The sequence below is a fragment of the Oncorhynchus masou genome, chromosome 20, assembly GCF_036934945.1.
Source record: "Oncorhynchus masou masou isolate Uvic2021 chromosome 20, UVic_Omas_1.1, whole genome shotgun sequence".
Classification (NCBI taxonomy): domain Eukaryota; kingdom Metazoa; phylum Chordata; class Actinopteri; order Salmoniformes; family Salmonidae; genus Oncorhynchus; species Oncorhynchus masou.
Window position 1 is genome coordinate 4,333,770 of NC_088231.1, and position 72,089 is coordinate 4,405,858.

At 41.2% G+C, this 72,089-nt stretch overlaps 3 protein-coding genes and 1 long non-coding RNA gene across 10 annotated transcripts in view; all 4 read right to left on the reverse strand.

Annotated features, from left to right (window-relative positions):
- The window catches only part of LOC135506722 (SLAM family member 5-like), a 36,541-nt gene extending 35,698 nt beyond the window's left edge, over positions 1–843 (reverse strand). The window contains exon 1 of one of the 3 annotated variants that reach the window (XR_010450551.1): positions 753–843. Coding sequence is in view for 2 of the 3 variants with exons in the window: in XM_064926064.1 (XP_064782136.1) it covers positions 494–563 (70 nt within the window). In the remaining variant the exon portion in view is untranslated. Of the gene's footprint in view, positions 1–493; positions 698–752 lie in introns of those variants that run through there. The other 2 variants (XM_064926064.1, XM_064926063.1) reach the window with 2 other exon arrangements.
- Positions 844–20,958: 20,115 nt separating this feature from the next.
- Positions 20,959–47,581, reverse strand: LOC135506718 (SLAM family member 5-like). Of its 5 annotated transcripts, none has more exons than XM_064926057.1 (6): positions 47,375–47,581; positions 24,226–24,543; positions 23,859–24,140; positions 23,617–23,730; positions 23,189–23,259; positions 20,959–22,224 (listed from the first exon to the last, which is right to left on the reverse strand). In XM_064926057.1, exons 1-6 carry the CDS (start codon positions 47,442–47,444, stop codon positions 22,075–22,077), a joined length of 1,005 nt encoding a protein of 334 aa, XP_064782129.1. In that variant the 5' UTR covers positions 47,445–47,581; the 3' UTR covers positions 20,959–22,074. The 5 variants fall into 5 exon arrangements, with proteins under 5 accessions (XP_064782129.1, XP_064782132.1, XP_064782133.1 ...); XM_064926060.1 differs by having other exon boundaries at positions 23,613–23,730; XM_064926061.1 differs by lacking the exon at positions 47,375–47,581 and adding an exon at positions 45,835–46,088.
- On the reverse strand, positions 35,867–37,834 carry LOC135506720 (uncharacterized). Its single transcript, XR_010450550.1, has 3 exons — positions 37,590–37,834; positions 36,927–36,997; positions 35,867–36,362 (listed from the first exon to the last, which is right to left on the reverse strand). It is a non-coding gene; the product is annotated as an uncharacterized LOC135506720 (long non-coding RNA).
- A 20,512-nt stretch (positions 47,582–68,093) lies between the features above and the next one.
- LOC135506721 (SLAM family member 5-like) overlaps positions 68,094–72,089 on the reverse strand; it is a 7,476-nt gene continuing 3,480 nt past the window's right edge. The window contains exons 2-6 of the mRNA XM_064926062.1: positions 70,413–70,724; positions 70,004–70,285; positions 69,756–69,872; positions 69,297–69,367; positions 68,094–68,702 (exon numbers count right to left, since the gene is read on the reverse strand). Coding sequence (XP_064782134.1) covers positions 68,583–68,702; positions 69,297–69,367; positions 69,756–69,872; positions 70,004–70,285; positions 70,413–70,724 — 902 coding nt within the window. The 3' untranslated portion in view covers positions 68,094–68,582. The remainder of the gene's footprint in view (positions 68,703–69,296; positions 69,368–69,755; positions 69,873–70,003; positions 70,286–70,412; positions 70,725–72,089) is intronic.

The window sequence follows — 72,089 nt, forward strand, 5'->3', positions numbered from 1 at the left end:
GTTGGTGTATAGACCACAAACTTTTATATCCTACAACTCTTTCTTCCCACGAAAGAGCTCTGTTTTTTTAGAAACTAGTCTCTGTCTGTATCTATCCCTTACTTTAAATATTTGCTCAGACAGGATACGGGAGGATAGAGAGAGGAATGTTATTTTGGAATGAGTCTTAGCGATAGGCTAAGTGCCACTGTTTAAATGTGGCACAGTTTAAATGATTTAGCATTTACAAATTTGACCATATTTAATAAGGGGGAGGGGGAGGGGGATTAGTGAAATTTCCATTCGGTCTGTGCTCAACGCACTATGGCTGCTAGCCTCTCTTATCAGGATACACAGCAAACACACAAAGATAGACCTAAATGTTTTTTCTTTCCAAAGTTACTAATTAATACATCGAACATTTAAAAAATATAATGTTTAGGCTACTTATCTATCATCTCCCACTTACACTTTTAGTTAGTGCAGCAAATCAGTAACAACAAAAGAAACATACCTTCAATGAGAAAATATAGCAGCATGAACGTCAGTCTGGCAAGCCTTCTCCATCTGAACAAATGGTTCATTGCTATTAATCTCGAGCTGTTCAGTGGTGCGCACAGTGAAGAACCTGAAAGATGTGATCTTGTCGTTGTACAGAGGAGAGGAGAGAATAGACTCAACCGGACCAGCAGTCCTCTAGGGTTTATTCATTTTGCCAATTCTGTTGCAAAACGTTTCTTAAACAGAAGCAAATGGAAAGGGGAGGGACCCACCTGAATTTATCCAATGGAAAATCTCATTTTAGTTGCAGCTGTTTGGACTAATGATTACACCCAGGATCTCATCTCCAGCAGTGGTGTAGCTGCCAACCCTGTCAGTAATCACATCATCACAGTCAACATCACAACACCCTGTGAAGATGGAGGACTTGGAGAAGACGTATGTGTGAGAAATCATATAATTCATTATTGCCATCAGCTCATTGGACTATAATACCCATTCCTCTTGAGACGGGGAGCGGTTAGTAAATTTGTTGTGTAGTGATGAACCAGTGTACTGTAGGTTGTTAAAGAGCACCTTCTAGTGGAGAAAATGTAGAATTTCACAGTGAACTGTTAGCACAATCTTGTATGGCATGGTACCTTATATGTTCTATGATGTGAAGTATATACACTGTGTGTACAAAACATTAGGAAAACCTGTTCTTTCCATGACATACAATGAACAGGTAAATCCAGGTGAAAGCTATAATCCCTTATTGATGTCATGGTCACCTGTTAAATCCACTTCAATCAGTGTAGATGAAGGGGAGGAGACAGTTTAAAGAAGGATTTTTAAGCCTTGAGACTATTGAGACATGGATTGTGTATGTGTTCCATTCAGAGAGTGAATGGGTAAGTCTAAAGATTTGAACTGCCTTTGAACAGGGTATAGCAGTAGGTGCCAGGTGCACTGCTTTGAGTGTGTCAAGAACTGCAATGTTGCTAGGTTTTTCACACTCATCACTCAAGAATGGTCCACCACGCAAAGGACATACTGCCAACCTGACACAATTGTGGGAAGCATTGGAGTCGACATGGGCCAGCATCCCTGTGGAACGCTTTCGACACCTTGTAGAGTCCATGCCCTGGCGAATTAAGGCTGTTTTGAGGGAGGGTGCAACTCAATATTAGGTTAGCTTTTCCTAATGTTTCATACACTCAGTACCTACATGAAACTATTCATATCCATTGACTTATTCTACATTTTGTTGTGTTACAGCCTAAATTACAAAATGATTAAATATATTTTTCTCTCACCCACCTATCTACACACAATACCCCATAATGACAAAGTGAAAATGTGTTTTTAGAAATGTTTACACATTTATTGAAAATTAAATACAGAAATATCTTATTGACATATTCACACCCCTGAGTCAATACTTTGTAGAATCATATTTGGCAGCAATTACAGCTGTCTTTCTGGGTAAGTCTCTAAGAGCTTTGCAGAACTGGATTGTACAATATTTGCACATTATTCTTATTCATCAAGCTCCTTCAAGTTAGTTGTTGATCATTGGTAGACAGACTTTTTCAAGTCCTGCCATATATTTCCAATCCAATTTAAGTCAAAACTGTAGCTAGGCCACTCAGAAACATTCAATGTTGTCTTGGTAAGCAACTCCAGTGTATATTTGGCCTTTTGTTTTAGGTTATTTTCCTGTTGAAAGGTGAATTTGTCTCCCATTCTGTTGGAAATCAGACTGAACAAGGTTGTCCTCTAGGATTTTGGTTTTGCTTAGCTCTATTCCGTTTATTTGATTCTAAAAAAACTTCTAAAACCTTGCCGATGACAAACATACCCATAACATGATGTAGCAACCACCATGCTTGAAAATATGAAGAGTGGTATTCAGTGATTTATTGTGTTGGATTTGCCCCAAACACAACACTTTGCATTCAGGTCATAAAGTTAATTTCTTTGCCACATTTTTTGCAATTTTACTTTAGTGCCTTATTGCAAACAGGATTCATGTTTTGGAATATTTTTATTCTGTACTGGCTTCCTTTGACATTTAGGTTAGTATTGTGGATTAACTACAATGTTGTTGATCCATTAAATTCTGTAACTGTTTAAAGTCATCATTCACCCTATGGTGAAATCCCTGAGGGGTTTCAGGACAGACGTCTGTATCTTTGTAGTGACTGGGTGCATTGATGCACCATCCAAAGTGTAATGAATAACTTCGTCATGCTCAAAGGGATACATTCAATGTTGTTTTTACCCATCTACCAATATGTGGCCTTCTTTGTGAGTTATTAGAAAACCTCCCTGGACTTCATGGTGTTTGAAATTCACTGCTCGACTGAGGGACCTTACAGATAACTGTATGTGTGGGGTACAGAGATGAGGTAGTGATTCAAAAATCATGTTAAACATCATTATTGCACATACTGTAGAGTCTGATGGATACTGGGTTCTAACTTCTAAACTTGGAATAGGGTTAATTATCAGGTATCCTATTGAAATATTGAGTACTATTGTCTAGAGGGTCTACACCAGAAGTTAATGCTTATCTGTAGGAGGAATGCATATGGTGGGTGCAATTGAGCTTGGAATGTGCTGATTGCAGTGAAAATGATCACGTGGCAGCACTGATAAGGGGAGAGAGCCGTGGATTAGTGATGAAGGGGGTCGAGGTCAGGTCACGTTAAGGGAGAAGGACCAGTTTATTGCCTGCGCCACTTAATTTCCTGCCTGGCAACAGAGATGTAGTGTTTGGAGAGAAGGAGGAGATTCCACCCCAAATTGGGGTACATATACCACCGCTATTGGAAATGTGTTTTGTCGGTTCATCTGTTCGTTCCTTTGGGATGAATAAACTTGGTTTAAGCTTTCATAGTCTCTGTCGAGTTCTTGCTCTAATATTTAGAACCTAACAGTTGGAGCTGAGAGCAGGGTTCACCAGGGTTGAACTAGAGATTTCGGATCATTGAAACAGGAGCCGTCACCAGAGACAAGGTAGGCACAGTTCTGACACCTGTTATCACTAATTCTGACATCTTGGGGAGATCTGAACCAATTATAGAGTCTGAACCAATTATAGGATACGGACCTATAAAGCCTGAACTTATTCAGCGGTGAGGTATATGGTCCCAGAAGGTAATCCCAAACAGGTTGGTACCTGTATAGGGTAAGTCCTAGGGGGTACATCCAGAGTGGGTTAGTTAATGTGACTTCTATAAAGTAGAGGGTAAGTCCAGGAAGGTAAGCCCGAGCAGGCTGGTACCTGCAGAGGGTAAGTCCTAGGGTGTAACTTTCGAATTGGTTGGTTCCTGTGAGTACTATAAGAATAGGGTGAGTCCCGGAAGATAAACCCGAGCAGTCTATACCTGCAAAGTCCTTCCGGGAGTTGGTTCCCTGCTAAACCTGTAATGAGAGGGTGAAAGTCTCAGCTGCAGTGGCTGTGAGGCAGCATAGTGCCAGTGGATGGATAAAGTGTCTGGAGGAGAGCCTCATCCATGGTTAGAAAAGGAAAAAGTTAACATGATTAGAGTATATGAGCAGTAGCAATAAGGAGATGGTTATGCCCTATTGGTGCGGTGAACCGTGACAGATTATGTGGAAATAGGAAGACAAGTGTGAATTATTTTGGTAATGTGTGTTATCAACAACAGTGATAGTGAACGTTGGACTATGGCGCCAACAGAGATGGTCGCCTCGCTTCGCGTTCTTAGGAAACTATGCAGTATTTTGTTTTTTTATGTATTATTTCTTACACCGTTACCCCAGGAAATCTGAAGTCTTATTACATACAGCTGGGAAGAACTATTGGATATACAGTGGGGCAAAAAAAGTATTTAGTCAGCCACCAATTGTGCAAGTTCTCCCACTTAAAAACATGAGAGGCCTGTAATTTTCATCATAAGTACACTTCAACTATGATAGACAAAATGAGGAAAAAAATTCAGAAAATCTTGCACAATTGGTTGCTGACTAAATACTTTTTTGCCCCACTGTAAGAGCAACGTCAACTTACCAACATTACCACCAGGAATACTACTAATACTAAATTCGAGCAAGGGTTGCCTTCCAGAGAGACATCAGAGATTGTAACATTCTCTGTTTCACGGAAACATGGCTCACTCGGGATACCTTATCAGAGTTGGTACAGCCACCTGGTTTCTTCACACATCACGCGGACAGAAACAAACATCTCTCTGGTAAGAAGAAGGGCGGGGGTGTATGCCTTATGATTAACGAGTCATGGTGTGATCATAACAACATACAGGAACTTAAGTCCTTTCGTTCACCTGACCTAGAATTCCTTACAATCAAATGCCAACCTCATTATCTACCAAAATAATTCTCTTCGATTATAATCACAGCCTTGTATACCCCTCCCCCAAGCAGACACCCCGACGGCTCTGAAAGAACTTCATTGGACTCTATGTAAACTGGAAAACACATATCCTGAGGCTGCATTTATTGTAGCTGGGGATTTTAACAAGGTTAATCTGAAAACAAGGCTCCATAAATTTTATCAGCATATTGAATGCACGACCCGGGCTGGCAAAAATCTGGATCATTGCTACTCTAACTTCCGCAACGCATACAAAGCCCTCCCTCGCCCTCCTTTCAGCAAATCTGACCACACCTACATTTTGTTGCTTCCATCCTATAGAAATAAACTAAACAGGAAACGCTAGTTTTCAGGTCTGTTCAACGCTGGTCCTACCAATCTGATTCCACGCTTCAAGATTGCTTCGATCACGTGGACTGGGATATGTTAAGTATAGCCTCAGACAACAACATTGATGTATACGCTCATTCGGTGAGTGAGTTTATTAGCAAGTGTATCAGTGATGTAACCACAGTGACTATTACAATCTTCCCCAACCAGAAACTGTGGATTGATGGCAGCATTCATGCAAAACTGAAAGCCTATAACCACTGCTTTTAATCATGGCAAGGCGACAGGAAACAGTGTAGCTATTCCCTCCGCAAGGCAAACAAACAAGCTAAGTGTCAGTATAGAGACAAAGTAGACTCACAATTCAACGGCTCAGACACGAGACGAATGTGGCAGGGTCTACAGTCAATCACGGATTACAAAAAGAAAACCATCACTGTCGCGGACACCGACGTCTTGCTCCCAGAAAAAATAAACAACTTCTTTGCTCGCTTTGAGGACAATACAGTGCCACTGACATGGCCCGCTACCAAAACCTACGGAATATCCTTCTCCAAGGCCAATGTGAGTAAAACATTTAAAAGTGTTAACCCTCGCGAGGCTGCCGGCCCAGACGGCATCCCCAGCCGCATCCTCAGAGCATGTGCAGACCAGCTAGCGGGTGTGTTTACGGACAGATTCAATCAATCCCTATCCCAGTCTACTGTTCCCACATGCTTTAAGAGGGCCACCATTGTTCCTGTTCCCAAGAAAGCTAAGGGATGTGAGCTAAATGACTATCGCTTTGTAGCACTCACATTCAAGGATCATATCACCTCCACCCGACCTGACACCCTAGACCCACTCCAATTTGCTTACTGCCTCAATAGGTTCACAGACGACGCAATCACACTGCACACTGCCCTAACCCATTTGGACAAGAGGAATACCTATGTAAGAATGCTGTTCATCAATTACAGCTCAGCATTTGGTGGTGAGGTTAGGAAACAACATCTCCACCCCGCTGATCCTCAACACTGGGGCCCCACAAGGGTGTGTTCTCAGCCCTCTCCCGTACTCCCTGTTCACACATGACTGTGTGGCCATGCACGCCTCCAACTCAATCATCTGGATCATCGAGATCCAGCTGCATAATGGGTGAGCTTGAAGACGCCATGACAGAGGATTTGGAGCTAAAGAGAGAGAGATAGACTAGATTCCACTGTAGACATGTAGATGGGTTGGGTCTGGGAGCCACTTTAAACACCATAGTTGGTTTGGGTTAGCTGCTTTATTGGTCAATGCATCATATAAAATGATAGATGTTGGGTTAATTGTACTCTAAACAAAATGTTAGATGCACTGATGTGAAAGCATATACAGTGCTGAGTTACCTCGAGGATGTAGCGCTGATTAGGGATATGCAAATGCCTATCAGGTGACGTGCCTATCAGGTGGCAATGGAGGAAGAAGAAGAAATTGCAAATGACATGGCTTGGGAACACCTCTTGCATACTGTGGTCTGATGGGGAAGACTGGGCGAAAGCATGAGGAGGCTTTTTAGGGCTTTCATTTTTGCCAAACTCAGCAGAAAAGTATCCTGAAAGCATAGTCAGGTGAAGAGAGAGTGGGAATTGTCATGTTATCAAACTTTGGGTTTTCATGCATATACAGTTGAAGTCGGAAGTTTACATACACCTGAGCCAAATAGATTTAAACTCAGTTTTTCACAATTGCTGACATTTAATCCTAGTAAAAAATCTCTGTCTTAGGTCAGTTAGGATCCTCACTTTATTTTAAGAATGTGAAATGTCAGAATAATAGTAGGGAGAATGATTTATTTCAGCTTTTATTTCTTTCATCACATTCCCAGTGGGTCAGAATTTTACATACACTCAATTACTATTTGGGAGCATTGCCTTTTAAATTGTTTAATTTGGGTCAAACATTTCAGGTAGCCTTCCACAAGCTTCCCACAATAAGTTGGGTGAATTTTGACCCATTCAGGTTTGTAGGCCTCATTCCTCGCACATGCCTTTTCAGTTCTGCCCACAAATGTTCTATAGGATTGAGGTCAGGGCTTTTGTGATGGCCACTCCAATACCTTGACTTTGTTGTCCTTAAGCCATCTTTCCACAACTTTGGAAGTATGCTTGTGGTCATTGTCGATTTGGAAGAGCCATTTGCGACCAAGCTTTAACTTCCTGACTGATGTCTTGAGATGTTGCTTCAATATATCCACATACTTTCCTCCCTTATGATGCCATCTATTTTGTGAAGTCCCCCGGTCTCTCCTGCAGCAAAGCACCCCCACAACATGATGCTGCCACCCCTGTGCTTCACGGTTGGGATGGTGTTCTTCGGCTTGCAAGCCTCCCCCTTTTTCCTCCAAACATAACGATGGTCATTATGGCCAAACAGTTCTATTTTTGTTTCATCAGACCAGAGGACATTTCTCCAAATAGTACAATCTTTGTCCCCATGTGCAGTTGCAAACCGTAGTCTGGATTTTTTATGGTGGTTTTGGAGCAATGGCTTCTTCCTTGCTGAGCGGCCTTTCAGGTTATGTCGATATAGGACTCGTTTTACTGTGGATATAGATTATTTTGTACCTGCTTCATCCAGCATCTTCACAAGGTCTTTTGCTGTTGTTCTGGGATTGATTTGCACTTTTCGCACCAACGTACGTTCATCTCTAGGAGACAGGTCACATTAAGGGAGAAGTAGCAGTTTATTTCAATGCGTCACTTAATTTCCTGCCTAGCAACAGAGATGTAGTGTTTGGATAGAAGGAGGAGATTCCACCCCAAATTGGGGTACATAGTCCACCACTATTGGAAATGTGTTTTGGTCGGTTCAGCTGTTCGATCCTTTGGGATGATTAAACTTGGTTTAAACTTTCATAGTGTCCATTGAGTTCTTACACAAATATTTAGAACCTAACAAGTCCATACAACGTATTGTGTGACTTGTTAAGGACATTATTTTGTCCTGAACTTGTTTAGGCTTGCCATAACAAAGGGGTTGATTAATTAAGACATTTCAGCTTTTCATTTGAAATTAATTGGTCTTAAACATAATTCCACTTCAACATTATGGGGTGTACATCAGTGACACAGAATCAAATTTTTATCAATTTTAAATTCAGGCTGTAACAACAAAATGTGGAAAAGTCAAGGGGTGTGAATACTTTCTGAAGGCATTGTACATCCAGTGTATTTGGGAAGTTTTCAGCCCCCTTCACTTTTTCCACATTTATTACATTTCAGCCTCATTATAAAATGTATTAAATTGTTTTTCCCCCCTCATCAATCTACACCTAATACCCCATAATGACAAAGTGTCATACCCAAGAAGACTCAAGCCTATAATCGCTACCAAAAACGCTTCAACAAAGTACTGAATAAAGGGTCTGAATACTTATGTAAATGTGATATTCACGTTTTTTCCATACATTTGCAGATATACCTACAAAACTGTTTTTGCTTTGTCTTTATGGGGTGTCGTGTCTTTACTATCATGAACTGAAGACTGATAGTTTTTATCAAAGATTCTCTGCAATTATTTACTATGCGATCAACTGATTAATCGCGTAACTAATTAAGTATGAAATCGGGGCACCAAAGAAAAATATTCAGATTACAAAGTTAAAATATCTGAAAAGTTATTTTAGGATATGATATCTGATCAATTAGTCTTCGAATTAATTAATTATTTACTTTACCTCATGTTAGTCTCATTCCAAACGTCGTAAATTGTTGGTTATCTGCACAAACCCAGTCTTCACTATGAGATCCATACATCAATTGTCTTAAATCATTTATTTATTAATAACTAAGTAATTCACAGGAATGCATAAACAAACAAAACAACTTGGTAAATGTGGTTACATGAAATGATAGGAGAATGTGCCCTGGTGGGCTGAACTGGCATGGCGGCTTGTTAGACAAAGGTGAAATGGGGGTTCGACCAAGAAGTCACTACAGAGTTAATTATAACAATTAAAATGCTAATCTTTTACACATGAACGCTCACTCATTCGGGAACAATTGCAATCAATATATATATTTACGCTCAGTGCGTCGTCTTGATCGCTGGTGAAAAGTCTTTCTTTTGTAGAATTGTCCGTCACTCTCTGTCTTGGTTAGAGGGGATAGTTCAAAGTGACATTCGTTATAGAATGGATGTTTCGGCGGTTGTCGTTCTTCGCATTTCATTGATAACAAATTCCTAGAAGCAGACTAGTAATTAATATCAAAGACTTGTTCTTATTCTGTTGGTATCGATAGTCTAAGAGTTTAACCACGTGGTATGGTTAAAAGATTCAGCAATGGTCTGCAACCTTTGTACTCCCGTGATTGAGAGAAACATGGTCTCCTGATAATTTCTCAAAGTTGGGTTTTATTCGGAATGGCAGAACAGTGCTGTCCCAGGATGTCTGACCCTAACTGGGCTCAGTGGCGGTCCTCTGATTGAATTCAAATCCAATTCCCTATTTGAGTTTCATTAAACAGTCCAAAATCACATTGTAAAATTGTATAAACAGTATCATACTCACTCATTCATCTTATACAACAATTAGATGCAAACCTCATATCTGAGGCTATTATATAAACAGCGTTATGGTAATGTGGCCACACCGTCTCTCCCAAGTTGTGACAAACGGACCAGTTCGTAGCTGGATTCCTCACAGATCTTTTACACTGTCTCTGGAACATGATATTTGTTCGTACCTCAAGTTCTGTGAGGTGGAAGGATTTCCTTTGTCTCCATGAAAAACTACTTTCTATAACTGTGTGTCCATGAGGTATTCTCAGGAATTTTCGAGGAGAGGGGGATGGGGTTGCTATACTCAGAGGCCAATGTAGTGACAGGGGTATTGTGTGTAGATTGATGAGGGGAAAAAACGATTTAATCAATTTTAGAATAAGGCTGTAACGTAACAAAATGTAGAAAAAGTCAAGGGGTCTGAATGCTTTCTGAATGCACAAGGGTTTCATTCAAGCTTGGGTTCTGAAGGCACTGTATGTCATGTATTGTATTTGTTTTCCTCTCACACAACACAAAACCACAGAACAAAGATGAGAGGCATGGAGAAATATACTATCCTGTTATCCCAGCAGCAGCCTTGGTGGTGTTCCCAGGAATCTTTGCAGTATTATTCACCATAGGGAGAATCCAACTAAGGTAATATACATTTACTGTAACACATTTCACTTATCCTGTACGTGTCCCTCTCAAAGAGCTGATTTTGTCTAACTCATTCTGTGTGCATTAATTCTCTCACTTCATAATATCCAAAGATTCTTTGAATGTTGATGGATGGTGGATGACCAATCCTTTGAAAAGCAGAGAGCAAAGTTACAGCGAGAAAGTAGTTTGGTTGAAATGGAAAACCAATGGACTGCTTGGAAGAGTCTTTGTAATCTGATTTGAGGATGGGCTGCAGGTGGCTGATCAAAGAAAGCATCTGCCTCAGGAATACGTTTGGGAGGAGCAGACAGATTGTGGTAAGGTTGGGGGCCTGTGTGGGGTAACCAGAGACCTGTGTGGGTGTGTTGTGTCGGCTACCTCAGCCAGGTGAAACCTAGAAGATTGTACTTGTTATGAGTGGGTGGGATAAACAAGCTGTGTAGGGGCTGAAATATGTCTTGGCAAAGAGCTCATCAACTGCTTTAACGTTTAAATTAATAATTTGCCCTGTCCACAATCAGACATACAGTGCTGAATGTATCATAAATATCATATATGCATATAACTTTACCGGTACCTGACTTTCCCATTCCCTTCATAAGTTAACCTGGTGTGTGTTGCAATACAATAAAACTAGCATTGCAGCATGACTTGACATACAGTATAATGAACTTTTGTAAAGAAAGGTCAATCCCAAAATGTGTAATAATATATAAAGGTTTCAGCATTCATAACGATTGATGTGTTTATATTGAATAGGATTTCAAGGTGTTTTGACACTTGAACAGGTTATTCTGGTGTAACTCTAGATCGGGGTTTCCCAAGCGCAGTCCTGCCCCCCCCCTGGGGGTAGGTTTGTTTTTTCCCCGAGCATGACACACAAAAAACTCAAAACTTGCACCCAGGGGGAGGGGGCCCAGGACCTGCAGTTTATCTATTGCATCATATTTTCAAACAGCCTATGAAATATAATGCATTAGATAGAAAGATAAACTGCCTGAAGACCAGGTGTTAGGCCAGGGTATCAGGCCTGGGTATCAGGCCAGAATATTATGTAGGTTACAATGAAGGTTACTGAAGGGGTATTATGTAGATTACAATGAAGGTTACTGAAGGGGTATTATGTAGATTACAGTGAAGGTTACTGAAGGGCTATTATGTAGATTACAATGAAAGTTACTGAAGGGGTATTATGTAGATTACAGTGAAGGTTACAAGGGGTATTATGAATTACAATGGGTTACTGAAGGGGTATTATGTAGATTACAATGAAGGTTACTGAAGGGGTATTATGTAGATTACAATGAAGGTTACTGAATGTAGATTACAATGAAGGTTATTATGTAGATTACAATGAAGGTTACTGAAGGGGTATTATGTAGATTACAATGAAGGTTACTGAAGGGGTATTATGTAGATTACAATGAAAGTTACTGAAGGGGTATTATGTAGATTACAGTGAAGGTTACTGAAGGGGTATTATGTAGATTACAATGAAAGTTACTGAAGGGGTATTATGTAGATTACAGTGAAGGTTACTGAAGGGGTATTATGTAGATTACAATGAAAGTTACTGAAGGGGTATTATGTAGATTACAGTGAAGGTTACTGAAGGGGTATTATGTAGATTACAATGAAGGTTACTGAAGGGGTATTATGTAGATTACAATGAAGGTTACTGAAGGGGTATTATGTAGATTACAATGAAGGTTACTGAAGGGGTATTATGTAGATTACAGTGAAGGTTACTGAAGGGCTATTATGTAGATTACAGTGAAGGTCACTGAGTGTTAATGTCCATCAGAGAGAACGGTAAATGGTAGTTCGTGTGTCAAGACAAATGCAGTTCAAAAGAAAATGCTCTAAAAAAGTGCAGCTGCTACATCTGTTCAATACTGTGGGGGAGTAAAGACTATTACGTGTGTTGCCTCGATCAGATCAGAGTAGCATGTCTCTTTCTGTAAGCAATGGTGTGGTCCTGATAGAAATGTGTTGTATAGAACTTACTGTACAGACACCTCTTCTGTACATCATTCTGTAAAGTTCTTTGAATAAAGCTCTGATGTTCTGATCTATCAAAAGAAGAGTAGAAATGGACACTCACAATGCAGGTATTTATGTTTTAGAGGTGTGAGATCACTCCCCAAAGGCAAAACATGATTAGATTTTACAACCAATGTAGTGTTTTGGAAAAGGTAGGAAATGTTTGCTTGAACACAGGATGCAGGTCAATTAAAGTGGCTTATCTTCCAGGCAGAGTCATTACCCAGTCTCTCTCACACACACACACACACACACACACACACACACACACACACACACACACACACACACACACACACACACACACACACACACACACACACACACACACACACACACACACACACACACACACACACACACACACACACACACTCTACTAGCTACACACACTAATAGCTTGGCTTATCTGATGCCAAGTACAGAGACACTAGTGACAAAAAGTCTGCAAGTACAGAGACAGGTACCCATAGTAACAAATGAGTCCTGAGTGTTTACAGAACCTGTCCAGGGGGGTGAGGGTTTGTATGTCTGTCAGTTAGTCGCACCTCACCTTAGGCCCATATTTACTTTCCTCTATGATTCTTCATAGATTCATTTGAAAGAGTGCAAGTTGACATTGATTATGCATCGATAACTCCTAAAAAAACAAACAGATAACCAGGTTAGTAAAAATGTTTGGCTGATTGACAATACAGCAGCTTTAGCAGCCCTCATGTCTACAACTGTAGGCTTTAGCTCTGTGTCAGTGGGTTAATGTGGTCTTGACTTGACAGACCACCTGAGTTTGATACCAGGCTTGACGTCATTGCAACCAGTTTTGCCCATATGATATGGTTGGGTTGCACAATGAGAAGCAACACAGCACATATAGTATATAATAATGCCTTTGATCACCTGTGTCTTTTACAGTATTTGCAAAGTCTGTGGACTTTTAAAGCTTGGCTTCGTGGTTCCTCCCAATACCTTTAGGAAAGGTTCCAGATGTCTTGTGTTGACTGTTGAGTTCCCTACTGCAGAACACTGAGAATAGACAGGAGAGCATCAGCCGTGGTTCTGTTCTCTTCCTCTGGCACAAATTGTCTAATAAAGAAGCATAAAATAGTTTTTATTTTTGTTGCTTTCCTACCCCTTTAATCTCCCTTCTCTCTGTCCCTTCTTGCTCTGTCCTTTCCTCCCCTACCTCCCTCGCACTCCGTGCCGAAGAGGAGCGAACAGATATACCAGAATTGGAGTCACGTAGAGACAACCCTAACCTGACATCAGTTAATGATTCACTCCAGTTACATTCCATGGCTGCCAGCAGGGATGTAGAAACAGAATGAATGAGCAAAACTGAAGGAGTAAACTGTCATTCCTTGAATCCATAGCTGCCTCTATGAGTTTGAGAGTGGAAACATTTCTCCAGAGACATTTCTCCAGAAACACAACTCCATGTTGTGGTTTTAATGTAGCCTACTTCTAGGGTCAAATAGGACAGACAAGTGTAATTGGTTGGTGGATTCTCTATTCAGTGAGTTTAAGTGTGTGTGACCTTTTGTCCTGTCACTTTGCATGCCAGGCAGCTATACATTTCAAATTTGAAAACAATTATGACTGTAAACAGTGAATTACTAACTTTTTATTTTAAAATCCTATTCAATTTCAAGCGTTGTTTAGAAAGAACGTTGGCCTTCTCTTCAAATCCTTTTCCTCCATCTAGTGGTTGAATGTTTTTATACTTCGGTATACTGTATACTGTACATAATGCACAGTGTTTCGCTCTGAGACAGTGTACTGTGAATTGTGTAAGTGTATCTTAAATCATGTGCAACCAAAATGTTCTCTAACCTTTCTATGCCTTAGACTGTGGTCACGCATTTTTGTGCCAATGTGCCATTATTATAACATTTGTCACGCTCTGACCGTAGAGCTTTTTATGGCTCTATTTTGGTTTGGTCAGGGTGTGATTTGGGTGGGATTTCTATGTTCTTTTTTCTATGTTTTTGTATTTCTTTGATTTGGCCGGGTAGGGTTCTCAATCAGGGACAGCTGTCTATCGTTGTCTCTGATTGGGAACCATACTTAGGTAGATTTTTCCCACATGGTTTTTGTGGGTAGTTAATTTCTGTTTAGTACCGTTTCGGTTATGCTCTTTGTTATAGTGTTCAGTTTTAAATAAAGCATGAACACTTACCACTCTGCGCTTCGGTCTGATTCCTCTTCTTCAGACGACGAATACAGTTACAACATTATTGTGAGTTAAAATTAAAACCTTTGTATAATTTGCCATGTTGATGCTATTTTTGTTTAAATCACATTTGGTTGCAAAAATGAGTCTCTTATCAGCTTGTGTATTTATGTTCATTTTAATATTGTTAAATTACTGTATTGTTTTTTTGTATTGTAGAGTGTAATATGTTATGTACTGTTTTTTTTGTATGTAAATGCGTAATTGTGACTGGACCCCAGGAAGAGTAGCAGTAGGTTGATATCAACAAACTATATGTTGAATCAGACATTTCAAACAACAATCATAGCTAATTAGAAAACAGTCATGTATTTAATTTAAGAGAATTAACAAGGCAAATTTGGTGCCAATTGACTGGGTACGACGACATTAGAGAGCTGTGGCTGCTGTGAAACGTTATTCTGTGAGGAACTATTAGCTGTTGATGTCCTCACCTCACATGGGTGACGTCATCACATTTTGTTAAATAAAAGCCCTGTCTTTTCTCATTTGGGCAAAGGTCTGCCCTCTCTCCTCCATAACCCGGAAGGTGTTTGGGTAGTGGTTACTAGGCAAACAGAAGGCGGTCCTCCCCACCTTGATAGCCTTTTGGCGATGAAGTACAAGTGTATCCAACCTGAGTTTTGAAATCTGCCACACCACATTTAAATCAGCTGTTTTCTCGAAGGAGAAATCATGCAAACATTTTAAAACGATATGCTACTCATCCTTTTATGTATAAAATGTCTTGCACAACTAGCTAAAATAGTTTCTCTCACTCTATACATTTATTTTGGGATTCCATTTTGCCTGATGGCGTGCGACGGAGTCTCATTTAATCCAAGCGCATTTTTGCCCACTGTTCCGAAGCCACGCAGGAGTTGAACAAATGCAAGTCCTAGAGTCACGTTTACAATGAAAAGGGTGCAAACAAGGTCATGGCGTTTATCTGATCCTCTGTATTTCAGGTTTGTACTATTAGCTGTGAATCAGGGTTGGGCTCAATTCAGATTTTTGGAATTGAATTCCATTCAACTCATGAGTTCACATTCACTACACCCTCTCTACAGGATGTAGAATTTTAGTTTAAGTGGAACAGTAGTGATTTTTAGCATGTACATCTTGGTGGGGCAAACTAACCCACATTTTTTTCAGATGCATGCCAGCAAAGCCACTATACAACACTAAGCAATACATTAATTGCACTATAATGGTTACAAACTGTGCCAACAAATGGTTAGGGCCTACATAAAGCTGTCTGGCAGCAAAAAGGATAATTCAGACTAATTTAATACCTTTTTTAAAAACATAGCTGGTATGGCTGACTTGCTTCAACAAATGTGGTTTCTACTGACAATTGAGTTGTGCAAACTATTGCATAAGGGAACGATGAGCAGATAAGAGGTAATCCATCATTTCGATTGAGACATTAATGAGAAAGCTAAAATGGACGTAGTCAATATAACTATTTGTTCAGTACTTTTGAAATGTACAGGGACAGAATTCAGATCATGGGCTGCTCTTACCGTATTCTCCTGGTACACCAAGCTAGAACCGTAGGAGAAATAAAGGGGGCATATAAGCAGACACTGAATGCTCTTACAATATTAGATGACAATTCTCTTAAACAGGCTATAAGCTACATGTGCACCATCAAGTCAGGACAGTAGGCTAAATTATGAGGCGAAAGGGACCATATTGTGGCACATGGGCTACTAACACCTTACTACACAACATACACTTAGTATTACTTTCTTAGTTACACTATACATATCTCCCAGGCATATTACATACTTGATGCAGCATACAATACATATTTGGACTCACCTTGTGCAGTACTTACTTCAACAGGACAGTGGCGCAGTGATCCTTTTCTATGGGCAAATTGTCACAACTTTGTCATCAAAGTCTGGGGTTCTCTGGATTTATGGTGCTTTCAAGACAACTGAGAACTCTGGGGGGGGGACAAGGTTGAATCATGATGTCAATGATCTTTAGGTCGGAGCTCTAGAAAGAGGCCCAAGTTCCCAACTTGGATGACCGTTCAAAACTTTTTTTTCCAGAGTTCCCAGTTGTGTGGATTCTGTGATTTCCCCGTTTCCAGTTGTTTTGAACACAGCAGAATACATGCTGGATTGACAGCATGGCCAATGTATTCAACATTTCAATGTTTATCCTTTTAAGCTTGGAAAAGAGACCCTTAAACCCAGACTTTGACCACACACCATCTCCACTGAATAGCAGGCTTGTGAATGTTTTGCAACGCTTGCAGTAAGCCACTGATTCCTTCCCAGCCACTCATTGCTGAATTTGCGATTTCCAACTTATGTAATGTTTATGGCCAAGGGACGATGAGCACTGATAAATTTTATCTATAATTTCTCTTCACATGACAAGGATTGATAAGGATTTGCCAGTAGATTGTTGACTTGATTCAGGATAATGACTGCTTGTCTAGCTTGGTAGCTAAGATTTTGAAAGTGTGTTGACATGATCAGTCCAATAGAAGCTATGATATATCTAACGTGGTTTGACATCATTTTATATGTGGCCAATGACCTTGAGCCTTCTTGGATTGACTTCTAATGTAAATCTATGGCAGCACCCAAAGGGCTTGAATTTGTTTTTGCCCTACCCATAGATTTTACAGGGATGTAGTGTCCCCATGAGTGGCAGAGCACTGAGCCAATCATGGCGCAACTAGAGAACATTACCAACCCCCACACTCCGTATTTTCTACTGTCTGCCCCACTATCACAGAAAGCACTCAGCAAGGTGGAAACATCTGCATTTTGGAGCTGCCTTACTCAAGAAAGCAAAAAAAGACCATGATTATATGTAGCTTTATTTTTTAAAATAACATATATAAATCAATAGAAATATATACATCAATATAAATATATATTTATACAGGTATATACCAGTCAAAAGTTTGGACACACCTACTCATTCAAGGTTTTTTCTTTATTTTTACTATTTTCTCCAGAGATGTTCGCTCGGGTTCAAGTCCGGCCTCTGGCTGGACCACTCCAGGACATTCAGAGACTTGTCCTGAAGCCACTCCTGCGTTATGTTGGCTGTGTGCTTAGGGTCGTTGTCCTGTTGGTAGGTGAACCTTCGCCCCAGTTTAATGTCCTGAGCGCTCTGGATCAGGTTTTTATCAAGGAACTCTCTGCACTTTGCTCTGATCATCGTTGCCTCAATTCAGTCTAGTCTTGCATGTACCTGCCGCTGAAAAACATCCCCACAGCATGATGCTGCCACCTCCATGCTTCACCATAGGGATGTGCCAGCTTTCCTCCAGACGTGATGCTTGGTTTCAGGCCATACAGTTCAATCTTGGTTTCAGCTTCATCATCTTGTGCCTTTTACAGAGAAACAACCCCCATTTTGTTTACTATATTTATGTATAGATAAAATTGTTCATTTTTTGGGGTTTGTTTCTCTGTAATAATACCAGCTACCTATCAATTTTAAGTTGGCTCCCTGCCATATTTTACATGATACATGGCTCAGTTGGTAGATTATGGCCCTTGTAATGCCAGGGTTACGAGAGAGAGAGGGGAGAGCAGCAGGAACAAATATGAAAATATATGCACGCACAACTGTAAGTCGCTCTGGATAAGACTTTCTGCTAAATGACTAAAATGTAAAATGCACCCTATGGGCATGACACCTCTGTTTGGAATCTGTTTTCAGTCATATGGAAGTGGGACCGAGTAGAGGAGGACAGAATTATTATTGACCACAGCATCACTTCGTCTTGCTATCAGAGTAGCCTTGGTTTGTGAGGTAGAAGAGAATAGATGGGATGAGGTCAGATGTATGTAACCGCTTGTTTCTCTACACCTGCAGGGCTGAAACTTGGGAATCAGAACTGTCAGCCTTACAGACTGGCCTCAGTTTCTCTGGAACTGCTGTGTCTTCTGATGCTGATCAGTCATAAGACTCTCTGTACACTGTGAGTATTCAAAAATCACAGGTGGTATGGTGTGTATGTTTGTGTGCGTTAGCGTCAGTGAGTGTGTAAAGAAACATAAAATGATACATTTGTTCTCTGTTCCATCACAGATGACGATAACTACAATCAACTGTCCAGGACTCTCTCTAACGGCCAACCATACTTCAGAGAAGGAAGAACTAGTTACGAAAACCTGACTAAGGAGAGAGACCAGCTGGAGACTTCTTTCAACCAGTAACAGGCCTTTTTTTAACACAATGACTAAGAAACAGAGCCCAGCTCCAAACCCGTTACAACACCTTGGCTGTAGAGAAACACCAGTTACAAAGGAAAATATCAGAGCTGTAAGCACAACGCTGGAGATGAAAAGCAGGCACAGGGAGTGAACATTTAATGGCAACGGACATGGAACAGGACAGCGTCTGGACAGGAACACGACAACCTTAATGCCGACACCGGGATCTAACCAAAGTCGGAGACAGAGGGGCAATCAACAAATTAAAGGAGTCCAGGTGAGTCCAATGATGCGCTGCTGCGCGTGATGGTGACCGGTGATGACGCACAGGTGCGAGTAACAGTGGTGACAGGTGTACGAGGCGAAGGCAGTCTGACGTCTTTGAGCACCAGAGAGGAAGAGCATTGCCAACAAAGAGTATATAACAAAGTATTGAGAAACTTTTGTTATTGACCAAATACTTATTTTCCATCATAATTTGCAAATAAATTCATTAAACATCCTACAATGTGATTTTCTGGATTTTTCCCCCCCCTCATTTTGTCTATCATAATTGAAGTGTAGCTATGATGAAAATTACAGGCCTCATCTTAAGTGGGAGAACTTGCACAATTGGTGGCTGACTAAATACTTTTTTGCCCCACTGTAAGTACTTTACACCACTGTCAAGAATACATACCTTTTTTCTCCTAAATTAAACTCAACTGCAAAAGATGTAAATGTTTTAGACCCAGCCGCAGGAAGTAGTTTGGGTGTGGTGTGATATTTTTTGCTGACGGGGAGGGATGTTTTTTTTTCTTTCCCGCACTGCAGATGGCTATATCGGTCCGCTAATACAGGACTATTAAAGCCCCAGTGCATTACTCTTTTCTTTCTGAATTTACAGGACCCCTACTGGTTTTAGGCCTTGTAAGGTAGAACAAATGTTTCAGTGTCACATCCTCTGAGGAGACATAGGCTTAATGTATGCGGCAGGTGGGCTCAATTAGGCATTAGGTTACCCAGGTTACTAGTTTATTGACTCATAGGCCCAACAGCATATTATTGGGCTTGTACAGGAGCAACCTTTCAGTATTAGCTTTACAGGTGAATAGAAGTGATGTCATGCACACCCTACCAACAATGTATTTGTCATCCAATAGCGAACTGTTTACATTTGTCTGATTATGTGACTGTCTCTGCTTGTGATCACTCGTTTCCTTTCCCATCAGTCTGTTACATTGTGTGGTCTGACTTTTTCTGTCACGTCAGAGGCTTGACCACACTGACAAGCAGCCCCACAGTCTTCAGGCCTATGTGGTGAAATACATTTCCACTGCAATGAATACTTTTCACTGCAGCGAACAGAATAGTTCTCAGTAATGCTAAAGGTCTACTCCTGACTCTTATTCTTACAGTTGACAGATCAATGTAGACCTGATAAGGGTCTTTGGATTTCTAAAAATGAAAGTGAAATTGCACAGGGAAAGGAAGGCTATTTTGCTTGGGTGGGTAGGTCTAGGAGTGTAACGCTACTTTCCACATTGTTTTCACATTCTCTAAGAAAATTAACTATGCAAATTGAGATGTGACGATGAACATTGTGGTGATAGCCTCCCGAGTGTTGTATGTTCTTCAGCACAAGGAAGCTAGCCCCCAGAGTACATACTTCAGGCACTTGATAAAAGGACGCATATGGTATAAGCCTAAATATCATTATGTATCTCACCCACACATACCAACGTCCTGTTAATTTAGAATAAACATACTTCTCAGCACAGCCATAGGGATTATAATAGAGAATAGATAACACAGACAGCGATTTATGAGGAGAAAAAAAGTTGCAATATTTGAGGGTGGTTTCTACAGCTGGCAACTAACAGTAAAACTGACATTTGACACAAAGCATTTGCTATGACATCAACTTGTAATTAATTACAATTGTAAAACTGCAGTTACAGTATTTTGTAATAATGGTTATTTTGAATGCAGCAATTGCAGTATAACTGCAAAATCACCAGAGTTGGGACATAACCACTACACCAGGGGTTAGGCAACCATGATCCTGGAGTGACGCAGGCTATTCACATTTTTGATTTAACACCTGTCCTTCCAGGTCGGTTATCACGGCTGAGGCTAAGACCCAGATGCAGATTAGCATGCATGACTTGTTGCACCACCAAATAACTTTGAAAATGGCCGCATTATCTCTTCTCCTGGCTGAAGCCATTACTTTTATAGTTTGTTTATATAAGGAAAGGCACATTTACAACTTTGACATATTGAATTGAAAACAGTCATAATGCATAACCACGAGAAGTAGGGGTGCTAAGACTGCTGCAGAAACCATAGACACATTGAAATAAATCCCAAAATGATATTACTCCTTGGTGAACTAGGGCCTTGTTACTCCTGCATGAGTGGTCAAAAATAGTCCTCAACATGCTATACAGCACATCCGTCTCACTTTCAAAGAAATAAGTAGTACTGCTAGGTTTCACTGTCAAATGTAACAAACTACATGTTTTAAATATACTTTTTTTTGCAAATGAATTTACAGGTACCTTAATTGCACAAGTATTCAGACCCTTTGCTATGAGACTTGAAATTGAGCTCAGGTGCATCCTGTTTTCATTGATCATCCTTTAGATGTTGCTACAACTTGATTGGAGTCCACCTGTGGTAAATTCATATGATTGGACATGATTTGGAAAGGCACACACCTGTCTTTATATGGTCCCATAGTTGACATTGCATGTCAAAGCAAAAACAAAAAAGCAATTGTCCATAGAGCTCCAAGACAGGATTGTCGGGGCACAGATTTGGGGAAGGGTGCAGCATTGAAGGTCCCCAAGAACACAGTGGCCTCCATCATTCTTAAATGGAAAAAGTTTGGAACCACCAAGACTCTTCCTAGAGCTGGCCACCCCTCAATACAACCTAAATGTTGAAAGGAAAACATGTATCTATGGACTGTTTTGTTTCTAAAGCAGCCTAACAGCCATTGCTTCTAAGGAGTAGGTGGCTTTATCTCAAACGCCTGCTCTTTTTAAATGTATGTACACAGCTGCTATCCACTGGCAAGCTAAACAATGACCAGCTATAAAAACGATACAGGGGAGGCACCTACATTTTAAACAACAGAACAGACAGTACTGAAAGGAAGCTTTGGCACAGCAGTAGCATAGCAAACACACTAGTGAATTGTATTAAAATACGTGTTCCATTTGTTTTAACTTATACATTGGGATTTGGGACAAAAGGCATTTAAAAAGATGGATTATCATTTCGACCTCCCATTGACTTCCTGTTTTTCTCCTTCATGCTGTGTCAACATCCCCGCTGGCAGACATGCGATGTAACAGGAGTGTATCATAAACTGATGTCAGGTTAGGGTTGTCTCTACGCGACTCCAATTCTGGTATATCTGTTCTGTGTGACTCCAATTCCGGTATATCTGTTCGCTCCTCCTAGGCAGGGAGAGGGAAGTAGGGGAGGGAAGGACAGAGAGGGACAGGGAAAGAAGGGGCAGAGAGAGGAGAGATAAAAGGGGTGGGAAATCAACAAAAATAAAAAGAGGATTTTTATGCTTTATTATAAACTTTGTGCCAGAGGAAGGAAACAGGACAAGCCTGACAATCTCTTGTCTCCTCTCATTGTTCTGCAGAAGGGAACTCAACAGTCAACACAACACATCTAGAACCTTTCCTAGTGGGAGGAACCACAAAGCCTAACTTTAAAAGTCCACAGACTTTGCAAATACTGTAAAAGACACAGGTGATCAAAGGAATTACAAATCAAATCAAATGTTAATTGTCACATGTACTGAATACGACAGGTGTTGTAGACCTTACAGTGAAATGCTTACTTACTGTACAAGCCCTTAACCAACAATGCAGTTAATACTTTTTTTTCTTAAAGTAAAAAATAGATTTAAAAAAAGAAAAAAAAGTTGCAAATAATTAAAGAGCAGCAGTAAAATAACAATAGTGGGGCTATATACAGGGGGTACCGGTACAGAGTCAATGTGCGTGGGCACCGGTAAGTCGAGGATTGAGGTAGTATGTGTATATATAGGTAGTTAAAGTCACTATGCATAGATAAACAGAGAGTAGTAGCAGCGTAAAAGGGGGGGGTGTTAATGCAAATAGTCTGGGTCACCATTTGATTAGCTGTTCAGAAGTCTCATGGCTTGGGGGTAGAAGCTGTTAAGAAGTCTTGGACCTAGAACTGGCACTCCAGTATGTGCTGTGTTGCTTCTCATTGTGAAACCAAACCATATCATAACGACATCAGGCCGGGTATCAAACTCAGGTGGTCTGTGCAACTCAAGACCACATTAACCCACTGACACAGAGCGAAAGCCTACAGTTGTAGACATGAGGGCTGATAAAGCTGCTGTATTGTCAATCAGCCTGTAGGTTTTTTACTAACCTGGTTATCTGTTCGTTTTCTAGGAATTATCGTTGCATACACAATGTCAACTTGCACTCTTTTGGATGAATCTATGAAGACAGATAAAGGAAAGTAAATATGGGCCTAAGGTGAGGTGCGACTAACTGGCAGAAGCATGCGACTAACTGACAGACATACAAACACCCACCCCCCTGGACAGGTTCTGTAAACACTCAGGACTTTTGTTACTATGAGTACTGATCTCTGTGGTTGCAGTCATTTTGGTGTCAGATAAGCCAAGCTATTAAAGTAATCATTGTCAGAGAGTGTGTGTGCCTTCTGCTTTTTCAACATTTAGAGAAGTTGTCTTGGATAATGACACTGTCTGACTAAGCAGAGGAAGTGTGGAAGATTACACTTTTACATGCATTTCACACCTTTTGCAAAAACACTAAACAAATACCTGCCTTGTGAGTGTTCATTTCCCCTCTTCCTTAGATAGATTGCAAGTCCAACCAGCCCAGAGGCAACCAAAACGCAGATTACAGCAAAAACCATACCCAGAGTCATCCAATCACTGTCTGAAATAAAACACAAGGAAATAATTTTCTTTATTTTCTTAAGTATGTTTTGAATGAGTTCAACTACACTTCAGTTTGACTTGGTAAATGCTATTTTCTGGATGGTTTTAATTCAAAATGTCTCTTACCAGCATCATTAGGATGACCATCTTCACTGCAACATTTTGGGACAAGAACTGTCTCATTGCTGACAGGGTTGGAAGCCACACAGCTGTGGGTGGAGTTGTAGTTCTTTCCCTCTACCTCCAAGTGGAGAGAGAGATCGGTGGTGAGGTCAGGACTGCTGGTCTGGTTAAGTATTTTCTCTCCCCTGTACAAGGTCAAGGTCACCTCTTTTTCATTGTCCACAGAACACACCACACTACAGGAGCTGCGGTCACACTCTGTCACCTGAGGTTTGGAAACAACATCTGGAAGAAAAAATACAAATAAATTGAAATTGGAACCTATACTAAATGTTTTTGTAATATACAACACACACGCACAAACACTTACTGTATACAGTGAGCTCAAATTTTGTTGTTTTTTTCTCTTCGTTTGTATTCTCTACAGTATAAACCCCAGCATCGTCTATCTGAAGGTCTGACAGAGTGAAGTATCTTGTAACATTGTTCAAGTGGAGGCGGTTTTCAAATCTCTTCTCAAGGGTGATTTTGCCTTCTTTACCAGGGTACATATTTGCAATACTGCCAAGTTCTCCATAAAGTAAATTGCTAGAATTGATCACCCTCTCTTGAAAAGAGAAAGACTGTCCCACGATGCCTTTCACCTGCTGAGTCTCAGACTGAACTGTTTGCTGGGAAGCACAGAGAACTGTGGAAAGAGAGACTCAAAATTAACACAATGAGTGCAATAAATCTCACAATACCTGGATGAGTGTTTAACATGTCAGTAACTGCATCCATATGATATTGTGATCTGATATTGTGATCTGCAATGTAGTCGACTGGAATTACACTAGTGACTTGAGTATCAAAGTCCTTCTTAGTTATTTACAGGCCTAATGTGATGGTTGGGGTCAGGAAATGATTGTTAGGATTCGTAGTTGAATATTTTGTCCGAAATTAAGTTCACGTGGAAATGCATTCTGAGTGAGGAAAGTTCTTCTTCCCCAATTGATTGTTTTTCCCCCCAAATAAAAGTCAAGGATATCACCGAAAAATCACATGACTTTACAGAGATATTTCATTACCACCGATATCCGTAAATAAATAGACGTGGAGGAGGCCGTAGGAGGGCAACAACCCAGCAGCAGGACCGCTACCTCCGCCTTTGTGCAAGGAGGAGCAGGAGGAGCACTGCCAGAGCCCTGCAAAATTACCTCCAGCAGGCCACAAATGTGCATGCGTCTGCTCAAATGGTCAAAAACAGACTCCATGAGGGTGGTATGAGGGCCCGACGTCCACAGGTGGGGGTTGTGCTTACATTTCAACACCGTGCAGGAGGTTTGGCATTTGCCAGAGAACACCAAGATTGGCAAATTCGCCACTGGCGCCCTGTGCTCTTCACAGATGAAAGCAGGTTCACACTGAGCACGTGACAGAGCCTGGAGACGCCGTGGAGAATGTTCGGCTGCCTGCAACATCCTCCAGCATGACCGGTTTGGCGGTGGGTCAGTCATGGTGTGGGGTGGCATTTCTTTGGGGGGCCGCACAGCCCTCCATGTGCTCGCCAGAGGTAGCCTGACTGCCATTAGGTACCGAGACGAGATCCTCAGACCCCTTGTGAGACCATATGCTGGTGCGGTTGGCCCTGGTTTCCTCCTAATGCAAGACAATTCTAGACCTCATGTGACTGGAGTGTGTCAGCAGTTCCTGCAAGAGGAAGGCATTGATGCTATGGACTGGCCCGCCCGTTCCCCAGACCTGAATCCAATTGAGCACATCTAGGACATCATGTCTCGCTCCATCCACCAACGCCACATTGCACCACAGACTGTCCAGGAGTTGGCGGATGCTTTAGTCCAGGTCTGGGAGGAGATCCCTCAGGAGACCATCCGCCACCTCATCAGGAGCATGCCCATGCATTGTAGGGAGGTCATACAGGCACGTGGAGGCCACACACACACTACTGAGCCTCATTTTGACTTGTTTTAAGGACATCCAAAGTTGTATCAGCCTGTAGTGTGGTTTTCCACTTTAATTTTGAGTGTCACTCCAAATCCAGACCTCCATGGGTTGATAAATTTGATTTCCATTGATCATTTTGGTGTGATTTTGTCAGCACATTCAATTATGTAAAGAAAAAAGTATTTAATAAGAATATATCATTCAGATCTAGGATGTGTTATTTTAGTGTTCCCTTTATTTTTTTGAGCAGTGTATTTCAGAACTTCAGATCATTTCAAAACATCAGTTCTGAGTTACTGAATTATTGTTCCAAGTTCCAAGAGCAGCTGGTAAAATGATGAGCTCCTAATATCTAGTATTAGATATCATATTTCAAATTATTTTGAGGAAGAGCACATTTGAGAAAAACAAGTGAGTGAAAGATAAAGAAGGACTAAGAATACAACATCAGAAGACAACTTTTATCCAGATAACTCAACTGGATAGCTAACAAGCTAACAGTTGTTTACATTTTGTTATGGAGTTGCTAAGAGTTTCTAGCTACTGGCTACCTGCTGTTAGCTAAAAAACATAGCTAGCTAACAAATAACAAAAAGGACAATCAAAAGGACAAAGGACAAGACAAAGGACAGGGAAACTAGTACCTAAACTTACACAAGCAAGAGAGAACTATTCAGACAGAAAACAATCGAGGTAGGCTTTGCTTACATTCAAAAACATCTAGCTACATCTAGCCAAGTGCAAACCAGCTGTAACATATACTGTAACCAGCTGTAATAAACTAGGACGGAAGAAATCAAGGTGGATCTTCTCAAATTCTTGACATGCAGCCCTGAGCAAGGCAATCAAACATCTTAAAATGTGTGGAAACACGACCATGAGACAATTGTATGTGGACACAACCCCAAAATGTAATATTAAAGAATATAATAACAGAACAGTAATGATCCCAGGTCTTATAGGCAGAAACTCAAACATGATGTACCAGTGATGAGAACCATTCTGGTCCGACCAAACGGAAGCCACGCTTCAAGATTGTTTTGATTGTGCGGACTGGAATATGTTCCGGTTAACCTCAGAGAACAACATCGACCTATAACCTGACTCGGTGAGTGCGTTTATAAAGAAGTGCATTGGAGATGTCGTACCCACTGTGACTATTAAAACCTACCCTAACCAGAAACCGTGGATGGATTCACTCAAAACTAAAAGCGCGATCCACCGCATATAACCAAGGAAAGAGGTCTGGGAATATGACTTAATATAAACAGTGTAGTTATTCCCTCCGCAAGGCAATCAAACAAGAGAAATGCTGGTACAGGGAGAAGGTGGAGTCGCAAATCAACGGCTCAGACACGAGACGTATGTGGCAGGGTCTACGGGAAATCACAGACTGCAAAAAGAAAAACCAGCCACGTCACGGACACCGACTTCACGCTTCCAGACAAACTAAACACCTTCTTTGCAAGCTTTGAGGATAATACAGTGCCAATATCATGGCCCGCTAAACAAGGACTGCTCCCCCATCTCCTTCTCCGTGCCTGACGTAAGTAAAACTTTTAAATGTGTAAACCCTCGCAAGGCTGCTGGCCCAGACGGCATCCCTAGCCACGTCCTCAGAGCATGCACAGACCAGCTGGCTGGTGTGTTTATGAACATATTCAATCGCTCCCTATCCCAGTCTGTTGATCCAAAATGCTTCAAGATGGCTATCATTGTTCCTGTACCCAAGAAGGCAAAGGTAACTGAACTAAATGACTACTGCCCCGTAGCACTCACTTCTGTCATCATGAAGTGCTAAGAGAGACTAGTCAAGGACCATATCACCTCCACCCTACCTGACACCCTAGACCCACTCCAATTTGCTTACCACCCAAATAGGTCCACAGACGATGCAATCTCAACCACACTGCACACTGCCCTAACCCATCTGGACAAGAGGAATACCTATGTGAGAATGCTGTTCATCGACTACAGCTCGGCATTTAACACCATTTAACACCATTTAACACCCTCCAAGCTCGTCATCAAGCTCGAGACCCTGGGTCTCGACCCCGCCCTGTGCAACTGGGTACTGGACTTACTGACGGGCCGACCCCAGGTGGTGAGGGTAGGCAACAACATCTCCACCCTGCTGATCCTCAACACTGGTGCCCCACAAGGGTGCGTTCTGTGCCCTCTCCTGTACTCCCTGTTCACCCACGACTGCGTGGCCACGCACGCCTCCAACTCAATCATCAAGTTTGCGGACGACACAACAGTGGTAGGCTTGATTACCAACAACGACGAGACGGCCTACAGGGAGGAGGTGAGGGCCCTCGGATTGTGGTGTCAGGAAAATAACCTCACACTCAACGTCAACAAAACTAAGGAGATGATTGTGGACTTCAGGAAACAGCAGAGGGAACACCCCCCTATCCACATCGATGGAACAGTAGTGGAGAGGGTAGCAAGTTTTATGTTCCTCGGCATACACATCACAGACAAACTGAATTGGTCCACCCACACAGACAGCATCGTGAAGAAGGCGCAGCAGCGCCTCTTCAACCTCAGGAGGCTGAAGAAATTCGGCTTGTCACCAAAAGCACTCACAAACTACTACAGATGCACAATCGAGAGCATCCTGGCGGGCTGTATCACCGCCTGGTACGGCAACTGCTCCGCCCACAACCGTAAGGCTCTCCAGAGGGTAGTGAGGTCTGCACAATGCATCACCGGGGGCAAACTACCTGCCCTCCAGGACACCTACACCACCCAATGTTACAGGAAGGCCATAACGATCATCAAGGACAACAACCACCCGAGCCACTGCCTGTTCACCCCGCTATCATCCAGAAGGCGAGGTCAGTACAGGTGCATCAAAGCTGGAACCGAGAGACTGAAAAACAGCTTCTATCTCAAGGTCATCAGACTGTTTAACAGCCACCACTAACATTGAGTGGCTGCTGCCGACACACTGACTCAACTCCAGCCACTTTAATAATGGGAATTGATGGGAAATGATGTAAAATATAGCACGAGCCACTTTAAACAATGCTACCTAATATAATGTTTACATACCCTACATTATTCATCTCATATGTATACGTATATACTGTACTCTATCTACTGCATCTTTATGTAATACATGTATCACTAGCCACTTTATCTATGCCACTTTGTTTACATACTCATCTCATATGTATATACTGTACTCGATACCATCTACTGTATCTTGCCTATGCTGCTCTGTACCATCACTCATTCATATATCTGTATGTACATATTCTTTATCCCCTTACACTTGTGTGCATAAGACAGTAGTTTTGGAATTGTTAGTTAGATTACTTGTTGGTTATTACTGCATTGTCAGAACTAGAAGCACAAGCATTTCGCTACACTCGCATTAACATCTGCTAACCATGTGTATGTGACAAATACAATTTGATTGGATTGGATTTGATTTGACTCGGACAGGTTGAAAATGTCAGTGAAGACACTTGCCAGTTGGTCAGCGCATGCTCGCAGTACATGTCCTGGTAATCTGTCTGGCCCTGAGGCCTTGTGAATGTTAACCTGTTTAAAGGTCTTATTCACATCGGCTGCGGAGAGCATGATCACACAGTCTTCTGGAACAGCTGGTTCTCTCATGCATGTTTCAGTGCTATTTGCATCGAAGCGAGCATAGAAGTAGTTTAGCTCGTCTGGTAGGCTCGTGTCACTGGACAGCTCTCGGCTGTGCTTCCCTTTGTCGTCTGTAATAGTTTGCAAGCCCTGCCACATCCGATGAGCGTCAGAGCCGGTGTAGTACAATTCGATCTTAGTCATGTTTTGATGATTTGCCTGTTTGATGGTTTGTCGAAGGGCATAGCTGGATTTCTTATAAGCTTCCGGGTTAGAGTCCCGCTCCAGGTCCACAGACGACGCAATCGCCATCACACTGCACACTTCCCTATCCCATCTGGACAAAAGGAATACCTATGTAGGAATTCTGTTCATTGACTACAGCTCAGCTCAGAATTCGACACCATAGTACCCTCCAAGCTCATTATCAAGCTGGATGCCCTGGATCTCAGCCCCGCCCTGTGCAATTGGGTCCTTGGCTTTCTGACGGGCCACCACCAGGTGGTGAAGGTAGGAAACAACATCGCCACTTCGCTGACCCTCAACACTGGGGCCCTGCAAGGGCCCCACACTGCCCCCCCCCTCCCTCCCTCCCCCTGTACTCCCTGTTCACCCACGACTGCGTGGCCATGCACGTCTCCAACTCAATCATGAGGTTTGCAGATGGCATAACAGTAGTGGGCTTGATTACCATCAACTACGAGCCAGCCCTCAGGGAGGATGTGAAGGCACTCGGAGTGTTGTGCCAGGAAAACAACCTCTCACTCAACATCAACAAAACAAAGGAGATGATCGTGGACTTTAGGAAACAGCAGAGGGAACATCCCCCTATCCGCATTGAAGGGACAGCAGTGGAGAAGGTGTAAAGTTATAAGTACCTCAGCATACACATCACAGACAAACTGAAATGTTCTACTCACACAGACAGTGTGGTGAAGAAATCTGGCTTGTCACCAAAACCCTGACAAACTTTTAAAGATGCACAATCGAGAGCATCCTGTCAGTCTGTATCACAGCCTGGTACTGCACTGCCCTCAACTGCAAGGCTCTCCAGAGAGTGGTGCTGTCTGCACAACGCATCACCGGGGACAAACTACCTGCCCTCCATGACACCTACAGCACTCGATGTCACAGGAAGACCAAAAAGATCATCAAGAACATCAACCAACTGAGCCACGGCCTGTTCACCCCGTTACCATCCAGAAGGTGAGGTCAGTACAGGTGCATCAAAGATGGGACCGAGAGACTAAAAAACAGCTTCTATCTCAAGGCCATTAGACTAGACTGCTAAACAGCAATCACAAACTCAGAAAATCTTCTGCATACATTGAGACCCAGTTACTGGCCACTTTAATAAATGGATCACTAATCACTTTATACAATGCCACTCTAAATAATACCACTTTAATAATGCTTACATATCTTACATGACTCAAATCAAATGTTTATACTGCATTTTATACCATCTATTGCACCTTGCCTACGCAGCTCTGCCATTGCTCATCCATATACTTACAGTATATGTACATATTCTCATTCACCGCTTTAGATTTGTGTGTATTAGTTAGTGGTTGGGGAATTGTAAGATTACTTGTTAGATATTGCTGCACTATCGGAACTAGAAGCACAAGCACTTCGCTACACTCGCAATTAACATCTGCTAACTATGTGTATGTGTGGCAAATACAATTTGATTTGAATACTAGGTTAAGGATTAAGGGTTAAGGTTAGAGTTAACTAAAAGGGTTGATGTTAGGGTTAGGGGAAGGTTTAGCTAGCATGCTAGTGTTTGAAAACTAGCTAAAAAGTAGCAAGTAGTTGAAATGTTGCTAATTAGATAAGATGCTAAATTTGTCCGTGATGAGATTGAACTTTTGAACATTGAATTTGAGAATTATAAGAGTGCTGGGGGCCCATGCGCCTGTCATCGATGTGTATTTAATTTTTATATAAATAATTTTGACAGTAACCTTCCAAAAAGTAATTCATAAACCGTTTTAATTTCCATAGTACTGCTTCTGATGTGGCGGACTCACTAAACACAAATTCTCAGTTTGTAAAGATGTTGGAGCCTCTGGCAATCCATCAATAAAAAAAACAAAATGGTGCCGTCTTGTAAGCTTAAAATCAGGATAATTTAAAAAAATTGTACCTTTATTTCACGAGGCAAGTCAGTTTAAGACTAACCCACCTTAGCTCCCAGTTGTGCCATGGACACAATCTATCTTCAGAGTTCATTCTGTTAGGTGACCTAAACTGCGATGTGCTTAACACCCCGGCAGTCCTACAGTCTAAGCCAGATGCCCTCAATCTCACACAAATCATCAAGGAACCCACCAGGTACAACCGCAAATCCGTAAACACGGGCACGACACCCTCATAGATATTATCCTGACCAACTAGCCCTCCAAATACACCTCTGCTGCTTTCAACCAGGATCTCAGCGATCACTGCCTCATTGCCTGCATCCGCGATGGGTCCACGGTCAAACGACCACCCCTCATCACTGTCAAACGCTCCCTTAAACACTTCTGCGAGCAGGCCTTTCTAATCGACCTGGCCCGGGTATCCTGGAAGGATATTGACCTCATCCCGTCAGTCGAGGATATCTGGTCGTTCTTTAAAAGTAATTTCCTCACCATCTTAAATAAGAATGCGCCTTTCAAAAAATGTAGAACTAAGAACAGATATAGCCCTTGGTTCACTCCAGACCTGACTGCCCTTGAACAGCACAAAAACATCCTGTGGCGGACTGCAATAGCATCGAATAGTCCCCGCGATATGCAACTGTTCAGTGAAGTCAGGAACCAATACACGCACGCAGTCAGTCAGGAAAGCAAAGGCTAGCTTTTTCAAACAGAAATTTGAATCCTGTAGCTCTAACTCCAAAACGTTTTGGGACACTGTAAAGTCCATGGAGAACAAGAGCACCTCCTCCCAGCTGCCCACTGCACTGATAATCGAAAATTTCAATAATCATTTCTCTACGGCTGGCCATGCTTTCCTCCTGGCTACCCCGACCCTGGCCAACAGCCCGCCCCTCCCTGCAGCTACTTGCCTGAGCCTCCCCAGCACCTTCACCCAAATCCAGATAGCAGATTTTCTGAAAGAGCTGCAAAACCTGGACCCGTACAAATCAGCTGGGCTAGACAACCTGGACACTCTCTTTCTAAAATTATCCACCGCCGCTGTTGCAACCCCTATTACCAGTCTGTTCAACAGTACTGTGCAGCCGTCTTCATCGACCTGGCCAAGGCTTTCGACTCTGTCAATCACCGTGTTCTTATCGGCAGACAATAGCTTTGGTTTCTCAAATGACTGCTCGCCTGGTTCACCAACTACTTCGCAGAGTTCAGTGTGTCAAATCGGAGGGCCTGTTGTCCGGATCTCTGAAAGTCTCTATGGGGGTACCACAGGTTTCAATTCCCAGGCTGACTCTTTTCTCTGTATATATCAATGATGTCACGACATCATTCTGTATACATCTGACTCTTCTTTGGACACTGTGTTAACTAACCTCCATGCGAGCTTCAACGCCATACAATACTCCTTGCGTGGCCTCCAACTGCTCTTAAACGCTAGTAAAACCAAATGCCTGCTTTTCAACCGTTCTCTGCCCGCACACACCCGCCCGACTAGCATCACTACCCTGGACGGTTCTGACCTAGAATATGTGGACAACTACCTAGGTGTCTGGCTAGACTGTAAACTCTCCTTCCAGACTCATATTAAACATCTCCAATCCAAAACCAAATCTAGAGTCGGCTTTCTATTTCGCAACAGTCTCCTTCACTCACGCCGCCAAACTTACCCTAGGATAATCCAAGTTTTACTATCGATCCTCGACTTCGACGATGTCATCTACAAAATAGCTTCCAACACTTTATTCAGCAAACTGGATTCAGTCTATCACAGTGCCATCCGTTTTGTTACCAAAGCCCCTTATACCACCCACCACTGCGACCTGTCAGCTGGCCCTGGCAACATATTCGTCGCCAGGATCACTGGCTTCAGGTCATCTTAGTCTTTGCTAGGTAAAGCTCTGCTTTATCTCAGCTCACTGGTCACGATAACAACACCCACCCGTAGCACGTGCTCCAGCAGGTATATCTCACTGGTCATCCCCGAAACCAACACCTCCTTTGTATGCCTTTCCTTCCAGTTCTCTGCTGCTGGTGACTGGAACAAATTGCAAAAATCACTGAAGCTGGAGACTTACATTTCCCTCACTCAGCTATTTGAGCAGCTAACCAATCACTGCAGCTATACATAGTCCATCTGTAAATAGCCCACCCAATCTACCTACCTCATCCCCATATTGTTTTTTACTTTTCTGCACACCAGTATCTCTATTTGCACATCATCTGCTCATCTATCACTTGTGTTAATTTGTTAAATTGTGAATAACTTCGCTACTATGGCCTATTTATTGCCTACCTCACACCATTTGCACACACTGTATATAGACTTTCTTTTTTTCCTATTGTGTTATTGACTGTACGCTTGTTTATTCCATGTGTAACTGTGTTTGTGTCGCACTGCTTTCCTTTATCTTGGCCAGGTCACAGTTGTAAATGAGAACTTGTTCTCAACTAGCGTATCTGGTTAAATAAGGGTGAAATAAATAAAGAACAAATTATTTACAATGACGACCTACACCGGCCAAAACTGGACACTCTGGGCCAATTATACACCACCTTATGTGACTCCCAATCACGGTCAGTTGTGATACAGCCTGGAATCAAACTCTAGTGTCAGTGCCTTACACCGCTTCGCCACTCGGGAGCCCATATTTATTTTGATACTTGTATGTTTTAGCAATAACATTTACTTTTGATACGAAAGTATATTTAAAACCATATACTTTTGACTTATACTGTGTGACTTTCACTTTTGTAATTCTCTATTAAGTTCTCTTTACTTTCTTTACTTTTATTCAAATATGATATTGGGTACTTTTCCCACCACAGTGAGTATGCTCCACTCATTGTACTGTCACCATGTTCACCGATATCCCCTTATACTTTCAATGAGTTTAGTTTTTGCTTTTTCAGTCACATTCCCGAAGCCCAAGAAACAAACACTTAGCTTCCTAGCAGTAGGGATGACCAGGAATGTTCTCTTGACAAGTACGTGAATTGGAAAATGTTCCTGTCCTGCTAAGCATTCAATATGTAATGAGCACTTTTGGGTGTTAAGGAAAATGTAGAGTAAGTACATTTTTTTTTAAATTTAGGAATGTAGTGAAGTAAAAGTTACCAAAAAAAGTATAGTAAAGATACCCCAAAAACGACTAACTACCCCTCCCGGATCCGGGAGAACTGTCATCACCTACACTAGTTAGCATAACGCAACGGACAAAAAAAAATCTAGAAAATACTCATATTCATGAAATCACAAGTGAAATATATTGAGACACAGCGTAGCCTTTTGTTAATCACCTGTCATCTCAGATTTGAAAGTATGCTTTACAGCCAAAGCAAGACAAGCATTTCTGTAAGTTTGATAGCCTAGCACAGCATTATGTCCAGCTAGCAGCAGGAAGCTTGGTCACGAAAATCAGAAAAGCAATCAAATCGTTTACCTTTGATGAGCTTCGGATGTTTTCACTCACGAGACTTCCAGTTAGAAAGCAAATGTTCCTTTTGTTCCATAAAGATTTTTTTTTTTGTTGCCGAAATACCTCGTCCACGTTTTGAGAAATCCACCGGAAATTGCGGTCACGACAAAACCTCCAAATTAGATCCATAATATCGACAGAAACATGGCAAACGTTTTTATAATCCTCAAGGTGTTTTTCAAATATCTATTCAATAATATCAACCGGGACAATTGGCTTTTCAGTAGTGGCCGCCTTTGTCTATTATGCAAATCACAGAGCCACCACCTGACCACTGACGCAATGTTGTCGTTCACGCTCATTTTTCAAAATAAAATCCTGTAACTGTCTAGTGGCTGTAGACACATTAGGGATGCCATAGAAAAAGGAATCTGGGTTATATCCCTTTCAATGGGCAATATGGATGCATAGGAACACAGGGGTTTCAAAATGAAAAGTCATTTCCTGATTGGATTTCTCAGGCTTTCGCCTGCAATATCAGTTCTGTTATACTCAGACAATATTTTCACAGTTTTGGAAACTTTAGAGTGTTCTCTATCCTAAGCGGTCAATTATATGCATCTTCTAGCATCTGGTCTTGAGAAAGAGCCAGTTTACTTTGGGAACGTTATTTTTCCAAAAATGAAAAATAGTGCCCCCTAGCCTTAAGTAGTACTTTAAAGTATTTGTACTTTAAGCTACTTACTCAGGTGTTCAAAAGCACATATCAGACCAAAAGCCTCATTCACTTGAAACTGTGGTGGGTCACTATAGTACAGACACATCACTGGGATATTGTAACCCAACACATTGAGTTACTTGATTTACCCCCAAAATGAAGTTATTTTGACCCAGCAGTGGGTTGCTTTTTACAGTTTTATTGTTATTCATTTGACCCAGCAGTGGGTTAATTCTTACCTTTTTGCACAGGTGTTAATTTACAAATACCTGTTACAACACATCATTCTTAAAATGACATATGGCCAATCACAACAAATTGTAGAAAATACAATATGTTTAAGATATACATTTTAGCTACAGAATGAAGTCATGCAAAATATAAAACAAGAACAAACTTTAGAAGCACAACCATACTTTTCAAAATCACAGCAGCCCTACCAATTAAAGCTGAGTAATGGGGCTGAAGAAAAGTAAACACTTTACACTACTCCCCCCCAACAAGTTCATTTTCAAGAGGAATTTGTAAATCAAAGTCTCCTGCTCCAGCACTTGCTCATTCATGATGAATTCCAGGGAGTAGAGGTGATTGTCCCCAGAGTCAGAACAAAGGGTTAGGTATCTTGTTCTTGGCAGAGATATTCAGTTGCTTGGTCGAGACATTCAGCCATATTGGTTCCAGCCTGGGAATTTTAGAATAGGATTATAAAACATAGAACAATAAATCAAGACACTCATCACACTCTTGCACAAGCCTGTGTGAAGGATGCTAATCTGCACTGAGTCACTTCAATTAAATTTGACACACATAAAAGTAATACTCAAGTAAAAGTCCAAAGAAGCTCATTTAAAATGTTCCCAGAGTAAAAGTAATTGAGTTAATGTTGACAATTAGCTAATGTTGCTACGGTTACACATCTTACAGATCTTCCATGCATTACATTATAAAAGAGGAAATGTACAGTTTGATCTAGGTTCATTTATTTTACGAGTTGCAACAAGGCACATCTGTAAAATATACTATTAACATTTGAAAAGAAATTAAACATTAAGACATTTTTATCAGTAAGGGAAAGGCTACTGAAATATCTTAATCAAGTATTGTTATTTTACATTTACTCAATTATAAGTAAAATTACTGAATGAACTCTGTAACAAGATAGTTATTTCCCACCTCTGGTTTACTGTATTACATATTAATTAGTCAATATTCCACATGTATACTTATGCTCAAATATGATTCAGACCTCAATGTTTGGGAGGGCAGTATTCTTTCCAACTCGTTACACTGGTGGTGGGATCGTGTCATCTTCAGTATCTGGGGGACAAAGACTAACACATTAAGTGGAGTCAAAATTGATAGCCTTAACATGTGAATTGAGACATGTACCTAGCTAGCTATTGGTACCTAAAGTAACAGTATGCATCCAGATTGAGACTACCTAGCCAGTTAACTCAAACAATTAGGCAAAAAAAAAAAGCATACAGTAACTTAACCACCATAAAAGCACTAGCTATAAACTTACCAACTAGCTCCAATCATGTTACATGAACTCAGAGACAGGGAATTAGGTCTAGCTTAGTAAAATCGAGCCAGCCAAACCGGATGGGACACCAACTGTTTGAGCTAACTACCTGACATGAAACAATGCAGTAGTGTTAAAGTTAGGCTTACAGAAGCATGCTTTCTACAGGCACGGATATAACTAGCCAGCCAAAACGACATTACATGTTTTGCTTCCTGGCACACAGCACAGAACAATTGATTGTTAAATAGTTCGCCAGCCAAGTTAGAACATGTTAGCTAAGTAACGTTAGTTAACAAGTTAAACTAATGTTTGAGCTAGCATGCATGGGGTTGCCAACATTATCTAATATTGTCAATTACTGAGATATAGCTTTTTACTCACAGTTTTTGGTCAGCCAAAGCGCCTTGCCCATTTAACCGTCAAAGTAATTCCACTACGAGCAGGCGGCACTGTCTGCTAGACTTGCTGCAACAATCCTCATTCAAGAGCTTGCTGGATAACTTTGATTTGGCAGGAGAATGAACCCAGCATTAACAACCCAACCTTTCTCTTTTTAAAGGTGTGACGACCCTCCCACTCTGTCTGCCGAATTCTTTCTCTTTGTTCTTGTTTTCCTAGTTAGGATGTCGGTGGGCGGAGCCAGGACGGTCGTCACTGAAATGGGACACAACTGGGCCCGGGTGTGTCCCGGGATAAATACACCTTTTCCCCATTCATTGAGGAGACTCAGCGTGCAGACATACTGCTGGATTTTGTGTTGTGGTGGTTTTTGGTGTGGTGTTGTGTTGTTGTGTTGTGTTGTGTCCTGTCCTGTCCTGTGTTTTTTGGTGTTGTGGCGTTTGCTTTGGCACCTTTCAACAACCCTCATTATTACATCTATGCGCGCAAGCACACACTTACACTACTGACTACATACACCATTGTTTATTGTATATAGGTTACTTCAGTTATTAAATATAATTCTGTTATTCCTTATCTCCACATTGTCTCCCTTTTTGTTACGTGCTTCAAGCTGGTTGGTTCGTAACAGAAAACAACGCAGCATTTTTTAGAGTGTAGGTAGTTCTTTATGAGTTTTAGTTTAGAAAACGATCTCTCCATAGAAGCAACAGTTATAGCTTGATTGTCATGGCAACAACAGGGAAATTGGGCAGAAGGTAGTTGTGCTTCAAATACAGCAATTCTGTGATATCTTTAATTGAGTCCCCCATTCTCCTTAATTGCTGTTCTGGAGACAGGTTGTCTGGATACTGGACAGCCAATGAGTTAGCAGATGCAAACAGATAATCTTTACCAGACAACAACAGTTCTTTTGTTCATCCACGTGAAGTGGAATTTGAGTTGTGGTTTCAATATCAACAGCCCTTTATCTATGGTGTATCTTGGCATGCATCATTCAAGACAAATAATGCATAATTTCACATAATGCACAATTTCTCAGGAAAGACTGTCTGGTATGGTAGTACTCAGTACAGAAAACAGTCAGTCTCGCAACCTGGACATACATGAAGTAGTGTAAACATTTGCACACAAAAATTGAGAACTTCATGACACCAAGGGAGTCTCAAATTGGATTGAATTAGATTTAATTTACCTTGAATATTGCAACCCATTTGTGTAAGGTATTATCCAGACAATAACCGCTGAGTTCAACAATAAATAGTGGGTGAATTTATCCTTAAATCGACTACTTTTTTCCCCTCATTTTCCTATTTAATGTTTAAAGTTGATACAAAGTTAGTAGCTAAACACGATATATAGCAATAGATAGTACGCTGCATAATGACACATTCCCTAGTAAGTTAGTGTTTTGAGGGTGGACTGACTGTATTCTATGGCATTAATAGACTGGTTTTACGCTCAACTTTCTATCCAAGCTGGGAGAGATCATGAGGATGGCTCATGTCATACAGGTTCAGGTAGCCTATACAGGACAGCAGTAGGGGTGCATGGGTAAAATCATGGGGAAGCCAAGCCAGGAAAAAAAACATATTACAACTTATGTGTTGTGATAATTGCATTGTTTGCTCTATAACCTGTTAGTTCATATGTCTTGACACCGTGATATGCGACCCGTTTCAAGAAGCTAGGCGTATTTCGCACGTCACTACTTCTTCGATGAGGTTCAATGGTGGTTGGCATCCAATAAATGTTGCATTACCACCACCAACTAGACTGGACAATAACTACCTTATACCTTGCTTGAAAATAAATCAACAAATACCATACCATCTAAACCTGCGCCCAGTAATACCCCACCACACTACTCCACTATTTAAACCTGTCTAATCCTACATTCTGAAAGGACGGGACACCACGACTCAACACACCCTGTAACTCTTCTGACTTCAAATCTCGTACACCCAAATATTTCTCTGCAGCTGCCACCACCACCTCTATTTTCTGTGACTTTTCCATCCCTGCGGGACAGATGCTAACCATTGCTATGAATGCTAAAAGCCAATCTTACTGTAGCATATATCATTCTTTGGCCTATCCCTCTGTGTTGATACAGATCTGCTACTCACAAGACTCCTCTCAGTATCCCGCCCCCTTGACCCATCTTTCTCAACTTTCTTTACTGCCTCAGCATACAACACCCTCTGCTCTACACTAACCCTGGTAACTTCAACTGCCTCTCTCACACCGGACACTTCTGATCCCCAGACTCATGGACACCCCTACAATTAAAACATTCCACATTTCCCCCAATGCTACACATTCCTTTATCTCATGCCCTTCTGCACACTTTCCACACCTAGGAACCTCCCTCCTACACACTGCTGCTACATGCCCATAGGTTTGACACCTGTAACAGTATAATGTATTTGGCACATAAGCTTGTGCGGGATAACTGAAATATCCTAACATCACTTTGTCGGGCAGAGACTCATCATCAAAATTCAAAAGAACAGACAATAACTCTTCTGTTTCACCACTCATGCCACCTTGTCTGCATCGCACCAAATGACGAGTATCACAAAACACCAGGAATATTTCCCTTTCAGTTGGTCCACTTTCACATTCAGTGCTACCCCATAATCACTCCTTTCAATGGCACCATTTTCTTGAGAGCAAAGCAAGTCACATCTCTTGTCCCAATTAATTTGGTGAGAAGCGCCTCTGCCCTCTGACCAGCAGAAACACAAACAATTATAAAAAGACCACTTCAGGTTACCTTCCTCAATTCCACAGCGCCCAACTCCGTTTGTACTCACCGTGAAACCACAAATGGATCAGCCAAAAGGTAGGGTTCCACCTTCTCCAAAAATGTCACTCCTACTGTCACAGACTCATGCTTATCCTGACTGTCAGTGCAAGTTTCGGGCTTCAAATATTGCACGTCACTACTTCACTGGAGAGGCATTTGAATGTTTCTTTTCTTTTTATTTTATCAAAACATGTTATTCCCCCAAAAATGCATTCTGGAACAAGTGAACTTTCATGTATGTGCCTTAATTTTTTTTAATTTCATTTGATTAGAATCCCCATTAGCTGTTGCGAAAGCAGTACTCTTCCTGGGGCCACATAAAACATGAAACATGACATAATACAGAACACTAATAGACAAGAACAGCTCAAGGACAAAACTACATTTTTTAAAAATGGCACATGTCGCCTACATATCAATAAATACACACAAACTATCTAGGTCAAATAGTTGAGAGGCGTTGTGCCGTGAGGTGTTTCTTTATCTGTTTTGTGAAACCAGGTTTGCTGTTCATTTGAGCATTATGAGATGGAAGTTCCATGCACTAATGGCTCTAGATAATACAAAACACTGTCATGAATTTGTTCTGGATTTGGGTACTGTGAAAAGACCCCTAGTGGCATGTCTGTCTCTCCTCAACTCTTAGCCAAGATAGACTTGCATGCATAGTATTTATATCAGCCCTCTGATTACAATGAAGAGCAAGACGTGCCGTTCTGTTCTGGGCCAGCTGCAGCTTAACTAGGTCTTTCCTTGCAGCACTCGACCACACGACTAGACAATGATCAAGATAAGACATAACTAGAGCCTGCATGACTTGCTTTTTTGAGTGTGGTGTCATCAAAGCAGAACTTTAAAGTAATACTTAAGTTGTTTTTTGGGTATCTGTACTTTACTCAACTATTTATATTTTTGACAACTTTTACTACTTCACCACGTTCCTAAAAAAAATATTATACTTTTCACTCCGTACATTTTCCCTGACAACCAAAAACACTTTACACTTTGAATGCTTAGCAGGACAGGAAATTGTCAAATTCATACACTTATTAAGATTAAACTTGGTCATCAAATCAAATTATATTGTTCACATACATACATGTATGTTTAGCAGATGTTATTGCGGGAGAGGCGAAATGCTTGTGCTTATAATTCTGATAGTGCAGAACTTTAACAAGTAATATCTAACAATTTCACAACAAATACCTAATATACACAAATCTAAGTAAAGGAATGGAAATATACGGATAAGCAATGTCAGAGCGACATAGGCCACAATACAGTAGATAGTATATAATAGTGTATATACATATGAGATGAGTAATGCAAGATATGTAAACATTAAAGTGACATTATTTAAGTGACTAGTGTTCCATTTATTAAAGTGGCCAATGATTTCAAGTCTGTCTATGTATGCAGCAGCCTATCTGTGCTAGTGATGGCTATTTAACAGTCTGATGGCCTTGAAATAGAAGCTGTTTTTCAGTCTTTTGGTCCCAGCTTGATGGAGCTGTACTGACCTTGCCTTCTGGATGATAGTGGGGTGAAGTAACGGGGTCAGAGGGGTCAGTGGCTCGGGTGGTTGTTGTCCTACTGCCTCTGGGCTGGTGGACTCACTAATGTTGGAGTGTGTCCCTGGCAACCCGTCCATTTTTAAAACAAGAAAATTGGGCTGTCTGCTTTGCTTAATATAAGGAATTTTAAATGATTGATGATTTGATACTTCAGTATATTTTCGCAATTACATTTACTTTTGATACTTAAGTATATTTAAAACCAAATACTCTAGTAGTTTTAGAGTATTTTTTTTACTGGCTGACAATCACTTTTACTTGAGTAACTTTCATTAAGGTATCTATACTTTTACTCAAGTATGCGAATTGGGTACTTTATCCACCACTGACCTCTCCCCATCTTTACAATCATTGAATCTATATGTATTGTCCATGACAGTTTACAATCTAAGGTAACACCAAGTAATTTAGTCTCCTCAACTTCAACAGCCACACCATTCATTACCAGATTCAGTTGAGGTCTAGAACTTATGGAATGAGTTGTACCAAATACAATGCTGTTAGTTTTAGAGAAGTTCGGGACTAGTTTATTACAGGCCACCCATTCCAAAACAGACCGGATGCTTTGGACACACATGCTTTGTTTAATTCCAATGGCAGGTAAACATAAAAAAATAGTAGAGAGCCTTTAGAGCTACCCTGTGGTACACCACACTTTAAATATTTGACGTTAGAAAATCTTCCATGAAAGAAAACCCCCTTGAGTTCTATTAGAAAGATAGCTCTGAATCCATGATATGGCAGATGTTGCTACTCCTCTCAAAGATCAGTGTGAAAAAGTTGTGATGGACTAACGTTACTTTCTGTACATGATTGACTTGACACAACAATGGGCCAAACAAGGTGTAGCTACGATGCCGTGAAGAGTTCACCCATGCATATGGTTAAGAGTCGAGACACATTTTCAGATGTTATACGTTTCTAATTTTCTCAGAAAGTCATTTTCATTGCAAGTTAACCTGTTGAAACTCTAGGGGCGCAATTTCATTTTTGGATGAAAAACGTTCCCGTTTTAAACAAGATATTTTGTCACAAAAAGATGCTCGACTATGCATATAATTGATAGCTTTCGAAAGAAAACACTCTGACGTGTCCAGAACTGCAAAGATATTTTCTGTGCGTGCCCTAGAACGTGAGCTTCAGGCAAAACCAAGATGAGACGGCATCCAGGAAATGAGCAGGATTTTTGAGGCTCTGTTTTCCATTGTCTCCTTATATGGCTGTGAATGCGAGAGGAGTAAGTCTGCCCTTTCTGTCGTTTCCCCAAGGTGTCTGCAGCATTGTGACGTATTTGTAGGCATATCATTGGAAGATTGACCATAAGAGACCACATTTACCAGGTGTCCGCCCGGTGTCCTGCGCCGAAATTGGTGCGCAAAAGTCAGCTGCAAGTATTTTTCCACAGAATTCAGAGAAGAATACAGGCTTCCACGAACGATATATCAATGAAGAGATATGTGAAAAAACACCTTGAGGATTGATTCCAAACAACGTTTGCCATGTTTCGGTCGATATTATGGAGTTAATTCGGAAAAAGTTTGACGTTGTAGGTGACTGAATTTTCGGTTCGTTTCGGTAGCCAAATGTGATGTACAAGAGAAAAGTGATGTTGTTAAGAAAAGGCTAAGCTTGAGAGCAGGCGCATTATTTTCATTTTATTTGCGATTTTCAGAAATCGTTAACGTTGCATTGTGCTAATGAGCCTGAGGCTTTAGTCACGATCCCGGATCCGGGATGGGGAGATTCAAGAGGTTAAGGTGTACTGTTAGCTAGCAAGCAAACATTAGCTTGCTGGCTCGCGAGCTAACATTACGTGGAGGATCTGTGTAGTAATACTATTAGTATCTCAGAAAGCCATTTTCATCGCTAGTTATAGCCATATGTTATCTAGCTGGCTAACATTGAACCAAGTTGGTTAGCTTTAGCTACCTGCAGATTCAAACTTCATGGATGGTGGCTAGCTATACCAAACCATTTTTACTGAAGCTATGGGTTGGTATTATGGTTCATTGTTTAGCTAACTTGCTATTTCATGAACATGTCAAGACAGTAGTGACCCATCTGGGGGGTGGTTATAGCATTGATTTTCCCATCAATTTAGACATGTGTATGGGTAAGCATCATCTAATAATTACAAAATATTTTTATCTGGACTTCTTAGGGATAGGGGGCAGTCATTTCACATTTGGATGAAAAGCTAGCCCAAAATAAACTGCCTGTTACTCAGGCCATGAAGCTGGGATATGCATATAATTGGGAGATTTGGAAAGAAAACACTCTGAAGTTTCTACAACTGTTACAATAATGTCTGTTAGTATAACAGAACTGATTTGGCAGGTGAAACCCCGAGGACAAAAAAAGAAATTGAGGTCACTGTGCTTTCCTTTAGGTTTCTATGGGAAGCTCTATTTAGTAGGAACCTGGTTGAAGTTCTTATGGCTTCCACTAGATGTCTTAGAAATTGATTGAGAAATTAGTCTTTAGAAATTGATTGATGTTTTTCTTTTGAGAAATGAAGAAGTACAGCTGTTCTTTATGACTGTCAAGCCAAGTGGACTCTTCTGTTTGGTGCGCTTGAACTGGAACGCGCTTCACATTGTTTTTATCCGGTATTGAACACAGTATATTCCGTCTTACATTTATTATTTAAGTTTTAGGATACCTAAGGTTGGATTAGGAACATTGTTGGAAATGTTTGGACCAAGTTTATAGGTAACTTATTAGATACTTTGTAGTATCTACATTTTGGAGTGCCAACAGAAGATCTTCAAAGGTAAGGCATTAATTATATTGCTATTTCTGACTTTTGTCACACACCTGCCTGGTTGAAATCTGATTTTCATGTGATCGTATGCGTGGCGCTGTCCTCAGATAATCGCATGGTCTGCTTTCGCCGTAAAGCCTTTTTGAAATCTGACACAGCGGCTGGATTAACAAGAAGTTAAGCTTTATTTTGATGTATAACACATTTGGCGCACTTCAATTTCACTGGATGTTGTCAAATCAATCCCATTAACGGGATTCGAGCGGGAAGGAATCACTAAGAAGTTAAGAAATAGACCACGGTGTATATGAAGTATATTTTTTTACGAGTTTTTCCTTATTGTAGGCTACTACTTTCACCAGTTTTAGTCTTGAAATCAGTGGTTGGGTGGGGCTAAGGCTTAAGAGTGTGTGAACGATGCTGAATAGGTGTAGACAAAGAAGAACTCTCCAGTAGGTGTACCAAAACATTCAATGGCCATTTTCTCAAAAGTGGGATTACAAGTTAATCAACTTTCAAAGCAGAATTACCTTCACATTGTTCCTCAACTGCAGTGTATGATACTTTTATCCAATGTAAAAAACACCATTTCAAATGTTGCTATCTCAGACCGAATCCAGGCCTATAGGCCTAAGGCTGAAACATTTAAGAAGACACAATGAAAGAATAAATTCAACCACAACTTTATTTAATTAAAACAACTTAGAGCTACATCTATCAGATGAAGTTCGCAAAACATATGGCATATAATAAACAGTTACATGACCTACAGCATGGTCAAGCAAGTTAATGTTTCCGACATTTTCAGACTACTAAACAACTATTGATTTAGAACCACAGAGTTTCCACAAGTTGCAAAGAACAGGCGCTGCCTCCACTATTTCATCACCATTTAAACTTCAGCATTCCAAAATCATCTAATCACCTATGCTTAGTCTAAAACAGTGACAACTAAAATATACAAAAAAAAACGATTTAGTCCAATCAACGTAAGCTAAATATAATGTGGTTGTCCATGGTACTGATTTCTGTGTGTGTGCTTGCTTGCATACAAGTAGAAAATACATGTTGACTCACCCTACTTGTAGAGAAACGCCAATGACATCCTCCTCTTTCATATTAGAAACGGTCATACAGTAGGTCATACAGTAGGCTACACACTTTTAGTTTATGTTGTTCTAGGCTGCCTGGCTAAAATCCTTGCTAGCAAGCCTAACTTCCTTTCATTGGCAATGATGTGCCAGGCCAGATAGTTAACGTTAGCCTATAGTAGGCCGATAGCATGTAAAAATTGTCTGTCCTCGGTTGCAACACTCACTTCTGAGTTCCAAACTTCCTCTGGAAGCAACGTCAGCACAAGAACTGTGGGTTTCCATGGCCGAGCAGCCACACACACAAGCCTAAAATCACATTGCGCAATGCGAAGCATCAGCTGGATTAAAATAAAGCTCACCGCCATTGGACTCCTGAGCATTGGAAATCACGCTTCACCATTTGGCAATCTGATGGATGAAACTGGGTTTGGCGGATGCCAAGAGAACGCTGCTCGAATTCATAAGGTATAAGTATTTAAGTTTTTTTAATTAAGTACTTTACACCACTGCTGACATCATATTTTTGGTCATGTAGAGTAGCTCTTATTTCTCTTGAACGTCTTCATTCTCAGTTTTAAGACATTCAAGCGAGACACTTACACCCTAAAAAAACAACTTTTTTGTCTCACGCTATGAACAGAGGAACATCACATTTGTGGTGGGCTGACTAGCGGACCAGACCATGAACTTCATCAAAAAGTACATCGCCTGTTCCAAAGACCTGCCTCGCACTCTTCCATCCATCTATGCGACAGACAGCCTCTGACCACATAATCACAGGAAACCACAAACATTTCCTGTTTAATGTCCCCCTCGAAAGTAGCTTAAATGCCACTGAGTTTTAATGTTCATTTTACCTAATGACTTTTAGACATTGATATCAATTAAAGAATATCATCATTTTGGGGATGAAGTCATGTCCATAAAGGTGCATGTTTTATTGTCTCATCCATAGTCATTAGTCTTTTCAAACATCAATGGGCAGGCACTGTGAGCCTAAACACATGACTTCTGTCATTTGGCAAAAATTGTAATAGAACACAAATTAGTTTCTAATGACAAGCTACAGTCTCAGTCTCAGAGAACTATAAAAAGTTGTCAGCCTGTTGTTTCAAAAATATTATTAATCTCTCATCTAAATTAGTCTATGAATCAATAAAGTATTGGCATACTCTGTAGTTGGTGTATAGATCACAAACTTTTATATCCTACAACTCTTTTTCCCCGTGAAAGAACCTATACCTGTCTGATTCTATCCCTTACTTTAAATATTTGTTTAATGCTCAGACAGGATACAGGAGCACGTCTCTCCAGAAAGGAAGGAATGTTATTTTGGAATGAGTCTTAGCGATAGGCTACACACAGTGTAAATATTGCACTGTATAAATGATTTAGCATTTTTGAATTTCACCAATGTTGCCAATTAAAACATTTACAAATAAAAACATTTGGCTACTTATCTATCATCTCCCACATACAATTTTAGTTAGTGCAGCAAATCAGTAAAAACAAAAGAAACATACCATTAATGACAAAATATAGCAGCATGAACGTCAGTCTGGCAAGCCTTCTCCATCTGAACAAATGGTTCATTCCTCTAAAGCTCCAGCTGTTCAGTGGTGCGCACTGTGAAGAACCTGAAAGATGTGATCTTGTCCTGGTACAGAGGAGAGAATAGACTCAACCAGACCAGCAGCCCTCTGTGGTGTATTCATTAAGACGATTCTGTTGCACAATGTTTCTTAAACAAGAGGAAACAGAAAGGGGAGGGACTTACCTTAATTTATCCAATAGAAACTGCTGTTTTAGTTGCAACTGTTTGGGCAAATGTTTACACCCCTCGTCTCATCACCAGTCTTTTTCTTCCTCTTGAGAGATAAGATTACAACTCCATCTACAGTGGTGTATTTGATTACCCTGTCAGTAATCACAACATCACAACACCCTGAGGAGATGGAGGCTTAGTAGAAGAAGCATGTGTGAGAATTTGGATAATCCATGACTGCCATCATGTCTGAGCTCATTACATTATAATACCCATCCCTCTAAAGATAAAGAGAGCAGTTAGTAGACTTGTTATGTAGTGATGAACCAGAGTGTAGGTTGTTAAACTCTTAAGGATCCGCCCCTTTTTTTCAATTTTCACCTAAAATGACATACCCAAATCCAACTGCCTGTATGTCAGGCCCTGAAGCAAGGATATGCATATTCTTGGTAACATTTGAAAGGAAACAGTTGGACATTTTTGGAAATGTGAAAGGAATGTAGGATAAAATAACACAATAGATCTGGTAAAAGATAATACAAAGAAAAAAAAACCTTTCTTTTGTATTTTTTTTGTACCATCATCTTTGAAATGCAAGAGAAAGGCCATAATGTATTATTCTAGCTCAGGTGCAATTTCGGTTTTGGCCACTAGGCAGCAGTGAATGTGCAAAGTTATCGACTGATGAATGATCCATTGCATTTCTGTATCAAGACTGCCCAAATGTGCCTCATTTGTTTATTAATAAACTTTAATGTTCAAAATTGTGCACTCTCCTCAAACAATAGCATGGTATTATTCCACTGTAATAGCTACTGTAAATTGGTCAGCGCAGTTAGATTAACAAGAATTTAAGCTTTCTGCCAATATCAGATATGTCTATGTCTTGGGAAATGTTCATGTTACTTACAAACTCATGCTAATCGCATTAGCCTATGTTAGCTCAACCGTCCTGTGGAAGGGACATCGATTAAAGAGCACCTTCTAGTGGAGAAAAGATAATTTCACTGTGAACTGTTTGCAGTTTGCATTATCGTGTATGGTAGCCTTCTGTATGCTATTGTGTGAGGTATATACACTGAGTGTACAAAATATCAGGAATTCCTGTTCTTTCCATGACGGACAGACCAGGTGAATCCAGGTGAAAGCTATGATCCCTTGATGTCACGGTTACCTGTTAAATCCACTTCAATTAGTGTAGATGAAGGGGAGGAGACAACCTGTCTGGGAACGGGGTTCTGCTAGCGGACATAGAACATAAAAATTAGAATGCCCACCCCAACTCACGCCCTGACCAAACCAAAATAGAGACATAAAAAGGATCTCTAAGGTGACAGATAAAATGAATCACTAACCTTTGATCTTAATCAGATGACACTCATAGGACTTCAGGTTATACAATACATGTATGTTTTGTTCGAAAAGTGCATGTTAATATCCAAAAATCTCATTTTACTTTGGCGTATTATGTTCAGTAGTTCCAAAACATGCGGTGATTTTGCAGAGAGCCACATCAATCCACAGAAATACTCATAATAAACATTGATAATTGATACAACTATTACATGGAATTTTAGATAAACTTCTCCTTAATCCAGATTTCAAAAAAACTTTACAGAAAAAGCTTACCATGCAACAATCTGAGTATGGCGCTTAGAGCCCAAACCAGTCAAAGAAATATCCGCCATGTTGTGTAGTCAACATTAGTCAGAAATAGCATTATAAATATTCACTTACCTTTGATGATCTTCATCCGAATGCACTCCCAGGAATCCCAGTTCCACAATAAATGTTTGATTTGTTCGGTAATGTTCATCATTTATGTCCATATACCTCCTTTTGTTAGGGCGTTTGGTAAACAAATCCAAACGCGCGTGCAAATCCAGCGGAAAGGTCGGGCAAAAAGTCCAAAAAGTCATATTACTGGTCGTACAAACATATCAAACGAAGTATAGACACAATCTTTAGGATATTTTTAACATAAATCTTCAATAATGTCCCAACCGGAGAATAAGCAATGGAATGCGAGCTAACTCTCTCATGACCGCACGTCACGAGCCGTGGCTCTCTGCCAGACACCTGACTCATTCCCCTCTCAATCAACCCCCCTTCACAGTAGAAGCATGAAACAAGTTTCTAAAGACTGTTGACATCTAGTGGAAGCCTTGGGAAGTGGAACATGACCAATATCACACTGTATCTTCAATAGGGGCTGAGTTGAACAACTACAAACCTCAGATATCCCACTTCCTGGTTGGATTGTTTCTCAGGTTTTTGCCTGCCATATGAGTTCTGTTATACTCACAGACATCATTCACACATTTTTTGAAACTTCCGAGTGTTTTCTATCCAATACTACAAATAATATGCATATATTAGCATCTGGGACTGAGTTGGAGGCAGTTTACTCTGGTCATGCTTTTCATCCAAAAGTGAAATTGCTGCCCCCTATCCCAATGAAGTTTTAAATAAGGATTTTTAAGCCTTGAGACAATTGAAACATGGATTGTGTATGTGTTCCATTCAGAGAGTGAATGGGTAAGACAAAATATTTAATTGCCTTTGAACAGAATATAGCAGTAGGTGCCAGGCGCAATGGTTAGAGTGTGTCAAGAACTGCAATGCTGTTCGGTTTTTCACACTCAACAGTTTCCCGGTGTGTATCAAGAATGGTCCACTACCCAAAGGACATCCAGCCAACTTCACACAACTGTGGGAAGCATGGTTGTTGACATGGGCCAGCATCCCTGTGGAACACTTTCAACACCTTGTAGAGTCCATGACCCGGCAAACTGAGGCTGTTCTGAGAGCAAAAGCGTGTACAACTCAGTATTATGAATGTGTTCCTAATGTTTTGTACACTCAGTGCCTTCAGAAAGCATTCATACCCATTGACTTATTCCACATTTTGTTGTGTTACAGACTAAATTCAAAATGGATTAAACAGATTTTTCTTCTCACATATCTACACACAATATCTCATAATGACAAAGTAAAAATATGGTTTTAGAAATGTTTACACATTTTTTCAAAATTAAATACAGAAATATCTAATTTACATAAGTATTCACACCCCTGACTCAATGATTTGTAGAAGCATCTTGGGCAGCTATTACCACTGTGTCTTTCTGGGTAAGTCTCTAAGAGGTTCTCACAGTATTTGCACATTATTCTTATTCTTCAAGCTCTGTCAAGTTAGTTGTTGATCATTGCTAGACAGACTTTTTCAAGTTTTGACATAGATCTTCAAGCCAATTTAAGTGAAAACTGTTATTAGGCCACTCAGGAACATTCAATGTAGTCTTGGTAAGCAACTCCAGTGTATATTTGGCCTTTTGTTTTAGGTTATTGTTCTGCTGAAAGGTGAATTTGTCTCCCAGTGTGTTGGAAATTAGACCGAACCATGTTTTCCTCTAGGATTTTGCCTGTGCTTAGCTCTAATCCATTAAAAAAAATCCTAAACAAACTCCCAAGTCCTTCCCGATGACAAGCATACCCATAACATGATGTAGCCACCACCATGCTTGAAAATATGGGTACTCAGTGATGTGTTGTGTTGGATTTTCCCCAAACATAACACTTTGTACTCAGGACATAAAATACATTTCTTTGGCTTATTGCAAACATTATGCATGTTTTGGAATATTTTTATTCTGTACTGGCTTCGTATTAGTATTGTGGATTAATTACAATGTTGCTGGTCCATCTTCAGTTTTCTCCTATCAAATCCATTTATGGCTCTGTAATGGTTTTAAAGTCACCACTGGCCTCATGGTGAAATCCCTGAGCGGTTCCTTCCTCTCCGTCAACTGAATTAGGAAGGACGCCTGTATCTTTGTAGTGACTGGGTGTATTGATACACCATCCAAAGTGTAATTAATAACTTCACCATGCTCAAAGGGATATATTCAATGTTTGTTTTTTCATATTTTTACCTAATCTACTAAAATGCGGCCTTCTTTGCAAGCTATTTGAAAGCCTAAATTCTCTTTGTCTTTGAAATTCACTGCTCGACTGAGGGGACCTTAAAGATAATTATATTTGTGGGGTACTTAGATGATGTAGTCATTCAAAAAGCATGTTAAACAATATTATTGGACACAAGTCCATGCAACTTGTTCTGTGACTTGTTAAGCTAATTATTTTCTCCTGAACATATTTCGGCTTGCCATAACAAAGGGGTTGAATACTTATTGACTCAAGACATTTCAGATTTTGATTTTGAATTATTTTGTAAAAATGTCTAAAAACATAATTCCACTTTGACATTATGGGGTATTGTGTGTAGGCCAGTGACACAAAATCTACATTTAATTAATTTTAAATTCAGGCTGTAACACAACAAAATGTGGAAAAAGTCAAGGGGTGTGAATACTTTCTGAAGACACTGTGTATACAGTATATATAGGACTAAGGTTTCATTGAAGTTTTGGTTCTGACAACACTGTGTGTCAGGTATTGTATTTGTTTTTCCCCACACAACTCCACACAACAAAGACGAGAGGCATGGAGGAAGATACTATCCTGTTATCCCGGCAGCAGCCTTGGTGGTGTTCCCAGACATCTTTGCAGTATTATTCACCATAGGGACATGCCAACACAGTTCACTTATCCTGTACTTGTCCCTCTCAGAGATGATTCTGTCTAACCCATTCTGTGTGCATTCATTTTCTCACTTCATATTCTCCAGAGAATCTTTGAATGTTGATGGATGACCAATCAATCCTTAGAAAAGCAGAGAGCAAAGATGGTGAGAGAAAGTAGTTTGATTGAAATGGAAAACCAATGGACTTGTAACACAATGCTGCTTGGAAGAGTCTTTGGAATCTCCCTGATTTGAGGCTGGGCAGCAGGTGACTGAATAAAGAAAACATCTTCCTTGGGAATATGTTTGGGAGGAGCAGACAGATTGTGGGAGAGCTGAGGGCCTGTGTGGGGTAAACAGAGATCTGTGTAGGTGTGTTGCATTGGCTAACTCAGCCAGGTGAAAGCTGGAAGATTTAACTTGGTAGCGGTGGGTGGGATAAACAAGCTGTGTGAGGGTTGACATTTGCCTTGGCAAAGAGCTCATCAACGTTTAAATGAATAATTTACCCTGTCCACAATCAGACATACAGTGCTGAATGTATCATGAATATCATATTCGCATATAACTTTACCGGTACCTGACTCTCTCATTCCCTTCATGGTGTTTGTTGCAATACAGTAAAAGTAGCATTGTGTATTATTGTTTAGCTGTAATATGACTTGACATACAGTATAATTAACTGTTGTAAAGAAAAGTAAATCCAACAATTTGTAATAACATGTAGAGATTTTTGCTTTCATAAAGACACTGGAAAAAATATTTATTTTCAAAATGTTATTCAGAAGTGTAACGGTTTCTTCCAACTCCTCCTCTGACGAAGAGGTGGAACAAGGATCGGACCAAAATGCAGCGTGGTTCGTTAGATACATCTTTAATGATGAAGAAAACACGAACAATACAAAAACAACAAACGTCGAAAACCGAAACAGCCCTGACTGGTGTAACAAACACAGAGACAGGAAGAATCACCCACAAACACACAGTGAAACCCAGGCTACCTAAATATGGTTCCCAATCAGAGACAACGAAAATCACCTGACTCTGAATGAGAACCGCCTCAGGCAGCCATAGACTAATCTATACACCCCACACAACCCCAAGACGAAACACACTACAAATAAACCCATGTCACACCCTGGCCTGACCCAATAAATGAAGATAACATAATAAATATAGACCAGGGCGTGACAGGACCCTCCCCCCCCCCCCCTAAGGTGCGGACTCCCGGACACACATCAAAACAATAGGGAGGGTCCGGGTGGGCGTCTGTCCATGGTGGCGGCTCCGGCTCGGGATGTGGAACCCACTCTATGGATGTCTTAGTCCCCCCTCCTCGCGTCCTAGGATTGTCCACCCTCGCCGCCGACCATGGCCTAGTAGTCCTCACCCAGAACCCCACTGGACTGAGGTGCAGCTCGGGACAGAGGGGCAGCTCGGGACAGAGGGGCAGCTCGGGACAGAGGAAGCCCAGCACTGAGAGGAAGCCCAGCACTGAGAGGAAGCCCAGCACTGAGAGGACAGCACTGAGAGGAAGCCCAGCACTGAGGAAGCCCAGCCAGGTAGTTGAATCCGGCAGATCCTGGCTGGCTGGCAGTTCTGGCAGATCCTGGCTGACTGGCGGATCTGGAAGAGTCTGGTTGACTAGCAGATCTGGAAGAGTCTGGTTGACTAGCAGATCTGGAAGAGTCTGGTTGATTGGCAGATCTGGAAGAGTCTGGTTGACTGGCAGATCTGGAAGAGTCTGGCTGACTGGCAGATCTGGAAGAGTCTGGCTGACTGGCAGATCTGGAAGAGTCTGGCTGACTGGCAGATCTGGAAGAGTCTGGCTGACTGGCGGATCCTGGCAGACTGACGGCTCTGGCTGCTTCATGCTGACTGGCAGCTCTGGCTGCTCCCTGCTGACTGGTGGCTCTGGCTGCTCCATGCAGATTGGCAGCTCTGGCAGCTTCTTGCAGACTGGCAGCTCTGGCTGCTCCATGCAGACTAGCAGCTCTGGCTGCTCCTTGCAGACTGACAGCTCCTTGCAGACTGACAGCTCCTTGCAGACTGGCAGCTCCATGCAGACTGGCAGCTCCATGCAGACTGGCAGCTCCATGCAGACTGACAGCTCTGGCTGCTCCATGCAGACTGACAGCTCTGGCTGCTCCATGCAGACTGACAGCTCTGGCTGCTTCATGCAGACTGACAGCTCTGGCTGCTCCATGCAGACTGACATCTCTCGCTGCTCTAAACGGGCAGGAGACTCCGGCAAAGCTGTAGAGGCGGAAGGCTCTGGCAGCGCTAAACAGGCGGGAGACTCCAGCAGCGCAGGAGAGGAGGAAGGCTCCGGCAGCGCTGGAGAGGCGAGGCGCACTGTAGGCCTGATACGTGGTGCTGGCACTGGTGGTACTGGGCCGAGGACACGCACAGGAAGCCTGGTGCGGGGAGCTGCCACCGGAGGGCTGGGGTGTGGAGGTGGTACTGGGTAGACCGGACCGTGCAGGCGCACTGGAGCTCTTGAGCACTGAGCCTGCCCAACCTTACCTGTTTGAATACTCCCGGTCGCTCTGCCAGTGCGGCAAGGTGGAATAGCCCGCACTGTGCTATGCAGGCAAACCGGGGACACCGAGCGTAAGGCTGGTGCCATGTAAGCTGGCCCAAGGAGACGCACTGGGGACCAGATGCGTAGAGCCGGCTTCATGGCATTTGGCTCGACCCTCAATCTAGCCCGGCCGATACGCGGAGCTGGAATAGAACGCACCGGGCTATGCACCCGCACTGGAGACACCGTGCGCACCACAGCATAACACGGTGCCTGCCCGGTCTCTCTAGCCCCCCGGTAAGCACAGGGAGTTTGCGCAGGTCTCCTACCTGGCGTAGCCATACTCCCTGTTAGCCTCCCCCAAGAAATTTTTGGGGCTGACTCCCGGGCTTCCTATCGCGCCGCCGTGCTTGCTTCAACAACTCCATTTTTCTATACCCCTCTTCGCACTGCTCCAGCGAATCCCAGGCGGGCTCGGGCACTCCTCCTGGGTCGGCCGCCCACCTGTCTATTTCTTCCCATGTAGTGTAGTCCAGAATCTGTTCCTATGTCCTTTCCTCTCTTTGTTGCTCCTGTTTCTGCTGTTGCCTGTTACCACGCCGCTTGGTCCTATTGGGGTGGATGATTCTGTAACGGGTTTCTTCCAACTCCTCCTCTGACGAAGAGGTGGAACAAGGATCGGACCAAAATGCAGCGTGGTTCGTTAGATACATCTTTAATGATGAAGAAAACACGAACAATACAAAAACAACAAACGTCGAAAACCGAAACAGCCCTGACTGGTGCAACAAACACAGAGACAGGAACAATCACCCACAAACACACAGTGAAACCCAGGCTACCTAAATATGGTTCCCAATCAGAGACAACGAAAATCACCTGACTCTGATTGAGAACCACCTCAGGCAGCCATAGACTAATCTATACACCCCACACAACCCCAAGACGAAACACACTACAAATAAACCCATGTCACACCTTGGCCTGACCCAATAAATGAAGATAACATAATAAATATAGACCAGGGCGTGACAAGAAGGTTGTTGTGGTTGATCTGATGTGTTTACATTGAATATGATATCAAGGTGTTTTGACACTTGAACAAATTATTCTGGTGTATCTCTAGATCAGGGTTTTCCAAGCTCAGTCCTGGGGCCCCCCCCGGGGGCAGGTTTGTTTTTCCCCCGAGCACTACACAGCTGATTCAAATAGTCAAAGCTTGGTGATGAGTTGGTGATTTGAATCAGCTGTGTAGTGCTATGGCAAAAAAACAAAACTTGCACCCAGGGGGAGGGGGCCCAGGACCGAGTTTGGGAAACACTGCTCTTTATGGCACATTGATAAAGCCATCACCTGCTGCTTATCTATTGCATCATATTTTCAATCAGCCTATGAAATATGATGCGTTAGACAGAAAGAAAACTGCCTGAAGTCCAGGTGTTAGGCCAGGGTATCAGGCCAGGGTATCAGGCCAGGATATTATGTAGATTACAATGAAGGTTACTGAATGTTAATGTCCATCAGAGAGAATGGTAAATGATAGTTCATGTGACAAGACAAATAAATGCAGTTCAAAAGAAAATACTATTAAAAGGTGCAGCTGCTACATCTTTTCAATAATGTCTTTTTTTTATTTATTTTTTATTTCACCTTTATTTAACCAGGTAGGCTAGTTGAGAACAAGTTCTCATTTGCAACTGCGACCTGGCCAAGATAAAGCTTAGCAGTGTGAACAGACAACACAGAGTTACACATGGAGTAAACAATTAACAAGTCAATAACACAGTACTAAAAAAGGGAGTCTATATACATTGTGTGCAAAAGGCATGAGGAGGTAGGCGAATAATTACAATTTTGCAGATTAGCACTGGAGTGATAAATGATCAGATGGTCATGTACAGGTAGAGATATTTGAAGGTTGTTACACATGTTTCCTCTATCAGATCAGAGTAGCATGTCTCTTTCTGTAAGCATGGTGTGGTCCTGATAGAAATGTGTTGTATAGAACATACTGTACAGACACCTCTTCTGTACATCACTCTGCAAGAATCTTTGAATAAGGCCCTGATGTTAGTCTCAAAACAACACCCACAAACGGAGAGAGAGTAGGAGCCTTGTGGTTGCTATAACTCAAGTAAAACTACACAAATACATGTATCAAAATGAACGTGTCAACATACATGGATTCCATCAACCCCCACAACACCCCCACATTGTCTGTGTGTGTGTTAGTACGTCTGTATGTACTCTTCTCTATCGCCATCTATGTCAGCGTGTGGTTATCGCTTATTTGTTCGCTCTGTTGTCTGTAGCCTATATGGGTCAGTCGCTTTCATTCTCATTATAGGGGAGATGTGGAACCGCCCTCTATCTCTGCACAGCTTCTCTCATGCAAGAGAGCTGACACCACACACCTCTCAGTCCCCTGCACCCACATTTAGCAGACACTCTCATAAAGAGTGACCTACAAGTCAGATCTGTGCTAGTAAGCTAGTCAAATTCAATTGTGGACAAAGTACCCAATTGGCATACTTGTGTAAATGTAAATATACCTTAATAGGAAATGACTCAAGTAAAAGTGAAAGTCACCAAGTAAAATATAATTGAGTAAAAGTCTAAAAGTATTTGGGTTTAAATATACTTAAGTATCACACGTAAAAGTATAAATCACTTAAAATCCTTTTATTAAGCATGCCAGATGGCACCATTTTCTTGTTTTTTTTATTCATGGTTAGCCAGGGGCACTCAGACATCATTCAGAAACAAAACATTTGTGTTTAGTGAGTCCGCCAGATCAGAGGCAGTAAGGATGACCAGGGATGTTCTCTTGATAAGTGCGTGAATTGGACTATTTCTGTTCTGCTAAGCATTGAAAATGTAACAAGTACTTCTGGGAGTCAGGGAACATGTACGGAGTAAAAACTAAATACATTTAAAGTCAAAGTTGTCAAAAATATAAATAGTCAAGTACAGATACCCCTAAAAACTACTTAAGTAGTACTTTAAAGTATTTTTTTTTACTTAAATACTTTACACCACTGGTCAAATGAAGGACTTCTGTGCCTAACCTTTAACCTAAGCGTAGTTTTAACTGAACAGAAGGGGAAATGAACAGAACAGATAATGACGCATGTTGTTCTGTGGTCAGAGGCAGTAGGACTGCTTCAAACTGTGTCCTGTTATCAAAGTGGCCCTCTGTTAGTTCTCAGGGGAGCATAGTCTTCCATATCTCATTGGTAGAGCATAGCCCTTGCAACCCCAGGATAGTGGGTTTGATTCCCGAGACCAGCCGTTCATAAAACATGTATGCACACATGACTGTAAGTCACCTTGTATAAAAGTGTCTGCTAAATTACATAAATATTTTTACAATGTATACTGAATAGACTTTCTAGCTGCATGCTGACATTTTAACATTATATGGCCTCTCCTCTCACTTTCAGAGGAGAGAGATGGAGAAAGAGAAAAGAGAGACAGACACAATGAGAGAGAGAGATAGAGAGTCAGATAGAGAGCTCCATCAGTAAGACAATTCAGAGTGCAGTAGAAAACGTTGCTATGCGCTGACAATCATGATAATAAAGAATGTATTAACAAATGGAAAACATTTTAAAGTGCTTTGAATCATGTTGTAATAATGATTTGCCAGGTTTAGCAGGACCTGGAAAGTGTGGTTGCCATGCATAGACAGGAGGGTAAGAGATGTATTTGAGATGTGTTCAGGTTTTAAACTATCTTCTTTTTGCTGTGAAGTACACCACCACAAGCTCACCAATAGTATCTTAATTGGATTGAATGCTCATGAAATCATTTTAAGATACAAGGGGTATGATGAATTATGTTTCTTTTCTCTTTATGGAGTAGCGTAGTTAGGGTCTCTGTCTCTAAGCTAGACAGGATGTGGTGGGGCTGCAGAGAAACACAGATTATAAAATACGGTGGCAGGGAGAAGTACACCAACCATCTCTGACTTATATCATCAACCACACGGGAAAGGTGTGAGCACCAAAAACCTGTTCAAACTAGATTCATTGAATGTGTTAAAATGTCAGGATTCAGAGTAGGGCTAATGCCAAATAAAGTAATATTAATTGTATAGAATTTCACATTTTGAGGATATGGTACGTGCTTTATTTGTCTCTTCCCCGAGGTGGAGTCTTAGCAAAGATTAGGGACGGCTGCTGTGTGAAACTACACTGTAAAAGTAGAAAGTCTCAAAACAGCATGGTTGTGTAATGAAACCATGAAAAGCAGTGCTCCTAATCAAACATCTAATCAAATCAAATATTATTGGTAGCATACACATATTTTGCAGATGTTTTGCAGGTGCAGTGAAATGCTTATGATTCTAGCTCCAACAGAGCAATACTGTCGGTAGCATGGAGATTTGGAGCGTTGGGCCAGTAACCAAAAGGTAAAAATCTGTCGTTCTGCCCGTGAGCAAAGGAATTAACCCTAATTGCTCCAGAGTTGCTGTCAATATTGGCTGATCCCTGGCCCTGACCCCCACTCTCTGAGGGTGTCTCAGGGGAAGTGGGATATGCATAAATATAACCTTTTCATTTCATACCTCACACTTGTACATACAGTGCAACATGACTATATAATATAATACCCCCCAATTATAACAATACACACAAATCCCCAAAATCAAAAGAAAGGAATTAAGAAATATCAGAACGAGCAATGTCAGAGACTGGAATATAAATACAGTGTATTTAGTATAGTTTTATCTATAAAGGATAACTTTTGAAATGTTTCACTATTTTTATTTGCATGAAATTCACTGAAGAGGATGGTCCTCCCCTTCCTCCTCTGAGGAGCCTCCACTGGGAGGTTAACCTGCAAGAATTTGGGATTTTGCACTTGCAAGTGACTAATAATTCTTCTGGTTAGCCATACCTCGTCATACTCCAGACCAATAGCCTGAGAAGATATACCACTACTACCCAACACCCCCTGCAGCTGTTCTGCAGTAAATCCTTGCAATCCAAAGTACTTCTCTGCTGCTGCCTCCACAACCTCTATGTTCTGTGACTTTCAATCCATTTCTGCAGTATAATTGACAACTGTGGCTATAAATACTAAAAGGCCCACCTTACTGAAGCACATATTCTTCCCATCACTGTCTCTTGGTCTCTGCCTACTCACAGGAATCCTCTCAGGATCCCTCACCCTGTACATATCTTCCTCTTTTTGTCTTCACTGCTTTGGTGTAATATGTTTTCTGTACTACTCCAACCCTGGCAACCTCAGTCTCCCTTTCTCTCACTGGACACCTCCGATCTCCAGCCCCCACAACTAACACACACAACTTTCTCCACCGATACCACACAATCCTTCACATTGACAATCCTGGATGTGGGAATGGGTGCTCTCCTCATTGAACATTCATTTTCCTGATGGTTTTTGATGTCCGTTCATCATGATCCATTAATCGTCATGGCACAGCAAGCTTAATACTAATATCTAAATATACTTTTCTTTCATCAAACATGCATACAACGTTAAAAAGAAAGGAGGACCAAGGCACTCTTCATATAACTAATTATAATGCCCTTATTTCTATGGCATGTTCAATGGAAACAAAGATTACAAACTCTGACGTGGTTTGACTGCATGGCCTTCGTCAGGGAGAACAAAGATACGATAAAGCATCGGAAATCCCCCCCCCCCCCCAAAAAAAAGTTTGAACATGAAATATGACTGGGCAAAGTGGTAAGAGTAGGAGAGCCACCTATTTTATAGTTTGCTAGACCACAGCAAACAAGGAGTCTGAACATGTTGAGGGCAATAATTAAATATGTCCACTAGATGACAGCAAAGGGATGCCTCACGACTACAGTAAAGGTGAGAAATCCTCATCTTCATTTAAATCAGGGAAATTATTGGCCACTAGTTTGTAAATTCAAAAGCTTTCCCTTTGGTTTAGCTGTTTAGGACGGTCCCCTTTTCTAATTGAGTCCGGAACATGATCAATACCCATAGCTTGTAGGGAGGCAGGGTTGCCATGGTGTAAGGACTTGTGCCTTGTCATGGGGTAGTTTTTGTTGCCTACTCGTATGGCATACTTGTGTTCCGCTAAGCGGTCTTGAAGCTGTCTCTTTGTCCATCCAATGTAGAATACAATTTGCAGATGACATGAGTAGTAGTTTTACAGTTATTTAAACACTTAACTTGATACTCGGTTTTAGAAGCTGTGTCAACAAAGTACTTTTTCTGTGGTTGCATTTAAAAGAGCCCCTGGGCTTGTGGTCGAGCCAAGTCTTTTGAGAGTCACCAGGAAAGTAGCTGTGGACTAGTTTGTCATTTAGGGTAGGACATCTCTTAAAGCGTATGACTGGTGGCTCTGGGAAGACTGTGCATAGTAGCGTATCACTTTGGATGATGCAAATATTGTGTGAAAGAATCATGAAATCTGTATTTTTTTATTACCCACAATCCTCTAAAAACAAGATAAGAAATGCAAGGTGATTAAAACCAGAGATTTAATTGGTTGTATGAGAAACAGATCATTTATGTTTTGATGCTACCTTTTCTATAAACGGAAATCTCTACAAGTGTTTTCACACCACTCTTAAAAACACGAATATTTAGGTTGAGTGTTTCAGAGAACTTAATTGCTGTGAATTAAAACACTTAAATTGGGTTTACATACAAACACCAGATCTCAACTTATTGCCTGCCCTACTGTACAGCACCCGCTGTCACAGGAAGGCCAAGAAGATCATCAAGGCGCTCAGTCATCGGAGCCACAGCAATTTCACCCTGCTACCATCGAGAAGATTGAGACAGTATAGGTGTATCAAAGCTGTGACCGAGACCGAAAAACAGCTTCTGTCTCCAGGCCATTAGACTATTACAGACGAGTCACCACTAGCTGGCCCCCACCCTGATCTTAGTCACTGGGAGGGGGGCAGCCAAAAATGCAATTACAGAATTTGGGGTGTACACTTGATTTGATGTAGCTAACTTTAAGTAACTATTCATTGTTGAAGACTTTTATAACGCTACCAAGATAGAAAAGCAAGTTACAAATATATAGTTCAATGTTATACATTTTCTAGAAATTAGATATTACAAAGTTTGTAGTGGGCATTAACTGTTTGGTGTTAGCTGAAGTAGTGTTACTGTTTGTAGGTAGTTAAGGCACAGAACAAGCAAAAAACGAGCTAACGTTAGTCAGCAAGTTAACAGTTGTCATTAGTTTTCTAATCAATACTGGAGAATATAGATAAAATATAATTGAGTGAGGTTATTAATTATAGCTAACCCATTACTCTTCACTTAATACACTATATACAGTGCCTTGCGAAAGTATTCGGCCCCCTTGAACTTTGCGACCTTTTGCCACATTTCAGGCTTCAAACATAAAGATATAAAACTGTATTTTTTTGTGAAGAATCAACAACAAGTGGGACACAATCATGAAGTGGAACAACATTTATTGGATATTTCAAACTTTTTTAACAATTCACAAACTGAAAAAATGGGCGTGCAAAATTATTCAGCCCCTTTACTTTCAGTGCAGCAAACTCTCTCCAGAAGTTCAGTGAGGATCTCTGAATGAGATCAGGAAATCAGCTCCAAGTGATTTTTAATTAAGAAATCTGTTCAAGTATTCCCAAGCATAATAGAGGTACCTGATTGTCTACAAATGTAAGCAAGCTTTGAATATTTTAGTCAAATATTATATCTGTTCGGGCTTCTTGCGGTCAATTTGCAGTCTAACATTATTTGTAATTATATTTTGGCCTCTAGTCCGCTCAAGAAAAAAATTGGCAATCGGCTGAATCTAGTTGATGATGTCACGTTCTGACCTTTATTTCCTTTGTTTTGTCTTTTTTTTAGTATGGTCAGAGCGTGATTTGGGGTGGGCAGTCTATGTTTGTGTTTCTATGTTTTTCTATTTCTGTGTTTGGCCTCATATGGTTCTCAATCAGAGGCAGCTGCTTATCGTTGTCCCTGATTGAGAACCATATTTAGGTAGCCTGGGCTTCACTGTTGGTTTGTGGGTGTTTGTTTCCGTGTGTGTGTTTGTCGCCACACGGTACTGTTTCGGTTTGGTTATTTCATGTATTCGTTTATGGTTTTTGTATTCCATAGTGTTCAGTGCTTTTCTTATTAAAATCGTCAACATCTTGGTCCGATACTTACTCCTCTTCAGACGAAGAGGAGGAAATCTGCCGTTACAGATGATCCCTCAAATCAAATCACATTTTATTTGTCACATGCGCCGAATACAACAGGTGTAGCCCTTACAGTGATTTGAGGTAATATGTACATGTAGGTAGATGTAGTGACTATGCAAAGATAATAAACAGAGAGTAGCAGAAGCATAAAATAGGGGATTGGGTAGCCCTTTGATTAGCTGTTCAGGAGTATTATGGCTTGGGGGTAGAAGCTGTTAAGAAGCATTTTTGACCTAGACTTGGTGCTCCGGTACTGCGTACCGTGCGGTAGCAGAGGGAACAGTCTATGACTAGGGTGGCCTTCCTCTGACACTGCCTGGTATAGAGGTCCTGGATGGCAGGAAGCTTGGCCGCAGTGATGTACTGGGCCGTTTGCACTACCCTCTGTAGTGCGTTGCAGTCGGAGGCAGAGCAGTTGACATACCAGGCAGTGATGCAACCAGTCAGGATGCTCTCGATGTTGCAGCTGTAGAAACTTTTGAGGATCTAAGGACCCATGCCAAATCTTTTCAGTCTCCTGAGGGGGAATAGGCTTTGTCTTGCCCTCTTCACGTCTGTCTTAATGTGTTTGGACCATGATAGTTTGTTGGTGATGTGGACACCAAGGAACTTGAAGGTCTCAACCTGCTCCACTACAGCCCAGTTGATGAGAATGGGGGCATGCTCCTTTTCATGTAGTCCACAATCATCTCCTTTGTCTTGATCACTTTGAGAGAAAGGTTGTTGTCCTGGCACCACACGGCCAGGTCTCTGACCTCCTCCCCATAGGCTGTCTCATCGTTGTCTGTGATCAGGCCTTCCACTGTTGTGTCATCTGCAATATTGATGATGGTGTTGGAGTGGTGCCTGGCCATGCAGCCGTGAGTGAACAGGGAGTACAGGAGGAGACTGAGTACGCACCCCTGAGGGGCCCCCTTGGTGAGGATCAGCATGGCGGATGTGTTGTTACCTACCCTTACCAGGTGTTTGGTCCTTAGTTTAGTGATGAGCTTTGAGGGCACTATGGTGTTGAATGCTGAGCTGAAGGCTCCCACCACCGCAATTGTATCAGTATTATGTGTAGGCAATTAAGTTTCTCTCTCTCTTCTCTCTCCTCTCTCACTCTCTCTGGTGTATCTATCTATGTGTGCATGTAAGACTTCCCATCACCAGCTGAGGGCAGTCTAGTGACACTTACTTGCCACAGTCTTTGGATCTCTTCCTGTGCTTCCTCCTACTGGGATGGATGCTGACTCTGGGACTGCGGAGACAGAGCAGGGAAAGGAGTGGTGCTTGAATTAAGAAATCCACAGGAACAAACATTTTTACCGTTTTACCGTTACTGTACTGTCAAATAAAGTGCTACATAATTACAGGTCTGTATCCATAGAAGTAATCATTTATTTCCTCACCTCTCATTCAAATGCATCTTCCTGAGTCTAAAAACAAGACGACAGGCGATATGAGTCTCATCAGGTTAATTCACAATCATTAGCGAGCACCATTTCAAAAGGTTTGGCAACGGAAAATGAAAGCAAGCTTTTCTTATTCGATATGGTCGAATCGGCCTGTTGCTTCCATCTCGTTCCCAGTGAATAAAACCCAGTTTTAAAGAGAATGTGCCTGGGTGAAAGTGCTGTTCATATTTTGAATGACTTCGATTGCATTACATGTCAGACGATATTATGCTTAATTATCTGCAATCACACGTCCGATGCTCCACAAACGTCAGCTCAACGTGCTGTCTTCTCAGTCTGATTTTCCCTCATCAACTGACACACAGACAAACACACAGAGGAAAGCACAAACGCATGCGTTGAGTTGAGGTGAAGAAGACAGCTCTTTCTGTCTGTGCACTCAAAGGTGTAGACCGGCACTGGATGTTTTACAGGAACGTACACTTCCGGTCAAAAGTTTTAGAACACCTACTCTTTCAAGGGTTTTTCTTAATTTTTGACTGCTTAGTGAAACTACATTGTACAAGTAGAACGTCTCAAAACAGTACGGTGGTCATTATGGTCAAACAGTTCTATTTTTATTTCATTAGACCAGAGGACAGTTCTCCCAAAATAATGATCTTTGTCCCCATGTGCAGTTGCAAACGGCAGTCTGGCTTTTTTTTATGGCAGTTTTGGAGCAGTGACTTCTTCCTTGATGAGCGGCCTTTCAGGTTATGTGGAGCAGTGACTTCTTCCTTGATGAGCGGCCTTTCAGGTTATGCCGATATAGGACTCGTTTTACTGTGGATATAGATGCTTTTGTACCTGTTTCCTCTAGCATCTTCACAAGGTCCTTTGCTGTTGTCCTGGATTGATTTGCACTTTTCGATCCACAGTACGTTCTCTAGGATACAGAACGTGTCTCCTCCTTGAGCGGTATGACGGCTGCGTGGTCCCATGGTGTTTATTTGTACAGATGAATGAGGTACCTTCAGGCGTTTGGAAATTGCTCAAAAGGATGAACCAGACTTGTGGAGGTCTACAATTGTTTTTATGAGATCTTGCCTGATTTCTTTTTATTTTCCCATGATGTCAAGCAAAGAGGCACTGAGTTTGAAGGTAGGCCTTGAAATACATCCACAGGTACACCTCCAATGGACTCAAATGATGTCAGTTAGCCTATCAGAAGCTTCTCATGCCATGGCGTCATTTTCTGGAATTTTTCAAGCTGTTTAAAGGCACAGTCAACTTAGTGTATGTAAACTACTGACACACTGGGATTGTGATATAGTGAATGATAAGTGAAGTAATCTGTCTGTAAACAATTGTTGGAAAAATGACTTGTGTCAAGCACAAAGTAGATGTCCTAACCGACTTGCCAAATCTATAGTTTGTTAACAAGAAATTTGTGGAGTGGTTAAAAGCAAGTTTTAATGACTCCAACCTAAGTGTATGTAAACTTCCACCATCAACTGTAGAAGCTGTTTTTCTCTCGTTCACAGCTTTGATGCACCAATACTGTCTCAATCTTCTAGATGGTAGCAAGGTGAACATGCCTTGGCTCGGGTGACTGAGGTACTTGATATAATCGCCTCAACCTTCCTGTGAAAGTGGGTGCTGTACAGTTGGGCAGGCAGTAAACTGAGATCTGGTGTTTGTATGTAAACTCAACGTAAGTGTTTTAATACACAGAAATTAAGTGTTAAACCTACATATTGGAATTGTTAAGAGAGTGTTGTAAAAACATTTTTTTTTGTGGGGGTTTCAGTGCATGTAAAAGGCAGCATCAAAACACAATAACACAATCAATGGTTGAGAAATGCAAATGGTTAAAGCATAATATTTATTGATTTTAAGGGCCCATTGAGAATATTTTTCGTAGAATTCCACCTTTATTTGTTTCTATGCTTTATTAAGACAGATTGGAAACAGGAGGGCAGTAAGATGGTACATTTCTTTGGAATTGTACCCTCTCAACCACATAGCTACACTGTAAGAATTTATTCTGGGGTGAATTGAAATTTACAACAAAATACACAAAACAATTATAATATATATAGCGAATTCGGAAAGTATTGAGACCCATTCACTTCTTCCACATTTTGTTACGTTACAGCCTACACATAATACCACATAATGGCAACGAAAAACAGAAATACATGACTTACATAAGTAATCAGACCCTTGGCTATGAGACTCGAAATAGAGCTCATGTGCATCCTGTTCCATTGATCATCCTTGAGATGTTTGGACAACTTGATAGGAGTTGTTGGAATTGTCCGTAGAGCTCAGAGTCAGGATTGTGTTGAGCCACAGATCTGGGGGAAGGTACCAAATAAACGTCTGCAGCATTGAAGGTCCCCCAAGAACACGGCGGCCTCCATCATTCTTAAATGGAAGAAGTTTAGAACCACCAAGACTCTTCCGGGAGCTGGCCTCTCGGGCCAAACTGAGCAATCGGGGGAGAAGGGCCTTGATCACTCTGACAGAGCTCCAGAGTTCCTCTGTGGAGATGGAAGAACCTTCCAGAAGGACAACCACCTCTGCAGCACTCCACCAATCAGGCCTTTATGGTAGAGTGGCAAGACGGAAGCCACTCCTCAGAAAAAGGCACATGACAGCCTGCTTGGAGTTTGCCAAAAAGCACCTAAAGGACTCTCAGACCACAAGAAACAAGATTATCTGGTGTGATGAAACCAAGATTGAACTCTTTGGCCTGAATTGTGGAAATTGGATGTTCAGTAAATTGTTATGGGTAGTGCAAGTGTATTGCCTAATGTGAAAGCTGTGTAATGTACTGGATTTTACAGTACTGTAACATACTACATTCAAAGGGCAATTTTGAAACATGTATCATATTTTTTTTTGCTATTGGATTAATTGGTTGTTAAAATAACTAAACACAATATCTGCCAATTAATTTCCAGCAATATTGCCACTGTCTGTCTGTGTGATGCTCGCGTTTGTCTATCACTCCGTGTGAAGCCAGTTGACGTGATAACCATCTATTGGGTTGACAGAAATACTTTCTTTCCGCAAAACCTTCTCATGTTATAGATGCTCTATGCAGAAATCACTCTTTCCATTTCCTGGTTGTTTATGTGACAAAACAAGCAACTATAGCGAGGGGAATCATTGTACCATCTAAACCGCTGTGGAATATCTTTTCCATAACTAAACATATTGTGTTTTCCTCTGTTTGAAGCTGTTGTACAAAACCAAAAGTAAAATACACAAAAGCAAAACTCAAGCGCGGCAAGCATAGAAATAGTGCACATAGAACATATGTACCGCTTCTTAGACTTGCTCTCAATAAGAATGACAGATCAACATATTTCAGCAAAATAAATTATCCATCATAATAAATGAAACAAGCTAATTAAGAGAGACAAGTTAGGCCAGAACAACATTTTGCAAATAGCGATAAGAAGAGTAAAAAAAACACTCAAGATCAAATGGCAAATCAAGATCTACATTAAAAAAAGTAAATCTATGGACCTTTTGTTATTAAATCTATGGACCTAAAGTAGTCTAACAGTCATAGCTGCCAACGAGTAGGTGGCTTTATCTCAAACGCCTGCTCTTTTATGTACTATACAAAGCTGCAAGCTAAACAATGAGCAGCTATAAAATATACAGTCATTTAAACAACAGAACAGTCATTATTGAAAAGAAGCTTTGGTTCAGCAGTAGAATAGCAAACACCATGGGTGCCACATCCCCCCCCACATTCTGAAATAGCATTTTTGTCCCCCCCCCCCCCAGTTTTATCATTGGAATGTGATACAAAACGAGGCAATGGTGTGCTTTAGGACCATGCGGACGCCTCGAGTGGGCGGGTAAGCTGTTTGGAGTGTTTATCCGATCGGTCCCCCCCGATTCAAAAACCAAAGTTGCGCCCAGTATTAAAATACATGTTCCATTTGTTTTAACCTATACATTAGGATTTGGGACAAAAGGCATCTGAAAATAAGGATTATCCTGATCCTGCTACTAACTCAATAGTTATTGAATTGGTCCGTATCAGTGGACGCTATCGAGGTCTCTATTTGACAGGTCTGTGAGAATGACCTACAAAGAAACCCTGAACTTATATCAGCGCAACAGTTGCAGGGGAATTTTCTCCCATAACAACTGTGCCTCGAAAAGGTTTTCTGGGTGAATATTTTTTTAAACTTTCATTTTGTTTAAATGTCCTCTTCATGAGTTATCATTTTGGCTTCTCAGTGACTTCCAGTTTTGTTCCGTCATGCTGTGTCAACATTCCCGCTGGCAGCCATGCGATGTAACTGGAGTGAATCATAAACGGATGCCATTTCAGAGTTGTCTCTACGCGACTCCAGTTCTGGTATACCTCTTCGCTCCTCCTAGACACGGAGAGGGAGGTAGGGAGGAAGGAAGGAATGAGAGGTACAGGGAAAAAGGGACAGAGAAAGTGGGTAGGAAAGCACCAACAACAAAAAATAATAATATGTTTCATTATTAGATACTTTGTGCCAGGGGAAAGAAACAAGACACATCTGACGCTCTCTTGTCTACTTTCATTTTTCTGCAATAGGGAACTCAACTGTCATCACAACACATCTAGGATCTTTCCTACAACTAGTGGGTGGAACCACAAAGCCTAACTTTAAAAGTCCACAGACTTTGCACATGCTCTAAAAGACTATATGAAGATCGAAGGCATTACTATATACCATATGTGCTGCGTTGCTTCTCATTGTGCAACCCAACCATATGATATGGGCAAAACTGCTTGCAATGACATCAGGCCTGGTATCAAACTCAGGTGGTATGTGCAATTCAAGACTTAAAAATCACCTTGGACAATATGACAGGATCATTCAGTCTTTCAGGCCTACAGATAGAAGATGTTTTCATAGTGTTCAAGCTTACAGTTGTAGACATGAGGGCTGCAAAAGCTGGTTTATTGTCTATCAGCCTGTAGCATTATTACTAACCTGGTTATCTGTTTGTTTTATGTAAATAATCGTTGCATACTCATTGTCAACTTGCACTCCTTCGGATGAATCTATGAAGACAAATAAAGTCAATTAGATATAAGGCGGGGGTGTGACTAACTGACAGAGACGTACAGACGCTCATCTCCTGAACAGGTTCTGTAAACCCTCACGACTACTGCTACGATGGGTACCTGTCTCTCTGCTGGCGGTCTTTTTGGCACCATAGAAGCCAATCTTTAAAGTAATGATTGTCAGAGTGTGTTTGTGTGTGTGAAGGTCTGAGATGATAATAATACTGTCTGACCAAGCAGAGGAAGTGTGCCACTTTATTTGACCTGCATCCTGTGTTCAAGTAAACAGTTCCTACTTTTTCCAAAATACTATTCTTGATAATAAAAAAAGGCAGATGATGACTTGTTTTGACTGACCTCAGACCTCTAAAAGATGAATACCTGCCTTGTGAGTGTTCATTTCCCCTCTTCTTTCGATTGATTGCAAGTCCAACCAGTCCTGAGGCCACCATAACGCAGAATACAGCAATAATAAGCATACCCCATGTCCTCTCATTCATGTCTGAAATAAATAAAAACAAGGAAACGATTTGTGTAAAGTATGTTTTAAATGGGCTGAACTAATAGTTCCACTTAATTATTTTGGTAGTTGCTATTTTCTGGATGGCTTTAATTCAGAATTGATACTCTTACCTGTCTCCTTGGGATGGCCATCTTCACTGCAACATTTTGGGACAAGAACTGTCTCATTGCTGACAGGGTTGGAAGCCACACAGCTGTAGGTGGAGTTGTAGTCCTTTCCCTCTACCTCCAAACGGAGAGAGAGATCAGTGATGAGATCAGGACTGCTGGTCTGGGTTAGTATTTCCTCTCCCCTGTACAAGGTCAAGGTCACCTCTTTTTCATTGTCCACAGAACACACCACACTACAGGAGCTGCTGTCACACTCTGTCACCTGAGGTTTGGAAACAACATCTGGAAGACAAATAGCAAATACATTGGAGGAATGGAACTTATATTGAATGTTTTTGTAATATAGCACACATACACACACACACACACTCTCACACTCTCACACACACACACACACACACACACTTACAGTAAAGAGTGAGGTTAAATTTAGGTATCCTCTTCTCTCCGTCTTTATTCTCCACAGAATAAACCCCAGCATCTTCTATCTGTAGATCTGACAGACTGAATAATCCTGTCACATTGTCCCAGTGAAGGCGATTTTTAAATCTCCCATCTGAATCTATATGGCTTTGTCCATTGATCACACTTGCAGTAGTGTCTTCTCCATACCTTACATATCCAGTTTTAAACACTCTCTCTGGAAAAGATAAAGTCTTTCCCACGATGCCTTTCACCTCCTGAGTCTCAGTGTTGACTGTTTGCTGGGAAGCACAGAGAACTGTGGACAGAGAGAGACTTGATATCAACACAATAGCAGTATTCCAGGAGGTCTGCTTAACAGTCACACAATAAATCTCACAATACCTGGATAAGTGCTTAACATGTCAGTAACCGCATCCATATGATATTGCAATCTGATGTCACAAGATAACAATGACATTCAATCATTAGTAGATTTGTGCAGCACGTCTACAATGTAGTAGCCTGGAACAACACTATTGACTTGAGTATCACAGGTCTTCTTAGCTAATAACAGGTCTGATGTGATGGTGAAGGTCAGGAAACAAAGTTTAAGGACTGGTAGTTTAATATTTGGTCTGTAGTTGAGTTCACATACATTCTCTGAGCAAGGGAAAATCTTTCACCAATTGATTGTTTTCTTTTCCTACAAAATAAAACATTCAAGTATCATTGAAAAGCAAATGATAGAGGGATATTCAACACATTTCCATTAGCTAAACAGGTGAGGCTCAAAACGGTGCCTCACCTGCCCTGAATGACGGGGAGCCGCTGTTCATGCCACAAGAGGTACTGGATCCTGGAAAATAGGTTTCGGAATGAAACAGTCCAAAACTGAGAGGTGGTGGATCCTGTTCTCATATGAAGCACTGGTTTCATTGTCACATCCTCTGAAGAGACATAGGCTTACTGTATGTGGTTAGGTTACCCAGGTTATTAGCTCAATGTACATAATGTATTTGTCCTTCTATAGTGAACTGTATAAATTGTCTGTACAGTGTGGTCGGGAATTATTGGATCACATGATAAAGATGAGCAAAAAAAAACTATATACTGAACTATATTGCACACTCCAAACATTGAAAAATATATTATTTTATACAAATTCAATTGTTCAGATTAAGAGATTTGTTTTACAAGTAATACAAAAAATGGAGAAAAAAAAGATGGGGGTCACGATAATTGTATTTCCTGTTTTCAATACTCCAGCAAGGATAACGACACTGAGCCTTTTTATAAAATGTTTTATGAGATTGGAGAACACATAGGGAGGGATCTTAGACCATTCAAAAACAAATCATGAGGTGGCTCTCCGGGGACTTTAATGGAGGAAAACTTAAATCGTTTTTACTAAACTTCTATCAGCATGTTAAATGTGCAACCAGAGGGGAAAAAACTCTGGACCACCTCTACTCCACACACAGAGACACATACAAAGCTCTCCCTCGCCCTCCATTAGGTAAATCTGACCATAATTCTATCCTCCCGATTCCTGCCTACAAGCAAAATGTAAAGCAGGAAGCACCAGTGTCTAGATCAATAAAAAAGTGGTCAGATGAAGCAGATGTTAAGCTACAGGACTGTTATGCTAGCTCAGACTGGATTATGTTCTGGGATTCCTCCG

What these genes read in the sequence shown, in the direction of transcription:
- LOC135506718 (XM_064926057.1), bottom strand. Translation starts at nt 47,444, where the DNA reads ATGAACCATTTGTTCAGATGGAGAAGGCTTGCCAGACTGACGTTCATG. An exon ending in ATTTGAGCTCACTGTATACA is followed by an intron (nt 24,141 to 24,225) that starts GTAAGTGTTTGT and finishes TTTTTCTTCCAG; the next exon opens with ATGTTGTTTCCAAACCTCAG. An exon ending in GAAAACGAACAGATAACCAG is followed by an intron (nt 22,225 to 23,188) that starts GTTAGTAAAAAA and finishes CTCCCTGCCTAG; the next exon opens with GAGGAGCGAACAGATATACC.